This window comes from Juglans regia, chromosome 15 (assembly GCF_001411555.2).
Source record: "Juglans regia cultivar Chandler chromosome 15, Walnut 2.0, whole genome shotgun sequence".
Lineage (NCBI taxonomy): Eukaryota > Viridiplantae > Streptophyta > Magnoliopsida > Fagales > Juglandaceae > Juglans > Juglans regia.
In genome coordinates, this window is record NC_049915.1 from 1 (window position 1) to 62586 (window position 62586).

The 62586-nt window shown below is 37.3% G+C and overlaps 5 protein-coding genes across 9 annotated transcripts; all 5 read right to left on the reverse strand.

The window, feature by feature from the left end:
* Window positions 1-10546: 10546 nt before the first annotated feature.
* LOC109002985 (ferredoxin-thioredoxin reductase, variable chain, chloroplastic) lies at window positions 10547-11939 on the reverse strand. Its single transcript, XM_018980926.1, has 2 exons — window positions 11266-11939; window positions 10547-10829 (listed from the first exon to the last, which is right to left on the reverse strand). The coding sequence occupies exon 1, from the start codon at window positions 11850-11852 to the stop codon at window positions 11280-11282; it is 573 nt and encodes a 190-aa protein (XP_018836471.1). The 5' UTR covers window positions 11853-11939; the 3' UTR covers window positions 10547-10829; window positions 11266-11279.
* Window positions 11940-14309: 2370 nt separating this feature from the next.
* Window positions 14310-33715, reverse strand: LOC109002975 (sphingoid long-chain bases kinase 1). The gene is made up of 9 exons (XM_018980914.2): window positions 33558-33715; window positions 32630-33316; window positions 32144-32515; window positions 28073-28166; window positions 27912-27949; window positions 19916-20062; window positions 17763-17862; window positions 15137-16077; window positions 14310-14703 (listed from the first exon to the last, which is right to left on the reverse strand). The coding sequence occupies exons 2-9, from the start codon at window positions 33134-33136 to the stop codon at window positions 14554-14556; spliced, it is 2349 nt and encodes a 782-aa protein (XP_018836459.1). The 5' UTR covers window positions 33137-33316; window positions 33558-33715; the 3' UTR covers window positions 14310-14553.
* Window positions 33716-43947: 10232 nt separating this feature from the next.
* LOC109002958 (pyruvate kinase, cytosolic isozyme) lies at window positions 43948-47680 on the reverse strand. Its single transcript, XM_018980903.2, has 4 exons — window positions 47663-47680; window positions 47304-47570; window positions 45356-45817; window positions 43948-44804 (listed from the first exon to the last, which is right to left on the reverse strand). The coding sequence occupies exons 2-4, from the start codon at window positions 47559-47561 to the stop codon at window positions 43992-43994; spliced, it is 1533 nt and encodes a 510-aa protein (XP_018836448.1). The 5' UTR covers window positions 47562-47570; window positions 47663-47680; the 3' UTR covers window positions 43948-43991.
* Window positions 47681-48382: 702 nt separating this feature from the next.
* Window positions 48383-57381, reverse strand: LOC109002871 (WD repeat-containing protein 26 homolog). 4 transcript variants are annotated; one of them, XM_018980796.2, is made up of 5 exons: window positions 57126-57379; window positions 54964-55789; window positions 50590-50691; window positions 49676-50305; window positions 48383-48931 (listed from the first exon to the last, which is right to left on the reverse strand). In XM_018980796.2, the coding sequence occupies exons 2-5, from the start codon at window positions 55759-55761 to the stop codon at window positions 48713-48715; spliced, it is 1749 nt and encodes a 582-aa protein (XP_018836341.2). In that variant the 5' UTR covers window positions 55762-55789; window positions 57126-57379; the 3' UTR covers window positions 48383-48712. The 4 variants fall into 4 exon arrangements, with proteins under 4 accessions (XP_018836341.2, XP_018836336.2, XP_018836356.2 ...); XM_018980791.2 differs by having other exon boundaries at window positions 56986-57379; XM_018980811.2 differs by lacking the exon at window positions 57126-57379 and adding an exon at window positions 56494-56967.
* Window positions 57382-58577: 1196 nt separating this feature from the next.
* On the reverse strand, window positions 58578-62170 carry LOC109002903. 2 transcript variants are annotated; one of them, XM_018980828.2, is made up of 6 exons: window positions 61606-62170; window positions 61422-61523; window positions 60969-61146; window positions 59689-59786; window positions 59020-59081; window positions 58578-58937 (listed from the first exon to the last, which is right to left on the reverse strand). In XM_018980828.2, the coding sequence occupies exons 1-6, from the start codon at window positions 62062-62064 to the stop codon at window positions 58814-58816; spliced, it is 1023 nt and encodes a 340-aa protein (XP_018836373.1). In that variant the 5' UTR covers window positions 62065-62170; the 3' UTR covers window positions 58578-58813. The 2 variants fall into 2 exon arrangements, with proteins under 2 accessions (XP_018836373.1, XP_018836381.1); XM_018980836.2 differs by lacking the exons at window positions 58578-58937; window positions 59020-59081 and adding an exon at window positions 59214-59547 and having other exon boundaries at window positions 61606-62154.
* Window positions 62171-62586: the final 416 nt, after the last annotated feature.

Consider the following 62586-nt stretch of genomic DNA (forward strand, 5'->3'; position numbering starts at 1 on the left):
AAACCCTAAACCCTAAACCCTAAACCCTAAACCCTAAACCCTAAACCCTAAACCCTAAACCCTAAACCCTAAACCCTAAACCCTAAACCCTAAACCCTAAACCCTAAACCCTAAAACCCTAAAACCCTAAACCCTAAACCCTAAACCCTAAAACCCTAAACCCTAAACCCTAAACCCTAAACCCTAAACCCTAAAACCCTAAAACCCTAAACCCTAAAACCCTAAACCCTAAACCCTAAACCCTAAACCCTAAACCCTAAACCCTAAACCCTAAAACCCTAAACCCTAAACCCTAAACCCTAAACCCTAAAACCCTAAACCCTAAACTCTGCCCTTTGTGGCTGAGTTGGCCAGGAAAACCACTTCCGCTGTACGATAATTCATAAACAGAGCAGAAGACTTCATCAATGCCTAAGATATGGTACTTGCCTTAACTGAGAATTGTATCTTAGAACACTACTCCGCCACAACATTCGGGCGACAGGAAGCATGAGTGCAAGCCTAAACAAAGCGAGAGCCCAAGAAGGAGGGGATCACCAAAAAGAGGAAGAATATGACTAGAATTGCGAGATCGACATCCTACACAGGACGCAAATCAAAGACATCCACCCATGGGAGAGATACGAACCATCGCCCTGGTATATGCTGAGGGTGGCATAACTTCCTCTGGGAGGAAAACATATGCTTGGCGGGCCAAGTACGAAAAGGTATATAGTCTGGATTCAAGATCGCGATGAAGTCACCCTTATCTAAGTTAAGGTCATCTTCTGGGGCCACTAGGTGAGGGGAAATTTGTGGAGCTACCTGGGAAGGGACATTCGGCTACAAGGCAGACTCAACCCCTATCATTAACTCCAGATTAGCCTCAACTAGGGCCATGAGCTCGTCAAAGGAGTTGGTCATGGGGTATGCTGTCGATGGAATGTTGTTGGTCTCCTACACCTCCAACTAGCCATAAATTGGGTTAAGAACTGTCTGCCTAGTTCCTCAAAATTGTCGATGGAACCTGGTTACAATGCCCCGAACCATCCTCTAGCCATTCCCTTCAAAGTCAAAGGGAAGGCCCTACATGCGATTAGACTGGTGGGACCCACAAATAATTATATTATTTTTTTATAGTGAAATATTGTCAAAATGGTTGAAGCCCGTGCATGAACAATAACACCAAATGAAAAATTATTTTTCGGCATTGTCCTAGCGTTGTTGTATAGTGTAATAACTGTACAAAATAGTAACAACCAAGGACGAAGGGTGAGACGGTAAACTAGCTTTTTTCCTAACCGTACAAAACAACAATCAAGTCAAGGTCAGACCAGCTTTTTTCCATTTTCGTATAGTACAATTTATAAACAGTAATAAATTAATAAGAGATGAAAGAAGATGAGATAAAATATAGGTGTTTGTTTTCGAAGATAGTCTAACCATACAAAACTTAGAAAAGTTTTCAGAGTTTTTAGTTTCATCCCTAAAAGCAAACGAGGCCTAAATGTTCCCCTGGGTCTTTCGATCCATCGTATATGTCTATTGCAGGTACTTTGAATTTCTGCAGCAAGAGTACTGCCATAATTCCCGTGTTATACGGCATATTGGTGCTAGTCAGCAACTGATCGACCAAGGATGATGTCCCTATCCTCGTATTTGTCCATCAAACTGCGCAAGTCGAGGTGCATATCTTTCGTCTCTTCATTTTCCTAAGGAGATTTGCCTGCTCCCGTGCAATGAGCTTCCATCTCGATCCTATCTGCCTGGCTTGGTGTTGTATCCTCCTTCTCTGGTTGCTTGAGACCGTGTGGTGGTGGGCATGTGAGTAGCACGCTAGTTGCAAGACAAAGAAATCTCATAGATGGCGCCAACTGTTTTGGGCATGACTCACAGCTTCATACACACGATCACCTGCAACCAAAGGGAATGAGGCTTAAAGGTTCAAGGGAATGTCTATGATGCCTAAGTCAGTAAAGATAACGGCGATCTCTCTAGCAATTCATTCACATAGTCATACCTAGATGATATAAATAGAGCTCGTGATGCTTCATGTTGTTACACGATAACTATCTCACTCATTATTTGAAATTTAAGCCTTCGGGATTTGGAGTTTAGCTTATCTTGAATAAGCGGATAGCCATTTTCCCAAAGTTCTCGGGCGGTTGTTCCTTCAGTTATCTTGAATAGGCCTTGGATTAGTTAGGTTATCAGATTATGCTACGACCCAAGCCCATGATAAGACTCAATAGGCCCTCGGAAGAGGATTAAACCCATTCCAGTTACCCTGCGAAGTCTCATCACGTGTAGCATGATGAGACTTGTAATAAATTCCTTCGGTGCTAGCTATTATATTCTTGGATTGGACTAGGCCTTGGACTAACTAGGTTATCTGATTGTGTTACGACCCAAGCCCTTGATACGACCCAACAGGCCCCTAGAAGAGGATTAAACTTCTTTCATTCTCTTACCAAATGTGTGGTGCGTGAATGATGAGTAGAATAATTCAATTATTTTTATTTGCTACAACTGATAAAAATCGTTGACAAAGTAATAAATTGAGGTTTATCAGGACCAATGTTGCGAGCACTGAGGTTTATCAGGACCAATGTTGCGAGCACTTCCCTAAATTTCAAATTTAGTTTTGAAAGAGATTAACAAAAATACAAATTGAAAGAAAAGTCGGGCTACTCTACCGCCTGGTCCACTTTACCGCTTATTGTTTTTTAACTTTTTTTTTCATTTTTCTATTCACAATTTTTTAATAGATTTAAATATTTTAAAAAAATAAAAAAAAATACATCAATACACTTAAAATCAATTCCTTAATCACTAAGTAAAAAAATAAAATAAAATAAATTTTTTTTTCACCAAACAGTACATTTTGAGCGGTATGTTACGGGCGGCAAAGTAGCCCTTTTTCTTCAAAGAATAAGTTCAATTGAAAGTTTTTTATTCAGCATTATTGATTCAAATGTTGTACCTGCAGGATAGGGATAGAGAAAGAGGAAAAAATCATGGCGTATATGAAAGAGTGCGGTTCATTCGATAGTAAATTTCATTTAGAGAGAAGCACCTAATTAACTTATAAATGTTAAATTTATAAAAAGATTTTACGAAATGAAATTTATAAACTATTTATGACAAAAAAAAAAGTTATAATTGAACATACTATATGAAATATCTTTTATAAGCCAAGTTAATATGTTAATATACTAGGTTAATATTAGCTTTTATCACCACACGCTAACAACGTAGGGTTAGACAACTATCCTACCACTTGATCTGTTCACCATGCAGAAACCCGGATGAAAGATTTTGCATGTTAAACTAGATTGATGGGCACAGTAATAAGTTTTTTTTTTTTTAGCAGTGCTACTATGCCGCCGGAGTAGCAACGCTCGGTGTTACTGCTAGTTGTAAAACTAATTTTTTTTATTCACATTTTTTTAATGTATTTAAATATTTTTAAAAAATAAAAAAAATACATCCATACATTTAAAATCACTTTCTTCGTCATTCAATAAAAAAAACACACACACCGAGCTGTCAAACCGAGCAGTATGATTTGGGGGGCATAGTAGACTTTTCTTTTCTTTTTTCTCCAAAGAAATGGGCATGGCCTGGGTGAGTTAAATATGTACTTTTGTTTATAGTAATCATTCATCAAGAGCAAGTAGCAGTACTATCAATAACAGTAAATTATTACAATTGTTCTCATTCAATATTTGTTAAGCGTATATTGTTATATAATGAGTTAGGTGCGGGTTTGAAAGTGAGTTGAGATAAGATAAGTTGAGATAAAAATTGAAAGTTGAATAAAATATTGTTAGAATATTATTTTTTAATATTATTATTATTTAAAGATTTGAAAAAATTGAATTGTTTATTATATTTTGTGTGGATGTTTAGAAAAGTTGTAATGATAAGATAAGATGAGATGAAACACTTCTTATATCCAAACGAGACCTAAATCTCTGATCAAAAAGTGAAACACAAAATAAACGGGAAAGCTAATATCAATGTGTGAAATAATTCATTATTGTATTCTCGAGCTGATATGTAGAGCACATTATTCACATCATTTAAATTGTAAAATTTAATTTGTAATATTCAAATTTAAAACTTATCTTTCCAATCAAATTATATAATGTAAACACTTTACCTTACTATACCAAGCCTAGTGAAGATGTCATCCCATAAAGTTTTTACTACTTCACAATGGAGAAGCAGGTGGTCTGCTGATTCGCTATTGTGTTTACACATGAAGCACCAATCTGTCAAGTGGAAGCCGCGCTTTTTCAACTTATCAATGGTCAATAATTTCCCTTAGGATGCCAACCAGCCAAAGAAAGCTACTTTGAGGGGAGCATTTTTCCTACAAATGATCTTCCAAGGGAAGGCATTAGATGGGTTAACCGTTAATACCTTGTAATAAGAGCAGACTGAGAATTTCTTGTTCCCTGTATGTGTCCATAGTAGCTTGTCCTCTCTTCCTGGTTGCACTTTCAGTGTATATAATACATTGTAAAAGTTAGCAATGTCATTCACCTCCCAATCATGTGCAGCTCTAGAAAAAACCACGGACCAGTGCAATGAATCAACAATAATGCTAATGTTATCAGCCACGTAAGCTTATTTGTCAGACGCAATTCTACAAAGAGAGGGGAAAGCATTTTTCAAGGCTGCATCATCACACCAAATATCATGTCAAAATCTAATTCGTGTACCCATTTTCACCTCAAAACTGGACTTGTGGAGTATGTCCTCTCATCCATTCCGAATGAATTTCCAAACCCCCACTTTGTAGGCCCCTCTTACTACATTAGAGCACCGATCACCCCAAATACTCTCGTATTTAGTATCGATGATACTTTTCCAAACAGCGTCCCCTTTTTTATGATACCTCCATAGCCATTTACCAAGAAGAGCCTTGTTAAAGGTTCTCAATTTCCTAACCCCCAAACTACCACAAGACAAAGGAGTGCAGACTTAATCACATTTGATTAAATGAATCTTTTTCTCGTCTTCTAATCCTCCCCATAGGAAATCACGGTAAAGCTTCTCCAGCCTATTTGCCAATACTGCAGGCAGGGGGAACAAGGATAAGAAGTACATTGGAAGATTGGATAAAGTGCTCTTGATAAGTGTGATTCTACCGCCTTTAGACAAGTAAATTCTCTTCCAACCTTCCAGTTTGCGTTCGATTTTCTCAGCAATCTCATCCCACATTACCTTGGATTTATGAGAAGCTCCCAAAGGAAATCTCAAGTATTTCATAGGCAAGGATGACACCTTGCAACCCAAAATGATCGCCACTTTGTTTAGATTATTAACCAAACCAACTGGGACAATTTCAGACTTAGTTAAATTCACTTTAAGACCTGAGATAGCTTCAAAACACAAAAGAAGAGCTCTCATAGAGCAAATTTGATCAGGATCTGGGTCACAGAATATCAACATATCATCGGCAAAAAGGAGATGAGTGACTGATATGCTACATGAGGAATCCCCCAACCCGAAATGAAGCCCTTGTCCACCATCCCCTCCATCATTCTACTCAACACATCCATAACAATAATGACTAACAAGGGGGATAAGAGGTCCCCTTATCTCAAACTCCGAGAACTATTGAAGAAGCCTTTGGGAGTGCCGTTGAGCACTCATTTGCAATAAGAACAGAGTCAAGAATTTGTCTTCCTTTAACGAAAGCGTTTTGTGACTTCGAGATGATCTTCCCAATAACTTCACTTAGTCGCTTAACAAGAACTTTTGAGATGATCTTACCCCACATACCAAGCTTATTGAACGAAAATCTTGCACCTTCACCGACCTTGCCTTTTTAGGGACTAGGGTGATGAAAGTGGCGTTAAGACTCTTCTCAAATTTCATAAAAGAGTGAAATTCGAAAAAAACCTTCATGGGATCCTCTTTGACAATGTCTCAACAAGCTTGAAAGAATGCCATTGTGAAACCATCTAGGCCCGGTGCTTTGTCTTTATTCATCCCTTTAAGCACGCTAAGTACCTCATCCTCTTCAAATGACCTCTCCAACCAAGCCGTACTTGATTGGTCAATCACCTTGAAAACGAGTCCGTCTACCTTGGGCCTCCATTGGTATTGCTCCTTAAGCATGTTGTCAAAAGAGTGTACAATATGATTCTTGATAGCAACTCTATCTGTCAAAATTCTCCCTTCCGAATGAAGAACCTCAATGGCATTGTTTCTACGATGAGAGTTAGCAACTCTATGGAAAAACTTTGTGCTCATGTCCCCTTCCTTCAACCAAAGGGCCAGAGATTTTTGTTTTCAAGAGATCTCTTCCATAAGAGTGATTTTTTCCAACTCAGCTGCTATGATCATTTTCCTTGCTTTATCTTCCTATGAGAGAGGCCCATCCACTTCTTTATCATCAAGATGCTGCAACTCTTGGAATAAAGGAGGCCGATGGTCATTAATGTTCTCAAAGACTTCCCAATTCTATTTTCTTAGATCGTTTTTCAAAACTTTGAGTTTCTCGGCCATAACAAAGCTAGGGGTGCCCGTGAGTTGATAAGAGGCCCACCACAATCTAACTTTCTCCGAAAACCCATCAACCTTCAACCACATATTCTCGAATTTAAAGTAACTATGTCCCCCCTGAAGACCCCCTCAATCTAATAAGAGGGGAAAATGTTCAGAGGAAATCCTAGAAAGCCTTTTTTGGCAGAGATTGGGGAAATGGACCTCCAAGGAATGAGAGACAATAAACCTATCCAGCCTAGACCAGGCCCTCCTGTTAGACCAAGTGTAATCTCCCCCTACCAATGGAAAATCTACCAAGTCCAACTTAAAAATAAGAGCTGAGAAGTTAGCCATGGCAGTATCAAAGCTAGTGTCCCCCGATCTTTCACTCGAGAACCGAGCGACGTTGAAGTTGCCTCCAATACACCACGAGATGTTCCACCCACTACACATACCAGCGATCACGTCCCAAAGGAGTTATCTTTTTCTGTCAACATTTGGCCTGTAGACTCCTAAGAACCCCCAACTGAAACCATCTTCAACATTCGAGAAAGAAAGAGCAAGCTACCGAATAATTACCGATGAAATCCTCCATCAAATTAACAACTCTCTTATCCCACAACACTAGAATACCCTCAGAAACACCCTTGGAGACAAGCGCGGTCCATTCTATGTAAGGACAATTCCACAAGCTTCTTATCAATTGTCTATCAATAAACTTCAACTTGGTCTCCTGCAAACAAATCACATCCGCATTCGATTCCCGTAATAAATTCTTCACTCTAAGACGCTTGCTCAGGTCATTTACCCCCCGAACATTCCATAAAAGGATCTAAGGCTTCATGGGATGGTGAGGTTCACCCTCTCGTTGAATCTCCCTCTGCTCGCACTTCCGTCCCTTGCACCATAGTTTATGGTGCAAGCAAGCCTCCTAAGCTCCTTGTCATTTTTAGTGGCAGATTTAGCAAGAAGTGGTTGCCCTGCATACATGGCAGTAAGAAGAGCTTTAAGCTGGTTCTCATAACCTTCGCATGAAATCCTGATGCAATGACAAAGATCATCTACCTTATGTAGAACCCAATCAGGAGGTAACGAGTATATGGGACTAGGTATGTCTCCTGTACCCCTAGATCCATGTCAACTTCGAACTCCTTGCAAACTAACTGTAAATTAGTCCCAAGTGAAGAATCACCATCCGAGAGAATCCCATTTATCACTGTGCACATAACCCTTTAAGGGTTCTCTGGGTCACTGAAAGATGGATGAGGACCTTGGTCCCTAAAAGGAGCCTCTGATGAAGGACAATCCCCTTCTGCCAATGTGCACAGAACCCTTGAAGGGTTCTCTTGGTCACTGAAAGATGGATGAGGTCATTGGTCCCTACAAGGAGCCTCTGATGAAGGACTAGACCGAGGCAGCCCAGTGGAGGTCGACACCTCCGCACATAAAGCACTCACCTCCAGTAATGGGGATGGCACTGGCGAGCCCCCAAGGTCCTGTGGACAGTCAAAGCCACTTTCCTTGCATTGTAATGACGGGGGCAAAACTAAGGCCTGACGCACCTTAGCTTTCCAAATTGGATGAATGAGTTGAGTGCTTGCAGGCCCCTTCTGCTTTAGGCCTATATCAGATGTTTCCAACCCCCTTCAGAATTTTTCCCATGTCCTTTACCAAGTTGAGACTATCATCCACTTTCTTCATCAGCATTGAGACTTCCTTTAATACCCCAGACAACTGACCTCTGATAGCCCACAAAATACCTTCTACCTCCCCCAATTTTGAACGATCAGCAGAGGACGCCCCACTTCCCACAGGGCAATGGGAAGCGCCTTGCCCATTGGACTTGCCCCATACCATAACTTTTTTATGAGACTTTTTTGTTGCTAACCCATTTGTAGACGATCCCACGAGACCAGCCACCTTCTTGAGGTGGTTAGAGAAACTTTCACAGCTGCATCCCTTTTCACCTTCAGGGACAATCAGAGAACCTCCGGCGTGTGACTCCTCACCGTCGACACAGAGAAGATGGACGAACCTTGTCGACCTCACCAAAGGTCGTCCAACGTTGGTCATCCCGCCAGTGACCGGGTTTCTTTGCAGATCTGTGTTCAGTCATCACTCCACCTGTTTCTCCAGCGACCATCACATACACTTCAACAAACAAGGCCGGAGACCTCTTCCTAAGTCTTCTCAATTTCTCCAGCGACCAATTCTTAAGCAATTATCTCTTTTTTCTAGGGTGTCATTTTCTCAATTTTTTCAGAGTTCCTTTAGGATGCCTTTTGCAAAGGACACACATTGGATTGCCTTTTGCAGTGGGCTCAAATGGACGGGGATGGGAATTTTCAGGTGAAGTCTAAAACCTTCATCTTCTCAAAGGTGGCTGGTAACAATTTTCGAATCACTGAGAGGAACAGAAAAATGTCTTTGTTTCTCTTCATTAACGGGTCATCAGTTTCATGAGTGGCAAGGGTGGCAAGGATGGTGGATGAAGCTCTGTTTCTCGCAGGAGTGGGGAGGTATTTTAGAAAGTTGAGGGTGGGTAGTCTTTTAAGAAGGAAAGGCAGCACAATGCCACAATCCATAAAATTTAGCCCACAAACAAAAGTTAAATAGAATTGTTTATTGCACAGTTAAACCGAATACAAAAAGCTGGTTTGCTAACAAAAACCATAGATATGTTAAAAAAAAAAAAAAAAGGATTGTCACTTTTTTATTACATTCAACAGTCACATTTGTCTGGCTGCCTTGAAGACAACATACTGTCAATATGACATTATGCTAAAAGGCGTTTTATGGTCTAGGTATGCTCAAGCCCAACTTGACCCATTTGTGCTCTCAAAGGCTAAAACTTGGAGATGCTACATTAAGCTCATTGAGTATGGTAGCTTCTTAGACGAGTTTCCCAGAAGTACCATTAAACACATTGTGTATGGTAACAGGATTGAGCTCATCATATTGAATGAGATGCACACTCAAGCTTCCTAGAAATACCATTAATATTAAAGTAGATAGAAAATTATTGAAATTTCCTTATTTTCGAGAATTTCTTAGAATAGCAAAGCCATTTCGCGATAGCATTGAGCAAAATGATTTTCCTCTTATTCACTTGAATAATTTCTCTATATGATCTCAGTGGTTCCAAGTTTAAGAAAATATTATCTTCTCCTTTTTAGCAAGGCAAACTCTAAAGAAAATCTCAAAAAATAAAGTCCTGCTTTCAATTAGTGACTATCATTAGATCGAAGATGGCGTCTTCTCCAAAAACCAGTTTTCTCATTTATATACATATTGAACTTTGCCTACAGGATTCCATTAGATAATTTGTGTCACCATAAGAATCAATCTCCATACTATATTTCGGTAATCTCATGATATATCGAAGAATCAAAGATCTCCTAGAAAACACCTGAGGTGACAGGGCATTCTGTAATCAGCCATCCTGCTCCAAAAGCTTGAAAGACATCATAACAGCCTTTAGTCTTATTACTTATAATAATAAAATAAAATAAAAAACAGTTTTTAGTCTTATTAAAAAGTCTAGCCCTATCAAATAAAGGTGTGAATAAAAGCTTTAATAAATGTTGCAAAATGGCACAACCAAGAGCAGCCAAAGATTACATCAATTGTTCCAAAAGTTTAAACTAATGTGTAAATGGTAAATTTAATAATTTAGTTCATACTTACTATAACACTCTCCCTCACATGTGCACCAAGACTCCCCTCAATGAGTGCATTCAATTTCAACACCTGGAACATTTTCAAACCTTAGGGACCATTGTTCTGAACCACGTAAAATTAGCAATTATCCCAAAAGTTTAATAGCCATGGGTAAAAGGATAATAAACCCTAGGACTTCGCTCAAGTGGTAAGAGTCTTGGTCTTGGTGGTATAATCCCTCCAAGTCTAACGTTCCCCTTGAGTGCAAACAATTTCTAGAGACCATTAGACCGAGGGAATGTTACCTTGAATTACTTGAGGTGCACTTGCAAAAAATTTCTTACCGAGGATCTGTGCACCCTTAGGATTTTTGTCAGGACTTAGTTCCAGACACCAGTGCCAATAGAAGGAAAAAAAACTAATAACCATTTAATCAAATACTTTCTACCACCAAAAGGGTAAAAAAAAAACTTACTTACATCATACCCAACTACAATCAGAGTACCACTATAGAAATTAATACTCTTGTGACAAAGTAGTCTTCAATTTGTTAATTTACCTGTCAAAGCACTAGGCTTGAGTTTTGTGCCCAAATAACAGCAACCATGTGGAGATCCCACCGCTTTTTTTCATCAAGTACTTTGGCCTCTATCTCGAATATCAACACTTACATTCATGACAATACCCTAGCAACCCAAACGAATTCTTAAATTTTAAGTAAATCTGTCCACAGAGCAGAGAAAAATACATTCAATTGAGGATTGCAATAAGTAGCTGAGGCATCCGAGAAACACTGTAGTAAACGAAGAACATCCAGAAAAGCAGTAACACAAAATTCCATGTGAATGCCCAAAAGCGTGGTACAAGCGTGTTATCATCTAAAGTAAAAAAATAGACGGAAAGGGGTATTTCCCAAGAGAAGGTTTGCTGAGTTATTTCCTAATTTGAGCACTTAGATGGAATGTAATGCTTTCATGCTAGAACAATAACAATGAAGTTAGTTGATGAAACAAAAGTGGTTTTCAAAAGAACCAAACATATGCGATGAGATTGCAGTAGGCAGGAGTAAAAAATACAACAAAAACATATAATAGGATTGAAAGTACAGGGTGGAGGGAGTACATAAAATTTGTGTTTTAGAGGTATTCGAACTCGTCTTCCTTGAGATGGGCAAAGAACTTGACAGGGCCGCGGCCTTGGATTTCGGTAAGGAACTCAACCTTGTAAGGCAGATTCGCGGATATTCTCCTACCCTTCCAAAGTCCAACATACTGCTTGAGCTCACCTTCCATACCAGTCAAATCCACCTCCGGCAGCCTGGGAACATGGTGCACCTTCAATGGCACCTTAACCCTAACCCTGGCACCGATCTTAGCCTCCTCAGATGATGCTCTTGTCACCGTTGTGGAATCTGATTCGAGAGAGATCTCACAAGAAATCGTCCTTTTTCTTCTTCGGATGTTGAGGTGTTGGGGAGCAGTAATGCCGGGTGAAACTGCAGCCGAAACTGCTAAGGAAGTAACATTCATAGAAGAACACCAAGGAGTAGAAGACTTCATATTCGTCGTCGTCGCCGGTTTCGTGCAGTGATTGCCTGTTCTACCAGTAGTGTGTACGGTAGAAGGAAGAGAGGATAGTGATCGAGAAGAGATGGGTGCTGCAGGTGGAGAGAGTAAAGACACGGCTGTAATTGGTGTTGGTCCCGTCATTTCTCTCTGGCCTTCTCGCAAAATTAGAATAATTATCAAAAATGAATTTAAGGATTATTTATGGATGGAAAATTCTACCTGCGACTCTATCCATCTATGCGATAATAGTTCTCATCTTTGTCATCTATGAGCAATCCGAGCTCAGGAAAACCCATTTCTATCTGGGAGGACACGTGGCTATGTGCCCATCACGTTTCTTGACGGTCTTTCTTCCCCTGTTTCATATTACAGGTTTATGTTTTTTTTTTGCATTTTTAATTTAATTTAATTTAATAATTTTATCGGCAGCCAAATTTCTGTTAGCATTGTTGTGAAGTACCCAATGGACGAAATTATCAGATCTAGAAAATTAAATGATACAATGAAAAATCGAATGAACAAAGAGATAAACTTGTATAGAAAAAAATATATTAAACGCTTGACCTTTGCCCACTATTGAAAAGAAAGTTAAGAGTGAAATTAGATGATTTATAAATAGTCATACAGATATTCGAGTTAAAATATTGTATAGAATTTTAAAAAAAGATAGAAAAAAATAAAATAAAATAAAATATTGTTAAAATATTATTTTTATTTTAAAATTTAAAAAAATTAAATTATTTTTTATATTTTGATATTAGATAATTTTTATTTTGACGCTCATCCTCTGCCTTTTTAGGCAGCCAATTGATGAACTGCAGTCTTGACAACCAAGTTTTTAAGGATAAAGCTTAAATGATATCAACCAATGAAATGGCTTTTTTTGTTTTAGTTTCAACGATACAAAGGTGTATCATTAGGGCAAACTTTTGTATCAAAATTGCCCATAAAAATCTTAAATATTTGCTTGAGTAAAAGATTATATACTATGCATCAGAAGTGAATTCGCAAGTTGTTAGATTTTAATTTATCATATGTTAACATTAGTTGTTTGCTAAACAAACCAAGTGTGAGCTTAAGGCTCCATTTAGATGCAACAGTTTCACTATCCAAATAAGGTCTAAATGTTTAGAGATTGACTATTTGGGACATCCCATCTCAACTAGAACAGTTAGGGCATATCCAAACAAACTTAAATCTATGAGAGGGTGGCCATTCCAACTTAAATTATATGGTTTCAAGACTTGGAAGAATTTAAATCTTTAATAGATTAGGGGGCACTCGTAAGTCTTTATTGATCTAGTTCTTCTTATGACCATATGGAGGTCCTAACTAGAATTAGACCAACCGATACTATTAAGGAGTATAGATTAAGTTTGAAGCCTTGTCAAACAGGCTGCAGGTTTGGAGAGTAAGATGAAACACAAAATTTTCATCTCATCTCGTCTCATCATTACACATTTTTCAAATCAATTTTGTGTTTTGTTTGAGAGTTTAAAATATTGTGTTTTAATATTATTATTATTTTGAGATTTGAAAAATGTGAATTGAGATTTGAAAAAATTGAATTGTTTATTATATTTTGTATGAGGATTTGAAAGATTTGGGAAGTAGGATGAGATACAAAATTCTCATCTCATCTCATCATCACACATTTTTCAAATCCTCATACAAAATATAATAAACAATTCAACCTTTTCAAATTTCAATTCAACTTTTTCAAATCTCAATTCAACTTTTTCAAATCTTAAAATAATAATAATACTAAAATATAATATTTTAAACACTAAAACAAAATACAAAATTCTCATCTCACCCTCCAAACGTGCCTGACGAGCAATTTCATTCTTAAGAAACTAAGAATGAAATGATAGTTTCTGAAGAGGCTCCTCCAATATCATTACATGCCATCACGATATCATGGACTGGGACCTGGAGTCCTAAAACCATGAGTCGGGAGGAATTAGAGATTACTAGGCACTGCTTTTAATTGATACGGGTATCGCACATAAAACAGAAGAGAAGATTAGCGTGAAAGTTGCTAATGGAGAACAAGTCACCAGTGAAAGTGATCCCTATCTCAAGTCTTGCCATGTTACCTCATTTCTAAAGCCAGGCTGATACTAACAATATTGAATATTCTCCTATTAGGTTGGAACAAATTTGTTAGGGACCCGATTGCTAATGTAGATAAATCATTCAATCACCGCTCCCAATTGTCACATAAATATGGATATGTTATAGTTTAGTAAATCCTCCGAATCAGAAGACATGATTTATAGCAACATATATTTTGCTGCACACGTGGTTCAAACACATGTGCCACACTCGAGCACACGGTACAGGACTACTCGATCATAGAAGACTATGCTTCAATCCTGGAGTAGTGGAATTGATGGCAAGGTGTATATGGGTGTTGCCTATGAGTGTGTAGAACTGACGAGAATCAGAGATGAGACATCGTGTAAAAATAAATAAAGTTTGAGATAGATACAAATCAATAACCAAAATGCTTTATGATCTCCACAGCAATTTGAAGAGAATCATGAAAAAAAAAATACCTACAGGGATCCGCAATACGTTGAGCTGCTCTCACAATGCAATACACGGCAAAGATATAATAATAGGAGAAAGAAGGAAAGAAACAAATGAACAACCACAACCCGAGAAAAAAAAAAATATACAGGGACATCAGCTGTTCACGTGAGGGAGCCGAAAAGAAAATACAGCATAAGGTACTCCAATTTTGTATATGAGTGTTTTCACTATATTCCACAACCACAATTAACAAACCAATAATGTCCAACCCATCAAAGAATCCAAAACGAGAGCACATGGCTTATTATACATGGTGGCTTCGGAAGCGACCAATAAGTCTGCACTGTTCTGGAAGCAAAGAAGAAATTACTTGTTCATTGAGTGGAAAAAGCTCACCATCAATGCCGCAGCCATTGTGAGTGTGCTTTCCAGGCTTAATCTTCACTGACTTTACCTGCATCCAAATGGAAGTGGAGTTATAAGGGTTTTATCAAAAAAAAAGAATACAATTTAAATAATTAAATCCACTTCTCATCAACTTAAGTTTTTAGGACAAGTGGTGATTTATATACAACGCAATACTTTAGACAACAATAGAACACGTAGAATGATAAGTCTTGGGAGAGGTGGTGGATCTTAAGGGGAAATGATCGAATCTGCCCACATGCAACTGCAACATATTGACTAACCCAACTTCACACAACCCATGTCCAACGGGCGACAATAGTGTCACATGCAGTCTGCTACAAATTCCAAGTAAAATTTAAGAAATGCAGCTGGATATAATTTCATTATTTTTTTTTTTTTTAAATTTAAACTGTCTCGCCTGACCCACCTCCCACTCCCCCCAAAAAAGTGCAAAGGCGTTGCTAGAGTAATGACCTTACCTTTACATATTCAACATAGGGCAGTGAAAGGTGTCGACCCAACTGCAGCAGTATGAAAAATCTCAACAGTCTCAACCGCCCACTTCCATGAACCAAGAGCAAATCCATGGTGTTGTCATCGTGCTCAGATTTTGGTGCCACCACCTGAGAACTCTGAACAGTTCTGCATGCATGGTTGCAAACCAGAATGCCAAGATATTGTCCTTTTGTGAAAACCCATTTATCTTCACATGGAGGCATGACTTCCCTCCTCATTCCTGTTTCTACATCGTCAGATGGCCCCGGCAATTCAATTGGATTTTCTACATCCCAATTAGGCTCAATATCCCACTTTGGTTCACTGTCCCATATTGGGCCTGGATCAGATAGTGTAGACGAAATATCCTCCTTATCATTGGTTGCAGCATTCGTCCAAGAACATCTAGAGGTATCATTTGTGGCAGTCAATCCAGTCCATCCTTTATCAGCCCTCATCTTCGACCTGGTTCTTGGCCAGTTTGGAGTGGTTGATAGGGGTAGCTGAGGATGAATAACTTCTGTCTCTGCTGTTACGTTGCTCCTCCCAGATGACAGGCGTTTTGCTTTTGGATCCAGGCCACGTACATACTCAGATGGTTCAGTGCTAGCATGAGTGCTACTACATGTAGTATCCAAGTCTCCACCAGACATTCGACTAGGGGTCATTATTGAGTCAATGCTAGATAGACTAGAGGCTCTGGGAATGCCATCTTTGCTTGATCTCCTCATAATGTCTGTGTACAGTTCTGATATGTCAACTACTTCCCGCTCGGTTGTGAAGTTTCCCTCACGATCCTCTTTGGATGCTGGAAGATATTCCACTTCATAGTTGTACTTTGGCAAGCATAAAAACTTGAGAAACCCAGCAACAAAATATCGCAGAGGACCAAAGCGCTTCTGATATTTCTCAGAAAGTTCTAGTACTACAACAAATTGGAAATATGGACACATAAATGACAAATATTTTTATCGGATAAGTACATACACAACAGATATTTTATAACTAATCCCATATCATTGTACCATGCATTTGATACATCACCATCAACTGTAACTCCTTCCAACTATATTTAGTAGTTAATCATATTTCTGTTTAACCACTACTTCTATCATTTACCTAGACTAATGAATCAAAATACAAACTAGATAACTTAACAATATCAAAGGACTGCTAACAGGTCACAACATTATTAAATATCCAGAATTTCTAGCCGACAATAAACACTATACCATAAATTAAAAACCAGCATCTGCTTGACAGGGAAAAAAAAAATCATTGCTGGACTACAAACGCACCAGGCCAAATAATAACTACAACATCAGAATCAGCCCCTCGACTTGGACACTCCAATTGAACAGGTCGTGTAACAAGGGAGAATCCATGCATGCAAACAGGCTAGCATACGATGGCAGGTGTGGGAATTATGCAAAAAAGTACTTTCAACTATGTTCACGTGACTAATGAAGATAGAAGATCAACATAATTCAGAAAACAAAAGGCAGTTATGACTCTTAACAACTTGGCAGAAAAAGAAGAAGAAACAAGTTATTATAAAGAAAGGTCACATAAATGAACTGTACTATGATTCAGCAGGCTATACCATACAGGTATGAAAAGTTCCAGTCATACCAGGAGATGTAAAGGTCACCATAATTAGGTAAAATACACACAATTTGGAGAAATAAGTAATGTTATCTTGTCACACAGCTGCATTTATTAGGTCAGGCATCAGGATGTCAGCTCAAGCCTTCAAATTGAATGCGCCAAAAGAGAAAATCTTCAGCAGATATTTTTGGTTAAAATACAACCATCTAGATAATAGTGGAAACTGCAATTAAACTTGCATTCAGCAGTATGAACATGTGTTTGAAACACTAAAAAACGAATGAAGCTTAAACATTTTTTCACATCATTGACCCAATTCAAACCAAAAATCACAAAATCTCAAGCTCCCAAATGGTACAATATGTTTTTTTTTTTTAAGTACGTTTTATTTTTTTAATGACAATATGTGAAATTAACTATCACCTCCCTTAGGTTAACTTATCAGACACTGTTGAGAGGTGCTCATCAGTTTAAACTATAGATTTTGTCCTTTTCCTACCTCTTTTAGCACCTAATAAAGCAAAACATGAAGTACAACCACATAATGGAGTCACCTTTTTTTTCGAAAAATAAAAGATAACGAAACACAAAAATAGGGTAAATGCCTGAAATTAAGCAAGCCTCAAGTGTGAATCATGTTTTCTCATCTGACAATTAGCAACAAAGTATTCTTCTTCAAACTTCGTTTTTTTTTATTAGTAAATAAGATTTTATTGATCGTAGGAATAGGCAAAAGCCCAAGTACATGGGTCATATACAAGATTCAAGAGCAGCGCCTAGGACTTCAAACTTCATTATAAGTCAAGCATCAACGAGCATGAAAGTTAAAAATATAGGTGACCCAGAAACAAGAGAAAAACAAAATGCAAATAATTGTCATCAAAATTGTGAAATTTGTTTTCTTTCACGATTTGCTACTAAGAATATAGGGCAGATGGGAAATTAATCAACCGCAATAAAATCGAGGGCTTAAAAAATGCAATACCAAGGATCGTAGTTTACCATCACTGAGAAAACCAAAATATGAGACTGTCATCCCGAAGTGAATAACACCTCTCTGAATCCACTCAATGGCAAAAACATCTGTAGCTGTAAGACCTCCCTGAAACCAACAAAAAATTTCATTAAGATGAATGCAGCTTTTATAAAGGACCATGACCACAATACAGATACAAAGGTATTCTAAAAGAACAAGTCTATGAAAGCTTAGAACTTGAAAAAAACTACGGTAGTAAAATAGCAAAAGGTGAAATGATGATACTAAAACTGAAACTGTTTGTCAATTAACACAAATCACCAAAATGGCATGACATTTAGATTTGGATGCCATTAGTTATCTTTGCTTGATAAGCAATCGAAGAATTTATTAGAAAATACAAAAAGGCAAAGTCCAAGTACTCAGGAAGTATAGAAGAGAAACACCTAACTAGGATTAAAAGAAGATACAAGAAAATCGTGAAAACTTTTTTTTTTTTTGGGTAAACAAAATTTTATTGATCATAAAATAGGCAAAAGCCCAGGTATATGTGATATATACAAGAGCGTCACCTTAGCGTGCTAGTTCAGCGATACAAGAAATTCATGGAAACTCATTATTGCTAAATCAATTACAACCAACCAATGGAGTAAAGTACTGAAAAACAATTTCCTAAGCTCTTCCATTGATCGCTCTCGATCTTCGAAACTTTTGTCATTCCTTTCCCTCCAAATGCACTACCATAAGCATATTAGGACCATCTTCCATATTGCTGCAATATGAGAGTTACCCTGAAGACCTCTTCAAGAAGCTAAGAGATCAATCACCCTTCTTGGCATCACCGAAGTTATTCCCACCCGAGTGAAGAAGTCGTTCCATAATGTCATGGCAATCTCACAATGAAGTAATACATGATCAACTGACTCCCCACTCTTTTTGCACATACAACACCACTCCATGACAATGAATCGATGTTTCCCTAAGTTGTCGAGTGTAAGTATCTTCCCCAAAGAAGTTGTCCATACAAAGAAGAGTGCCTATAAGGGTGCCCTTGTCTTCCAAATGCTCTTCCATGGGGATGGGTTGGTTGTATGTGTGTGCATGGCCTGATAGAAAGAGTGGACAGTGAACTTCCCCTTCTTGGAGTGACACCAGAAAATCTTGTCATCAACTTCCCTACTTATGCAAGTGGAATATATGAGATCATAAAACTCCGATTAAAAGTAATAAAAGCTGCCCAAAGGTACAGAGTGTTGATAAAGAAAGTTTTGAGCTCCTTCATTGTTCACTCACTCAAAATTTCTATCATTCCAGTTTCAGCATGCTAGACAAATAGAGATTATCTTCCACAATGCTGCAATTTGTGAGCCGCCATATGACCCTCTCCAATCAATAGGTCTACTATCCTTTTAAGCATAACCTAAAACCAACCCAACTAGACCAAGTAAGGCACTCCACAAAGCACTATCAACTCCCAATCATGAACGGCTCTATAAAAACTAAAAATCCCCTGAGGGCAGTCACTAGGAAACTCCAAGAGATCAATCACTAAAGCCTCCTATGCTCCTATAATACCATACAGTTTCTCTGAGTGCCCTATCACCAAACCATAAGTCATGCCGCAATTGAGTTCAAGAGCCATTACCCACAACAAGTCTAGTATGGTTAGAAAAAACCCCTTGTCTTCTCTGGATGTTTTCATAACCCCACCCCATGTAATCCGTGTACCTCATTAGAGCACCACACAGGTTTATCATGGTGGTTACTGCATAAATGGTGAAACCTCCCAGAGTTGGCCGATGATAACCAAGCATTTCCAGAATCCAACAAGATTGTGTTATACTTTCTGTCCATGCTTCATAGTCATCTAGGTTATATCTTTGGATGATAAAAAATATATTGCAATCCTTCCAAGGGTAAGGATAGCCCTAATAAATAAAGAAACATGTTTTGATCAAATGGCTTTAACAAACAGCTAATTGCATCTTTGCCAACACGTTAAAAAACATGACTATAAATCAATTGTTTGACAACCATACGGGAAAGAATTTACTTATAATGTAACAGGCGACTAAATAATTAAAGAGGTTTAAAGCGGATTGCCCGAGTGCCATCAATACCATTCATATTAAATCTACTATAAGAAAATAATGTTGTCAATTTTAATGAAAAGTGTTACCTTCACAATAGCCATTGCAGCAGAAACAGGATCTCTGACTCCAAGAACAGTCCAAACTAATGAATTATCAGAACCAGCAGGTATAATTCCAATGGGTATAGAAATTCCCTCTTTCTGGTTGTCCCTAGTAAGTAGACCATTTAGAACCTGCATAATAACCAAGACCGTGTGATTTCATAGACATAAAAAAGACGGAAAGTACTTGCACCATATCAAACAGTAGGAAACATAAAGGAGCAGCATCCTGGAATCAGATTTGACATTATTAAACTAGGTGAAATAGAAGTTCGTTTCATTGCCAAAAAAAATCCATCTGAATAATTCAGTTGGAGAATAAAATCCTACCATAGTGTTAAATCAACAAAGATATCGAGCAAAAGTTTCTTGGATACAAACAAATAGAAAAACTTTTAAACACTAGCTGTAACGCCCCATCCCTAGCCATATATTGGCCCATACTCTAAAAGAACTAGTCAATGGTACAATTGGAGTCTCATTGAAACCATTATAAAGAGCAAGTCTCCCTTCCAAGCAATGCGGGATCTCTTACACCACCTATACACATTAGTTAGTACTTAATACGAGGGTATCACAATCTCCCCCCTCCCCTTAAATTCTCAACGTCCTTGTCAAGCTAGTCTATCGTAGGTAGTACGACTCAAGTCTCACATTTCTAGTTGGGATAGGCTCTGATATTATTTGTAATGCCCCATGGGAGGCCCTAGCCACATCTGGTCCTATACTCCAAAATAACTAGTCAATGGTACAGTTGAAGCCCCATTGGAGCCATTATAAAGAGCAAGAATTTATACTTCCCAAACAATGTGAGATCTCATACACCACTACACAAATCAATCAGTACTCAGTACGGGTCACACTAAGAAGAAGGCAAAAGTCTATCATACTATTAGTCTAGATATTCTATTCAATGTTTTCATTGATGCACACCCAAAACTATAAGATCCTAAAACCAGCCACTAACAATACTCCTACAAGGGGGGGGTGCAATGCACTATGGGTCAGTTTAAAACTAAACCACATCAACACAAACAACCTGAAACTTGAATCTCTGAAAATGTGAAGGTTACTCCTACATTTGTTTTGACAAGAATGGTTTCCTCTTGTCTCCTCTGTATAAGAAAAACTAAAGATGGCTACAGGCTTAATTACTAAGGCCCGAGACTTACATCTTTCAAGGCTTGAGCATTGTAACTATAAAGCCAGAAATCACAAAGTCTATTGTCTAAATGTCTTTTATGCAAGCACTAGGGAGTATACAGGGAGTATACAAATGAATACACCTAGTTACAAGTTAGAAGCTAGAAAGTGATACTAGAAAGTCATGAAAGCTAGTTGAGTACAAACAGAAACCCAAAGAAATAAGGTGTGGACCAACTGCAGGTTTCTTGGTTTGGTTTCATTCACTTGTCCCATTCCTTAGTTTAATTATGCCGAGTGTCTTTGGAGGATGCTATTCGACACACCAAATAATAGTTGGGGATATGGTTGGTGTTCCCATGAGGTTTTTGAGTTTTTTTAAGGTTAGCTTTTGGAAGGGGATGGGGGGATCTTTCCCAGTTATGAGGTGGGCAATGGATCAAAGGTGAGGTTTTGGCATGATGTGAGGATGTGGAGATCAGTTTCTGAATGGTGCTTTCCAGATTTTTTTTTACCATCACATGTTTGAAGGAGGCATCCATGGCATATCTTCTGCTCTCTCATGATTCTTACCAATGGTCCATTCACTTCAGTGGAGAGGCTATGACTAGTAGGAGGATATCTTGGCATCGTTCTTTAATCGATTGTATTTGAACAAGGCAAGCGGGGTAGTGTACATAAACTTTTATGGGGCCCTTCTAATAAAGGAGTATTTGGTGTTTTATAACATCTTACGTTCCCATGTTCATACGCCATTCCCATGGAAGATAATCGGTCAAAATAAGGCTCCCTTAGGAATATCTTTTTTTCTTTCTTTTTGCAAGGACAACGGCTTTAGGAAAGGTTCTTTTTTTGATCGGTAAACAAAATTTTATTGATCAAAAGTGAGACAAAGAATGCCCAAGTATACGGGACATATACATGAGAAAGTTTAAGTCTAGATTAGGGATACAAGGAAATCGTGAAAAGACCTGCCCTAAAAATCAATTACAATTGACCAATGGAGTAAAGTATTGAAAAACAAAGTTCTAAGCTCTTCCGTTGATCTCTCTTGAGAAGGTAGAGGTCCGATCGGTGATCAAGGGTATGGAGGGTGATAAAACTCCAGGTCCCGATGGCTTCACCATGGCTTTTTTTCAGACGTGTTGGGATGTGCTTAAAGATGATATCATGGGGGTTTTCCATGAATTTCATGGAAGCGGGCGGTTTGAGAAAAGTCTTAATGCTACTCTCTTAGCACTCATTCCCAAAAAGCCAGGTGTGCAAAAAGTGAAAGATTTCCGTCCCATTAGTTTGGTGGGTGGTCTATACAAAATTTTATCCAAAGTATTGGCAAACAGATCGAGTAAGGTGATGGAAAGATTGATTTCAAAGCCTCAAAATGCATTTGTTCAAGGTAGGCAAATCCTTAATTCGGTACTAATAGCCAATGAATGTCGGGAGAGTCGTGTTAAATCAGGAGAGCCTGGACTCCTTTGTAAGTTAGACATAGAGAAAGCTTACGATCACGTCAATTGGAGTTTCTTAATTTATATGCTAGAGAGATGTGGCTTTGGCTCTAAATGGTGTTTCTGGATCCTTCATTGTATTTCTACAGCCTGTTTCTCTATATTGGTGAATGGTATGTCCAAAGGTGTTTTCAAAAGCTCTCGAGGCTTGCGACAAGGAGACCCCCTTTCTCCTCTTCTCTTTGTTTTTGTGATGGAAGCTTTCAGCAAGATGATTTCAGGGGCAGTAGAGGGAGGGTTCATATCAAGATTCTCAGTGGGAGAGGCAAGTTCAGGTTCGCTTAACATTTCTCACCTATTGTTTGCTGAGGATACTCTAATCTTTTGTGAGGCCAGACATGAGCAAATTCGAGCTGTGAGAGCTCTTTTATTATGCTTTGAAGTTGTGTCAGGCCTGAAGGTGAATTTGGATAAATCAGAGATAGTGCCAGTGGGACATGTACCCAATGTGGAGAGTCTGGCATTCATCTTGGAGTGCAAGATATCTCCGTTGCCTATGAAATATCTCGGTCTTCCACTGGGGGCGGCGTTCAAACCGAAATCTATTTGGGATGATGTAATAGAAAAAATGGAAAGGAAACTAGCTGGTTGGAAGAGGATGTACTTATCCAAAGGGGGCCAGTTAACTCTCATAAAAAGCACTATTTCTAACTTACCAACATATTTCCTTTCATTATTTCCACTTCCCGCTAAGGTGGCTCATCACATGGAGAAAATTCAACATGATTTCTTGTGGGGAGGGATCAAGGAAGAGTTTAAATTTCACTTGGTGAAATGGGCCACAATTTGCTCCCCCCATCAAGGAAGGAGGATTGGGTATACGGAATTTGAGATCCTTCAACCAAGTCTTGCTTGGCAAATGGTTATGGAGATATCCCCATGAACGGGGAGGCCTTGTGGCGAACCGTCATTGCATTGAAACACGGGGAATCATGGGGAGGGTGGTGTTCTAATGAGGTGAGTGGACCCCATGGAGGAGGGCTTTGGAAACATATTAGAAGAGGATGGGACAGCTATGCAGCACATACTTGCTTCAAAGTCAGCAACGGTGTTAAGGTAAAATTTTGGCATGACTTATGGTGTGGTGATCGGGCAGATGTTTATCCACGAGTTTACAGCTTAGCAAGAAGGAAAGAAGCCTTGCTATTGCAGATCTAGTTAGGAAAGGTTCTTACCCTAGATAATTGTAGAAAGTAACAAATTATAGTAGTTGATTGGTGCTGTATGTGTAAGAAAAGTGGGGAAATAGTCACTTATCAAAAAGAAAAGTGGGGAAATAGTAGATCATTTTTTACTTCTCTGTGAGGTAGCCAAGTCTTTAGACCATCATGAGACTTTGGCGTAGAGCATGAGAATACTCTATAGATGTTCATTAAAGCCTATTTATGCTTCCCTACTCATGGACAAGAAATCATGACATAGACTAATAAGATGCATAGTGCTTCTAACTTAAGCAACTGATGCATGAGGTCAGTCATCTGTAAAACAAATGACACCATGATAGCTGCCAAACAAATAGAATGTCAGTTGCCCAACAAAAGTTAAGAGCAGTACATGAAATTGTTCCTCTATCACCAAGGATTGACAAACTTTGGCTGCTGCTAACATCATTTCATGGATGGTTGGTTAAGCAAGATGATCCTATGTATCCCCCAAATGCCAGTTGTAACGCCCCAAGGGAGACTCAAGCCACATTTGGGCCTATACTCCAAAATGACTAGTCAACGATACAATTGGAGCCTCATTGGAACCATTATAAAGAGCAAGAACTTCTCATTCTCAAGCAACGTGAGCTTTCATACACCACCTACCCTTATCACACAATATGAGATATCATAATCTCCCCCTCTTAAATTCCCGGCATCCTCATCGGGCCCGTCATTCGCAGGTGGCACGGCTCAAGTCCCATATTTTTGTTGGGATGGGCTCTGATACCATTTGTAACGCCTCAATGGAGGCTCAAGCCACATCTGGGCCTATACTCTAAAAGAACTAATCAATGATAAAATTGGAGCCCCATTGAAACCATTATAAAGAGCAAAAATTTCTTCTTCCCGAGCAATATGAAATCTTATACACCACCTACCATATCACACAGTAAGGGATATCACACCAGCCATCCATAATAGCACTATTACTATCAAAGATATTCCTAGAAATACAAATACACACCTAAAGTTGTAACATACGGGTCTAAATTTAGGATTTAAAACTAGTATTTTATTTATTTATTGGTATTTTATTTTCTTTATATTTACTTTTTTTATTTTAGATTTTTGTGATAACAAACAGATCGTTTTAGTGATTCCTTTCCTTTTAAAACTTCAAATATTCTATCCACTTAGTCCCCGTGCTAGTTTCAGTTTCCAGAGTATGTGATCAACTCCAATTCAAACTCTTCAAACCCTCTCAGAAACTGTAACCACGAAAGAGTCGGTTCCTAAAGTTTAGGCAATTTCAAATTTCAGCCAATCTCCTAAGAGTTCACGTCGTCTACTCCCGTCGCCTATAAGAAACTCACTAAACCTCTGTGTTGCTCACCTCAAAATACCAGAGAAACAACTTACTTTTTCCGCTTGAGCCTTTGCTGCCCAGTCATCACCGACCACCCTCGGACGTCGGAGCCCTACCCTCGGCGCCAGAAAATGCCGGCCGTCTCAACCCCGTTGAACCCACCCCCTCAGGTAAGCCCTTGCTGCCGCGTGCCACCTTCCTCCATTTCGGTTATTTGAGTTTCAAACCCATCTCTCTCTAAATTCTCACTTGTTCTCTCTCTCTCTCTCTCCCTCTCTCGGTGTCGCACCACCATAGGGATCCCCCCAGTCACGTCGCCGGTCACTCCCAGCCCCAGAGCCGCCATCGCACACTGCTCTCCCTCGATGAGCATCGCGCAGCTCTCTCTCCCGTAAGCCTGTTTCCTTTTTAATCCTTTTGCTTCAGTTTTTCCCAAAATACCCTTTCTACTAGGCTGAGTTTTATTGTGACTGGACTTAGTTGTATCTTGACTGGTTTATAAATCTGGTTGGACTTGAGTTATTTCAGAAACTATAGTTTTGGGTTAAGTGGGTTGTTTTCATGCGAGCCTAAGGTTTAAATTGGGCTGATTATTATGTAGGCCGAAGCTTTTAATTGAATAAATATATTAGTCATATACTTATTTTTATAGATAAGTATTTAAAGGATTTTAAAGCATAAATTTTAAAGTATCTTTTGTAAGTATCTTTTGAGTCTATTATTTAGTTAATATTCCAATTGACTTTTAATTAAGATTTTATAAAATTATTAAGTTATAATTTAAATAGAAGTTAAGGAACATGTTATGAGTTTTGAATAATATTATTATATATGATTTTAAGTATTTAGAATGCTATGACACGTTTTTTTTTTGAAAAGTTAGTGACGATTAGTACCTTGTATAGGTAACGCGCTACAAGTTGGAAATCAGGAAGCAGCGCTAAGAGGTAAATAGTATGATCATATTAATAAATGCGTATGGTGAATATTATTATTATGTATAAAAAGGTGATGTGCTTATGATTGTTAACTATGCTACACTAAGAGGCAAGTCAAGGTTAGTTTACTTTTCGATCTTGATGAAATATGAGATTATGCTTGAGTGAATGAATTTATTGTTGATTGATTTAATGTTACTAAATTCACATGAAAGCCATGAAATGTTGAAGTAGTAGTTCAAAGTCAAGTATGCCATGTAATAGTCAGATTACACAAGCCATGTTCATGAAATGCTTAGGTTATATATGCCATGTTTGTGTAATACTTAAACCATGTATGCCATGTTCAAGTAGTACCTGGATCATGTATGCCTTGGAACGTCATAAAACATTCATAGCATGTTATGTAATATCACGATATACTATGCCATGCTAAATCATACATGAATATGTCATGTACAAGAATATGCCATGCCATGTCATGTTACGCTATACCATGTACAAGATTATGCCATGTTAGAGATGTTCATGAAGCCTAATCAAATCTCATGCATTAAGAAAGATAAGAAATGTAACGGTACCACGGACTCAAGCGTGGTTAACCACAAGTTAAATGAAACGCGGACTCAAGCGTGTTTCATTTCATGATATGCAAGTTTAGTGAAACACGGACTCAAGCGTGTTTCACTCCATGTTATGCAAGTTAAGTGAAACACGGACTCAAGCGTGTTTCACTCCATGTTATGCAAGTTAAGTGAAACACGGATTCAAGCGTGTTTCACTCCATGTCATGCCAGATAAGTGGAAACACGGACACAAGCATGTTTCACTTCATGTTAATACAAGATAAAAAAAATGTTATGCATTCACAATGACATGTTTTGTTTATATATGCTTCCGCTTATGTTAATAATGAAAATGTGTGCCATGTAAATCTGTGATGATATATGTATGTAAAGTCTTTCAGAAGATCATGTTACGTATTTGATTGTAATTCATGAAGTTGTATGTGCGTTCTGAAGGGTATCCTAGAAATGAATTGTATGTTAGGCAAGGACTATATTTTACGATACGATGTACTACTTACTGAGTATTCAACTCATTATTTTTGTGTGTTTCTTGTTTTCTTCCATGTCTGATTCTCGCAGATGATGTCTATGATGATGAAGAGCTGGATGGCCAGGAATAGATCTAGTACCAAGACTTAGGAATGAATAAGTGATTTTTCACCAGAGTTAGATTTCTTTTATGTCATGCATAGGATTAGTTTATGTTTCTTTATATTTCGTTCAGTTTCCAAAAACAATCATGTTCAATTCAGTTTCGCGTTTTGATGAATTTCAATAAATGAGGTAATTCAGGATATGAATCTCTTTACCGGGCATTATGTTTTAAATGTTGGTAATATCTCTATCCTACGGGAAGGGGGTGTTACAAAAGTGCACGCTAATTGAATAAGATTTCAAAATCATCTCAAACTACTCAAACTACAAAGCCCAAAATTCTGCTTCAATTGATCCAACGTAAGGACCCCGTATTGTTCGATGGAAACTTCCAGGAAACTAGAAGCTCAATGGAGTGAACGATACTTTTTTTTATCGATTATGGAATGAACAATATATTACATGCAAAAGTAAAAGAAGAGTATTAGATCAAAGATCTTACAAAAGCAAGTTTACAAACTAAGGTAGCTTAATATAATACATCATATCTACTTTACAACATAAAGTACTTTACAAGTACCATATCAAGCTACATTAGTTTGAATGTTTTTTTGTGAAATATCCCTTTGTAGACCAAACATTTATCAAAGCAAAAAGAAAGATCTGTAGAACGCACAACAAAAATAAACAAGAATGGCTAATGCAAATGTCTTACCTCATTAATTATACCATCACCTCCAACACATATGATGCCTGAAAGAAGTACAAAGTTCAACGAATGGGTAAAACAATATAAATGATGAACATAAACAACAAGCATAAGCAAAATCAAATCAAATAAAACAGATGCTGTGATATGATTAGTTGAGGTAGTACCATCAGGACAAGTGTCGATATCAACACTGGATGCAAGTTTTCTAGCATGGCCGGCAGATGTGGTGTTTATGACCTCCAATTTAAACCCTGCAAGCTGTCACAGTTTGCACCTCCACATGAATAGTGTTAGAATATAAATTAAATGGTTAAATTGACCTCTTCCCACCAGCTTAAGCTTTTGGGACGATTGGTGATATAACAAGAGTACAGACAAAAATTTTCCCAAGAAGTTTTTCCTTTTTATAGAGGATTAAAGTAACCAACTACTTTAACCATAAAGGTCAAGTTCCATTACTTTTATACTTCACTAAAAATAGATGTAGAAAAATATTTGGAGAGCTTAAAAAGGAAAAGGAAGGAATTAAACATGATTATTGCCCCAATCCCGCACCTTGAGTAGTTGCTAGCATGACAAATTATAAGTCAATGTCACGTGCCCACTCCTTATTTGGAACCTAGCATGACAACTGGAGCCTCTGCCGTTGTATGTGGCAGTTCTATAATTATATTGATTTAAGGGAACATCTTAGAACAAGAAGTTAGACCTAGACTTGAAGAAGTGGAGACCATATTTCAACTCTAGAAATATGAGGAGAAGCTTGGAGAATTTTTCTGTACAAAACTAGAGGTTTTGGGGGCGAACAAAGTTTTATGTTTGGTCATAGACCAATATTTCCTGTTGCGTTTGGCTTTTGGACAAGAATGCTATTCATGACTTACTATTGGTATTGATCTTATTTAAGGTTTTCACTAGTTATTTGGGTTTGGGCTTAGTAGATGAAGCCCAAGGAGTCCAAGTCCATTACGAATTATGTGCAAAGATGACAGGCTATTTTCCAGCAACTATTGCCTTATGGACTGTGCGAGGAAACCATATCTGAGGTGTGATGCCAAGGAAACCAAGATGTGATGATTATTTTTTTTCTAAATAATAAGAGAATTTTATTACCAAGTAAATAGGCATAGTCCAAGTACATATGAAGTATACAAGAGAAAACACATAAATACAAGCTAGAAACTAGAAACAGGCTAAAAGGAAATCATGAAGATTATCTCCATTCAATAAATGCTTACGCGCACTCTCATTTATGATTTCAGTATTTTAATACAAAACAATTCTATTTATTATAAGGAATCTTTTTACTTAGCGCTTCTTTTAGAATAAAAAAATATATATATTTTTAAGTCAAGTTCAATAGTAGCACTCCAACTCCGGATAATTTTTAAAAATGACTTTATTATTAACCGTGAGGAGCAGGGTGTTACATTATACCATCATGAATAGCCTCAATCGCATTATTTCTTCGATGAAAGTTCGCCATGCGGTGAAAAAATTTCCAACACTTGTCACCTTCTTTCAGCCAAATGACCCAAGATTTTTGCCTCCATGAGATTTCCTCCATTAAAGTGAACTTTTCTAATTCATCCACCACTGCTTTCTTTCTCTCCAAATCCTCACCAGATATGTCCCCCATCAGCTTCCTTTCCTCCAAACTCTGCAACTGTTGCATCAAAAGTTTCCTTTTATTTTCTGTATTCTCAAACTCCTCCACATTCCATTCTTCAAATCTTTTCTTAAAGCTTTAAGTTTACTAGTCAGTACAAAGCTCGAGGTACCAGAAAAAGAGTATGAAGACCACCACAACCTCACCCTATCCACAAAACCTCCATCCTCCAACCACATTTTCAAATTTTAAGTACCCATGCCCTCTCATAATGCCCCCACATTCCAACATTATAGGATAATGGTCAGAACACCTTCTTGGTAACCTTTTCTGGCTCAAATCAGGAAAACAAACTTCCCAAGAAGTCAAAACCAGAAATCTGCCCAGCCTCTAGACCATGCTCTTCCATTGGACCACATAAAATCCCCATCAACCATCGGTAAATTGATAAAATCAAGCTCAAAAATCAGATCTGAAAAAGAATTCATGTCCTGAGAGAAATAATTGTCCCCCACTGGCTCAAACTTTGTAATGTTGAAATTCCCACCAAAGCACCGAGGGACATCCCAACAGCAGCTAACCCCCGCTATTTCCTCCCATAAAATTATCCTAACATTATCCACATTAGGACTGTAAACCCCCGCAAAAGCCCATTTAAATCCACCATCCACACTCTTGAATCGACAAGCCACCATAAATTCTCCCACATAATAATCTATCATCTCCACTACCCTCCTATCCCACATAACAATAATACCACCCGAAGCCCCTTTCGAAACTAAATCAACTCATCCCACACAATGACAACTCCATAAACTGTTAATGATTGTTTGATTAACCATTTTCAGCTTGGTTTCTAAAAATTAAAGTGTCGTCTGCAAAAAGAAGGTTTGAGACTTTTATGCGGCCCTAAGACTCATCTCCCACCAAAAATCCAGATAAGAATCTCCCATCCACCGACGCTTCAATCATTCTACTCAAAGCATCCATAACTAGAACAAAAAGGAAAGGAGACCAAGGTGTGATGATTATGCTTGAATATTCACATTTATTTTTCCCTAAAATTTTCTTGCAAACCCCATAAATCTAGACCTAATCAGTTTTTAAACCCCACTTTTCAAATCCCTAAAATACCCAATCCTTGCAGCCGTTCACAGAATTCTTCACGCAGCGTTTGTGCTACATCATTTTTGGTGTTAAACATGTCTACAACTTGGGGAAGATCACATAGAGGAAGATTGATATGACCGATAGTGAAGTAGTACTGTCTAAGTGAGAGATGAGATGGTTTTTCAAAATAATGGTGTGACACCACAGCCTTGCTACTCGATTAAACAATCTGGAAAGTTAAGTCTCTCAAACTATAGTCATATGCAGAGAAACATCTGGAGGCGACAGTAATGGAGAGAACAATGAAAATCAAGGAGGTCAACAGGCAACAGGCAGGGCAGCAGACAAGCCCTCAAATGACACAATTTGGGGCTCCCCAAGGCCATGATTTACCCCCAAAGTCCTAGGTTTGATTGGATAAGAAATTTATTACAATACAATCCACATAAATATCACTGGAGATACTACAAAAGGGGTTAGGGTAGAAGTTCCCAAATAAGGTAAGTCCTATGGTGTATAGTTATTGGTTTTCTTCTATTGAAGAATACTTCAATACAGCAGATGATCAGAAAGAGTCTGGAAAAAAATGTGGTGGATGGGAATTGAAGGAGAGATTAGAAGATTGGGACAGCCACTATAAACACATGGCAAGAGATGAAAGCAAGGCTTTGTGATAAATTGTGCAAATTAGCATGATAAATTGTATGAGCAATTAGGGAATTTAAAACAGGGCAGCATGACATTGGTGGAATATATGCGAAATTTGACTCCGACTCAAAGTCAATTGTGGAATCCCCACCAAACTCTAGCTCGGTTCAAAACTAGTGTTCTGCTAATGGAAGCCCCATGTGTGAAGGAAATGATTGAAGATGTTATTGATCACCAACTTGTGTCTGCTAATGGAGGTGGCTATTAAAGGTATCTCATCAAATGGAAGGGGAATACGATTTTTTACGTACTTGGGCCACTGATGATGAGTTCCAACCCCTTAACCCCCCGACCTCTATGAACAATGAAGCCTTTAAATTGCCAGGGTCAAGTTTTCTCAAGCCAAGGAAAGATGATGGAGACAAGTGGCAGCAGCCTTATAAAGTTAATAAAAGGCATGGAAGAGAATCTTCCAAGGTCCAAGCTTTATTTTTGGCATTATGTTAGATGATGAGGAGCCTACTTGGGAGCTTGCATAGTTTAATTTGAGTCTAACTGAATTTTTTGATGTATTTTGACCTATTATCACTATTGGATTTAAATTATGGGTTCCACTAGTTATTTGGGTTTGGGGTTGGTAGTTGAAGCCCAAGGAGTCCAAGTCCATCAGGGCTAGGAAACTTCTGCTAGATTTTCTTTTACGTGCATAGTTTGCACTAAAATATTAATAACCGACCTTACTTATCCAGTATACATATCGTGTGTGTGTGTGCGCATGCATGCGCTCATGTGAATGACCTATCTCAACAATCAGCAGAAACAATCAGCATTTTGGAGGTGCAGGTTAAATTATTGGTTTATGACATACCTTAAATATTGGTTCCACGATGCCATGGAAAACTTTACTAGAACGACCACGTCCAGAGCGTGGGTTTAATATCACAAGCATTTTTGGCGGATTCTTACATTTGAAGAGTAATTCGGGAGGAGTATCGGGTGGAAGTAATTCTGAAGAAGCCTGCTTCTTTGAAGAAACCAAAGGGTGAGGCAAACAATTTACAAAACACTGCTGATCTGCAAACCCAGCAACCCATCCAACTGCTTCTTCCATGGTAGGAGCAAAGAAGCGAAAATCCTTGCGACTTCTTCGTGGTTTGATAAGACAAGAGAGGCAACGCGAACCCTTCTTTAATGGATATGAATGCACAGTAAAATGTCTGAGACCAACATTGTAGGAAACCTGACAAAGTCATTGAAGGGAACTGTTGAGTCCAGCATGCCATAGCTGAAAGAGAGCTACAAATTCATAAAATCATTTGCACTCGAATCTACTGGCATTGAAGAAAGAGCTTACAGATACGACGTCATCAAGATTCAGCATGTGAGAACTCCAAACTAAAGCCCTGCTGGTAAGCTTGGCATCGACGGCTTCCTGGCTGGTAATATCAGTAGTAGAGGTTTGCTGTGCATGAGTAGTATTCTCAGAAGAAGTCTTCCTCTTATCCCAAACCAGCTTTCCGGAGAAGACCGCACATCCCAACAAATCAGACTTCTCATCTCCTCCTGCAGCTGCGGGTCCTCCAATGTCAATCCTGTGCTCGAAGGTCTTGGCTTTGTCCGGGTCATCAGCAGGAGCTGCTGGGGCGGTGCCACCGGCACTGACCTCGCTGCTACGGCGTGTAGAAGCCTTGGCCTTGTTACGTTTCTCGGGGAAGACAATGGGGGAGGAATGCTGGCCCCCCGTGGCTATTTGGGAACACAAACCCAAGCGCCTCAGAGACTGTTGAGGAGTAATCAGTCTCAAAGACGATGGTGTATTAACACTATTGCTATGCCTGGAAAGACTCGCACTCTTCTGCATATCTCCCCTTTGTGCTCGGATTTTATTTGTTTTCTTACAAACAAACAGGGAATAAATATAATCGATACACGGCAAATGATGAGTTTTATCTTACATGAGCGGGATATAAGCAGACAATGATGGTGAAAATTATTCAATCCCCAAAAGAGACCCACCGATGGCACAAAAGAGCAGATCAGCCTACATAAATTTAAACTCATTTCTTTAAAATTGAAATTAGGAAAGAAAAAAAAAAGATCATTATAAATAAGGCACCAAGCATAATGAATTGAATTGAAGATACATGGGGATGAGATGCATGGAAAACCAAGGAGATCGATCAGATCGAGGGCAACTCGATAAGAGAAATTGAGAGATAAGGAATCAAGAAGAAGAAGAAGAAGAAGAAGAAGAAGAAGAAAAGAAAAGAAAGAAGACTTACACAGAGAGAGATGAATAGCAGATCCTAGTCACCGGAAGCTCCCGAGGATGCTATATATACCGTAATGTCTTACATGGGCAATGGCAGACGATGAATGAAAATAAGATATGCCAAAAGTCGCAGAGAAAGACTGAACCTAAGGGAGATAGGGCCCCTCCTTCGGGTTATTCATAATTCCATTTACTCGTTGTAGTCCAGGCAATATATTAGCTCTCCCAAGATTTTATTTTTACCTACTACTTTATTTATTTATTTATTTATCTTGGCAACTATTTTTTTTTTTTTTTTATGTGAGCAAGATGATATTATATTGTAAAATCGGATGAGGTCTATGAATCCCTTATGTAATTTTCATATGATTCCAAATATTTACGCAGCTAAGACAAATAAAGAATAAGGATAAGATAACCCCTTGCCTTCCTAAAAAAAAAACGGAGTGGAACCACGTAAAAATTCATATTTATCGAATTATTATAATAGTGTTGTGTATTTTTTCCTTTAAAATCATTTATTCAAATATTCAATGTCACTGGTTTAAAGCCATTGATCCAAAAATCAAGTCGGAGAGAATTTTTGAATTGATTAAAAAATAAGAAGGTAAAATAGAAAAAGATGGGTACACGGGCAAATTTCACAGTTCAAAAATACGGCCAGTAAATAAATAGTGCATTGATCTTGCCTCCGTAATTTTGGGCTGTTTAGATTTTATTTTCGGCATCTGTTTGATCTGGCTACTTGAGTGTTAGCTCTGAACTACACGCGTTGCCAACAAAATTAGAAACTGTCGATCTTCAAGCTAGAACAGGCGGTATCGACGACGGACTGATGTGTGAGAGCATTCTCATCCGGATGTCTAAATATTATTATTCCTAAAATTTAGAGATGAAATTTAGGAAAAGTTGAAAATGAGCCTCTCATTCCATTCCCTAAATTAGGGATTTGTTTTAGGGGATCTACAGTCGTTCTTCATATTTGGGGGGAACCACTGTACATCCCCAATCGACCGAACCCCAAATCTATTGCCGTTGGTCCCGCGTGTTCCTATCTTCCCCTCGATTGCCCTCATTCGTGGAAAAGGCCCTCTCTCGCACCATTTGCCACCATTGACGGTGTCTTCTCTTCATCGACTCCATGCGAATGTAAGTTATCTCTTCTCTGTGAACCCTTCCCTCTTCTTCTCTCCATGGATGGACTCTATCCTCTCTCGCACAAATCGAACACACTGAGCCTCTTTCCCATGGCGAATCTAATACATTTTTTAGTTTTATTGACAACAATTATTGTATCTGTCAGTTTTGCCACTTGAAATCCAAGAACCCTAGATTTCAATTACTACTCTAGGGTATGAATATTCATAGATCTGTGACCCATATTCACTGGATTTTTCATGCATGTATATGTCATGGTTTTCATATTTGCTGGATTTATCGACTTCTTAGTTGTATTTCATCAATCGACCTGCTTCTGTTGAGAAACCTGCATTTTATTGGGTGCTCTAGGGTTTGAATGGACAATTTTTACTATGTATCATTCATGGCACAGTCAATGCATTTGTCTGCCATGGGTGAATCTGAGACATTGCTCTTAAATTAGTGCTTTGTCCATTTGTGTGGAGTGTTGTGCATCATTTGGTCATTAATTTCTGAAGCTGAGTGCATATGAAAACACTAAATTTATTGTATGGCCCGACTCCTTTTCCCTCTGAATCATTTACCATAATCCAGTTAGTTGTCATCAAAGCTAGTCATGCTGTCCAATGAGACTTTATCAAATGGTCTTTTTTTTATTACTATTACTGTCATTACCAGCTTTGAGCTTCCTTGTTTGTTCATGTATATTATTTGAAACACAAACGGCTCAAGGACAACAAGACATAATGTTATAAGCATTGAACAATGTTCTATGTTAGGGTACATATGGCTATATATGTTTGGTTTGTGCTGTTTTTTCCCCCCCATAATCCATATAATGGAGACAAACATGTTCAGTATTATTAAACTTAAATGGTTTAACAACACATGAACTGGAAATCTACATGGCTAAATTGCCTTGCCAACAAGGAGATCTGACCATTTTTACCGTCTTTTATGAGCTAATAAAGCTAACAGATATAATATGTTAATTTTTTTTGTCAACTTAATTGTCATATGTAAAGCTAGTGGAATACATTATTAATTTATGATGTTTGAATTTCAAACATCCTTTGTCTTTCAACTAGCATTAGAAACTTTCCCTTTTCTGTTAGCTTATACTTTCTCCAATATTTAATCATTGTATCATGATATTGATCTCAAATAATATATGAGAGTGAATTCAAATGTTCTAATCCTACCTTATACCAGTTATTTAATCTTTGTTTGTTGCATGTGTTTGCTGGTTTGAGCCAATGTGGTCCCTTTAATTATTGTTTCCATAGATTGAGCTCTGTTGATTTGACAAAGTTAAAATCTATTTTTATGTTCTTATGTATTTTGCATGCTGCTTAGTATTGGATTTGCCTTGCCAACAAGGAGATCTGACCATTTTTACCGTCTTTTATGAGCTAATTAAACTAAAAGATATAATATGCCAATTTTTTTGGTCAACTTAATTATCATATGTAGAGCTAGTGGAATATATTATTAATCTATGATGTTTGAATTTCAAACATCCTTTGTCTTTCAACTAGGATTAGAAACTTTCCCTTTTCTGTTAGCTTATACTTTCTCCAATATTTAATCATTGTATCACGATATTGATCTCCAATAATATATGAGTCTGAATTCAAATGTTCTAATTCTACCTCATACCAGTTATTTAATCTTTGTTTATTGCATGTGTTTGCTGGTTTGAGCTAATGTGGTCTCTTTAATTATTGTTCCCACGGACTGAGCTCTGTTGGTTTGACAAAGTTAAAATTTGTTTTTATATTCTTATACATTTTGCATACTGCTTAGTATTGGATTTTCCTTCTATAACTCCTCGGCTATGAATTCTTCTGTGCTATTAGGACCTTTGCAGTGTTTGGTACTAATGAATAATTATTACTTATAGGGGAGGGAGGGGGGCTGCATGTCTACTGTTAGGCTATGATGACGGTGTTTAGTGGGATAATTCATAAGTGTTAGTGGGCCCTATTGAGATGACGGGGTAATCCTCACCCGAATGATCATATTGCAGTTTGTAATAGTTTTCACAAAAGGCACGTGGGGTTTGGGTAAGGTTTTGCAGACATTTGATGTTGGGCTCCTGTCTCACACATGATATAAATTCTATAACTCATTCTGAGTCACATTTAAAACATACAAGTGTTTAGGGAAGTGGATGGGAATCCTCTTATTTTCACGTTTGCAAACTAATTGTGTTATTGGATTTGAGTTGTATTAACCCCTCGGCTGTGATGATGAGACAATCTGAACATGATGATGGAATACTTTGGCACACACCTCCATGGCATGGTAACCCGGATGGCCAATAAATAATGACAACCAGTTGTTGCAGCCATGCAAGGGAGGGTGCCAAGTGTGGTCATACGTTGCCATAGGATTCTTGAGCCGGCTACCAAAATCACTTGCAAATGTAGTTCTTAATTTTCTAACATGTGTACCACATTTCTATGTTTACAAATTTTTAGAGATGGACTCAGAAGAGCATGGAAATATATTCGTCACCAGCCTCCTAACTCAGGAGCCTGAACTTGACCACATTTATGTTGGTCAAGGTGAATAACAACCCGTGACTTTGGATGACTCTCCACCCCTGCCCCAAGTAGAGTCTCCCTCTCATAGAAAATCTGTCAGGGGTGCAAACTTCACCCTCGAAGAAGACAAGTTATTTGTCTCCGCATGGCTGAATAGTAGCATTGATGTCATCCAAGGAACGGACCAAAAACACGCCAAATTTTGGAAAAAAAGTTAGTCAATACTTTAATCATTATAAAGAAAGTACAAATGAGCGGAGTGTTAGGTCCTTAATACATCGGTGGTCTGCCATTCAAAAGGCGACTAACAAATTTTATACTAAACTCGCCCAAGTTTAAGGGATGAATCAAAGTGGCATAACAGAGAAAGACAAGGTATAAGCATCCACTTATTTATTATTGATAGCACTTAATTATCATTTATATACGTTATGTTTCCTTTATCTTTAATGAGGTGGTTAATTATTTGATTTTCATTTTGAATTGGAAGTTTGACAAAGCAAAGGTCATGTACCAATCGCTTGAGAAAATGACATTTCAGTTCGAGCATTGTTGACAGTTATTAAAGGACCAGCCGAAATGGAATCAGTGTTGCACAAAGGACGGGACAAAGCGAAAGTCAACGATGTCCCCTACATATTCGTGTACATCAGCAGTGGCAACTAATTCACCCATTGATTCATTGGGTGGTACAAAGGGCAAGAATCTGGAAACTAATGATGTCATCGAATTAGATAGGCCAATAGGGAGAAAAGCTGAGAAAGGAAAACGTAAGGTCCAAGACAGGGCCTCAAATGAGCTCGTGGAGCTCAACAAGAAAAAGTATACTCTCCTAGAGGAGTCATGTGCTCAAGAGAAATAATTTTTCCGACTCAAGGCCGAGAAGATGGCATATGAACGAGAAATTGAGGGAAATAAAAGTAAACAAAAGGACGAGAGACTGAGGATGGAGGTGGAGAAACTAGAAATCGCTAGGTGGGAGAGAGAGAGAGGAGAGCATAATGTTGCTCGATGTGAGTACATTAAATGAAGTTTAATAGGTATATTTCCAGCAACTTCAAAGAGAGATATTGGCGCAACGCAATGCATCCTCAGATTGAGGCATTTATTTTTTTTGTAACTAAACATTTATTCAATATTAAAGGTGATGTATATTATGTATCACTCGCTTGTGGCACTTTTCTGCGTTTATTGTATTATACAATTTGTACGTTTGCAAAGTTTTATTAAGAAGATAGAAAACGTGGTCGTTAAATTTGAGTCTAACATGGATAGATGTTGCTTGATTACAACTTAACATTACAAATTCTTAAACTATTATAGATAATAAAAATATTACAATAACTTTTGAGCATGTTCTTGAACCAAACATGTTTTATGACATGGAAATTTTAGAAACTTTCATACACCGTCGCTACTAATGATAAAATAGAGAATCCAACACAACCTTCTATTCTATTGTTGGGAATAGAATTGCCAGTGATGTTCAATTAAATCTGCTTGTAGTTGATGATATGCCGAGCTATCTCTAATTTCATGATGACGCTGAATGAAGTTGATAAACTCATTTGTTGGATTGCACGACAATTCAGGAATATTATCATCGAGTTGATCATACTCCATGTTCAAACTCTGACTATCATCACGCTCGTCCTCAATGATCATGTTATATATAATAACACATGCTTTCATTATATTTGTTAGGTCATTGTCTTTGAATAATCGGGAAGGTCCACGAACGGCTGTAAATCGTTGTTGAAGTACCCCGAAGGCACGCTCGACATCTTTTCTTGCAGATTCTTGTGCTATGGCAAAGTTTTTCTTCGTATTCCCTTGGGGTGATGGAATCGTCTTCACAAACGTTGACCACTTGGGATAAATACCATCGGCAAGGTACTACCTTATAGTGTAGTCGTTGCCATTGATTGTGTAATTGACTGGTGGAGCACGCATTTGGGCAAATTTCGTGAAAATAAAATATCTCTCTAGCACATTAATATCGGTATGTGAACCGGGCATACCAAAAAATGCATGACATATAAAGAGATCGTATGAAGCAACTGATTCTAAAATAATAGTTGATTCACGGATGTGGTCAGAATACATACATTTCCAGGCAACGGGACAATTTTTCACTTCCAATGCATGTAATCAATGTTTCCTAGTATTCCTAAAAATCCCCGTTGTTCACCAACCACAAGCAATCGAGCAATATCATTAGCATTTGGAGATCGCAAATATTCATCTAAAAAAACAGTTACGATTGTCTTGCAAAATGTTTTGAGGCTCTCCATTGCAGTGCTTCTTCCAATACGTATGTATTCATCCATAAAATCTCCAGTAACTCCATAGGCCAGCATTCTAAGTGATGCGGTTATCTTTATATAGAAGATAAACCGAATCTTCCGGCATTATTTCTTCTCTGGACGAAGTATGGCTCGTAAGCCTCTACCTCATTTAGAATACGGAGAAATAGGGGACGACTCATCCGAAATCTCCTTCAAAATAGATTGGAGAAATATACTGGATTTTCTGTGAAATAGTCACGGAAAAGGCTCTCGTGCCCTTGAATATGATCACGCCGAATAAACTTATAACGTTGGCGATTGCCACGATGTCTTGATGACTCTCAATCAGCCTCGGCATTAATAACAGCATCCAATTCATCATCAAATGACAAGTATGTAAGCAATTTGAGAAAGAAAGAACGAGTCATTTGATTAAGGGAGTTGGAGATGAGACTTGGATTTTTGAGAATGTGAATGCAAGCAGAATGCTTATCTATAGAGGAAAAAGTTACCGTTACATATAAGACACAAAATGTTACCATCGGAGAAAAGACAAAAAAAGTTACCGTTAGGAAAAAGACAAAAAAAGTTACTTTTAGAGAAGAGACAAAAAAAGTTACCAGTAGATAAATGACAAAACATGTGTACTAATCATAGCGAATTCAAAATGTTACCATTGTACTATTTTGTAAAATATTTTATCATCAATACGCGAAAAATGCACATATTTAAAAAAATTATTATTTTTAATATCGATGTTGAATTGAAAATTAATACTGTATCTAGAAAAAAAATCGGATAAGAGCATCCACATTGGCTTCTTCAAATAACATTTCATCTCTAAATTGAACTAACTTTATCAATAGTTGGCCCACATTGAATTAGCCAAACACTTTTCATCCTAAATATTATCTACAGTAAATTCATCTTTTTCTTCAAACATGAAAAGCACCGTTTCACCTCCAAATACATAGTTTATTAATTTCAGCTATCTCTCTCCCGCATTTCCTTTCTCTTTCTTCTTCCCTCTTCCTCTCTCGCGTTTCTTCTTCTCTTATTCATTCTCTTCTTCCCTATTTCTCTCTCGCGTCTCTTCCTCCATTCTCTTCTTCTATTTTTTTTTTCTCTTCTTCCCTCTCCCGTGTCTCTTCCTTATTTCTCTTCTTCTAGTTTTTTTTTCTCTTCTTCCCTCTTTCTCTTCTTCCCCATTTCTATTCTCTCGCAACCATTCTCTCCCGCGACAGCACTCTCCAGCACGGCACCGCGGCAGCTTTTCTCCACCACGACAAGCACACGGTAAGATTCAAAACTCTAACCTTGATTTTACTCTTGATTTTTATTGTTTGGGTTTGATTTTGTTGATGTTGTTTGGGTTTGATTCAAAGCCCTAGCTTTGATTCTACTCTTGATTTTATTGTTTGGATTTGATTTTGTTGATGTTTGGGTTTGATTTTGTTGGTCTCAGGTAGTTTCTTCGGTCTCGCTTGTCTTCTTGTTTGCTTGTCTTCATGTTCGCTTGGTAGTTTCTCTGCTTGTCTCGATTGTGTTTAACATGTCTGCCTACATCTGTAATAGCATCATCTTGCTCCTATGGCTTACCAACACTTACAATTTACATGGTAACCCATCCATTTTTCTTTCATGCCCTCTTGTAAATTACACAAAATAAAGTCACCATACAGATTATGTTGCCTAAAAAGTTTACGAGCATCGCTCAGAAAGTCTACGACTGACATATTTTTTATGATTTGTAAAATTTACACTAGAATAGTCATCCTTTTATTTTCTGATTTATTTGTGAAGACATCATAGATATCTCCAAGTTGTGGTGGTCTGCAACCAACACTGTTTATCGTATACATATGTAATTACAGAGATGGGGTAGATTTGGATAGTTGCTGACTTGCTATTCCAAACAGAGTTATGCTTGTGAATGCTTGTTGGTGAAACATTTTGGGGTTGTTTTTTATATTGTGATTGTATTTGTTTGGGGTTGTAGCTCATGATTATTTTGTGACTTTTTATTATTTTGGATCACAAATATGGATGTTTGAGAATGTGGGTAGCAACTAGGATGGCAGCCTCTAGGATGTTCATAGTTTTATAGGTTGGTAACCATGCATTTCATTACTCTTATTTTGCATTAGTTGTTATCAAAGCCTTATATAGCCTTCAAATGATGGCAGCCAATCTTATTTACATTGAGTGATGATATTTGTGAAAATGAGTTTGGTTGCATTGAAGATCAATGTAATTGTTTTGATAATATTGATATCGTGTAATGAAATTTTGTTTATTAGATTATGAAAATGAAAATGAATATGATTGTTGAAAATTATAGGTGATTATAGGAGGTTATAAAAATATAATTAATTATAAGAATATAAAATAATAATATTTTATTATTATAGAGAGTGTCATGACTAATCCAATGTAGACTTTAAGTTTTGAATGATTAGCTAAAAGTGAAAAAATTACATCTTAGTCAAAATTTGAAGAGTAAAATAGTTAATCCAATGTCAATGCTCTAAGTATTTATAAAATATGATTTTTGAAAAGAAGAGAATAAGACAAAAGAGAGCAGGTTTAGGGAGTGAGATGAGAATTTTGTGTTTTGTTTTGAAGTTTAAAATATTATGTTTTAATATTATTATTTTTTTGTGATTTGAAAAATGTGTATTGAGATTTGAAAAAGTTGAATTGTTTATTATATTTTGTATGAAGATTTGAAAAATATGTAATGATAAGATGAAATGAGATGAGAATTTTTTATTTTGTCTTGTGCCTCAAATCTTGGTTAAAAATAAAAATGGAAGTGAAAGAAAAAAATAATAAAGAAATAATAGAAAAATATTATTTTAATAAAATAGAGAAATGATAAAAAATGAGATGTAAAAAGTTTTTTAAAAATAAATAAAATTTAAGATAAAATTATAGAAAGTGTCTTTTTTAGTTAAAATTTAAGAAAAATTTTAAGAAACCTAATGGGGATGCTATGAGGCAGCTGTCATGCGCGGCCTTCGTATCCAGCCCTCCAACAGCAACACACTGCACTGCCCACCTCAACAACATTTGCTCTCCGAGAAGCGTCCATTGGAACTGCGCGTTAATCGACGTGTGCACCACGCGTGCCTACCCAGAGCTCCATGCTCCCGAGGTGCCCTCCTATGCAAAGCAAACTGATTACGCAATCTTCTTATGTTCATCCTTTCCTCTAAGACCACAATCATCATACTTCTCTCCAAAGAAGTTGAGAACTGCAATATTTGATTTCATATTAAAAGCCACCAAGCTACACCAATATAGGACTGCAAAATGCATTGGACCCTATTGCCCTACTTCCTAACATAGGTTAGCAGTTCACTTTCGGTTGCAGCTCAGGGAAGAGCCCACCACCAATCAAGGTAATCCTTCTCTTGGCATTGTTTTTCTTTTGTAGTTTAGTTAAACTTAATTTGTGGCGCTTATTGGGAGGAGAAATAATTTGTACAAGTCTTAAATAAATAAATCTTCTATAAGTCATTGTTAAAAAAAAATTATTATTTATTAGTGTCATTAACTTTTTTACAAATAGTTTTTATGAGCCTTAAATTATTTATTATATTTTGTGTTTAAATTTAAAAAAGTTGTTTATCTCTTACGGCCAGAGTAGATGCCAAATGGGCTGGGTTACAAGTCATTGCAAATTCAAACTATAATCAAATTTAATGCATGAAAATTTCTAGCTCATTGTACGTTGTGTTTGAACGTTGAAATGATATTAGGGTGAGTTTGGTTACCAAACTCATCTCAACTCATCATTACAACTTTTTCAAATTTCAATACAAAATATAATAAACAATTCAACTTTTTCAAATCCCAAAATAATAATAATATTAAAAAATAATATTCTAACAATATTTTATCATCTCAACTCAACTCACTTCAATATCCAAACACAATCTAAATGATCTAAATTGTTCTGTAAATAGTAATATTTTATAAATCTTATTAAAATATATTTGAATATAAATATATTAAAACATATGTTTAAATATATGAAATAGATTGACACGAGTTTAAACATTTTATAAAAAGTTAAAAAAATAGTATTCCATCAATAATTAGTTTAAAATGGATTGTAGACATAACATCAGCAAGGATAAAGAGGGAAATCCAGAAAAATAGAATACGAGAGAGCACTCCAAAAAGAAAAAACTAGTAATGAAGATAAAAAATGATGTGGTGCAAACATCTAATTGCGGCCTCCAGGCTCCAAATGCCAAAATATTAGAAAGGGAGCCCTGTTTCTTATGTATAAATTATACCGGGAAAATGATATAGTATTTCAACATTAACAGGAAAAACAATCCAAGACAATCTAGAGAAACCCTCCAACATGGCTCAAGAAAGATAAAAAATAAAACAAACATAAAAGCAATAAAAGGAAAACACAAGTCCACTAGATGCCTAGCATTGCATGCCATATCATTTCACAACGCAGATCTTAATAACTGAGGCAGCTCCAATTCGATGAAGTGCCACCACCGCATCACCAGGCTTGCACAACCCCTTCTCTGTTGCAGACTTCAGGGCAGCTTCCAAAATCACCTCTGTGGACTCTGCATCAGTGGCCTTAGCCGATCCTTGAGCCAGCAGAGGAATCAGACCACGGTATATCAGGCTATGCCTTGCTGGCGTCTCATCACTGCAGGTCCAATCAAATGAATCTGTGGTCAAAACTGGAACAACTACTGAGAGGATTGGAACAGCTGGCCTGTACTTCGCAACCAACTTGGCCGTGGTTCCTCCACGTGTCATCACAACAATGAGTTTTGCTTTGGCCTTGTTAGCAGTCCGAACAGCAGACGATGCAAGGCTCTCCAACGGGCTCATTGGTAGTGGGGTTGACTTGATCATTTCCTTAAAAATAGCACCATGGTCAAGGGATGATTCTGCCTCTATACAAATTCGAGCCATGATCTTCACAGCCAGTTCTGGGTAGGCCCCAGCAGCACTCTCACCACTAAGCATGACACAGTCAGTGCCATCAAGGACTGCATTAGCCACATCAGTGGCTTCAGCTCGGGTTGGCCGGGGAGACTTGATCATGGATTCAAGCATCTGAGTAGCAGTGACAACAGGTTTGCCCACAAGATTGCACTTGTATATCATCATTTTCTGTGCCAAGAAAATTTTCTCAACTGGAATCTCCATTCCAAGATCGCCACGGGCAACCATGAATGAGTCAGTTTCACGCAAGATCTCATCAAAATTGATTACTCCCTCCTGGTTCTCAACCTGAGAACACCACAGCAGCCACGACAATCACGCCTTGACCAATAAAAATGAATGTGGTGTGGCACAGCAACAAGCAAAAAATCAAATTGCAAAGAAAGAAAGGAATTAAAAATGGAAAAGAAAAAAAAAAAAAAAAAAAGCAAAAGCAATAGAGAACAAACAGGTATTACACTGTGCCCTACTACGTGTCTAAGGAAATTGTAAGACTGCATAAACACATGCAGATTGAGAGAATGGCTTTCGGCAAGCAAGCAAGCAAGCGCGCACACACACACACAAGCCTCCAAATGAGATGCCACATCAGCAAATAATGGCTTACTTCTCTCAAAAGTAAAAGAAAGCATTTTTTATTTGGAAATTTCCACTGCACAATAATTTATTTTTCCTGACTAATTGGTAACTCATGCTTGGAGGGTGCAAAACCAGGTTTTGGAGATTGAACATATAAAACATAAAGGTCATATTACAGGAAAAAAAGGTTACATCTAATTAAGTAAATATTGTACTATATGAATGACAGGAAAACTTGACATCAGAAGGAAATAACATACCTTCGACATCAATTGTATATTCTTGGAATGAGGCCCAAGAACCTTACGGACATTAACAAGATCTGAGCCCTTGCGTACAAATGAAAGAGCAATCATATCTATTTTGTTGGGAACACCCCATTGCAAAATGTCTTCCTTATCTTTCTCTGTCAGAGTTGGAAGATCCACTACAACACCAGGAAGATTGACATTTTTTCTCTCCCCCAGTATGGCAGTATTCTGACAACGGCATCTCACAGTCCCAGCATCTGCATTACAAGACAAGACATTGAGTGTGATGGTACCATCCGCACACAAGATGGTATTTCCAGGCTTTAAGTCCTCAGCTAGTTTTTTGTAGCTCATGGAGATCATCTCCTCATCTCCCTTGATGCTGTAATCAGTTGTGACAGTGATTTCCTGACCTTCTTTAAGTTGAATAGGTTTCGAATCCTTGAGAAAACCAGTTCGAATCTCAGGTCCCTGCAATAACAAAGGGGAACGGCAGATCAGTCAGTGATTGGGAACCACTAACGCAGACCAGTCAGTGACCAGTAATTCCAGCAATGCAATTTGTAAATGTGTACCAGATCCAAAATTATATCCAGTGCAGAAAAAGGAATATTAAGAGAACTTTCAGCCAGGGGCTTGCAAAACGTGGAGGTATCACGCAATCAGTGCTGGGATTGACAAAATATGACTCAAGGGACTGATTTACGTTTTCTTTCAGTTTTAAATTGAAATGTTTATCTGTTTTCTTTGTTTGCATGTAACATGAGATCCACTGGACTGATTAGAACATACTCTTAATATCAATGATTTTTAGAACAACAATTGTGCTGTCCCATGAAATTCAGAAAATCCTCCAGTAGACCATGTTTCCAATCATAGGTTATGTATAGGTAGTGTGAGAATTGCCACTGAGCTGGAGGTTAAATGGGACCTCCTCCACTCATAAGAACAGAGTGGAGAGCAAGGTCATTAATCTATGATTCACCATAAATGTGTATAACATAGCAGTGAAAAACAAAAATGATAGAAGCATTGGATTTCCCTTCATCAAAGTCTTTATTCCAAACAGTAATGGAAGATGTCGAACAAGGTTACTGTTAAAGTAGGTCTTCTTCCTTAGTGCTAATCTAAGTAGGACCATATTATCTATGCAGAGGGTGCGAATGGACCAATGGATGTGTGAAGTAAGTGCTGAAAGCATAAATGACCTATTTTATCTTCTGTGTATTTTGCTTTTACCCCTTGGGAAACCTGATTTTACTTTAGAAATGTCAGTGCTTGCCTCTTTATTTTCATGGTATTAAATATCTGAAGTTTGAAGCATTCAAAGTTAAAATGCTTAATTAAGCTACAAGAAAAGAAAGACACAAACGACCCTCAAACCATCTTTAATAGGTTAGTTTTTACTTCAATTTCATGCGACCCTCAGAATGTATTGCTCTGATTTTGAATGTCTTCTTGAATGCGTATCCACAACCTTCTGTCCTAGATATGTGTGACCATTACATTTTGTTTGTTGCGAACAAAACCTTAAATCCAGGCATGCCATATCCTTATGTTGAGCCGATGCATATGATGACTTTGGGATCAGCCTATTTTCGTGGAATCGTGTGTTTTTTAAAATCAATCATGGTAGAATCTTTATATAATTAGGTTTTGTCATGATTTAAATTGTTATTTTCAAATAATAAATTATCGTGTCTTCTAACTTCACTGGATCAAATTTAAATATTCTGTCGAGTAATACCTTTTTTCTATGAAAGTGCAACAGTGTATACATGGGCTTACGTTTTTAACAGTCAGTTTGAGCATTCTTTTCAGAGATAGCATGGAAGCTCAACAGTATGCCCTCCATCCCGTGAAGCAGAATGTAGAAACCCAATACACTAACAACCCCTAAAATAAATAAATAAATAAAGGAAAAAGGGCAATCAAGCAAGTCGAAAAAGAAGGAAACCTTGGTATCGAGCATGACGGCACAGAGAATCTGAGTGTTGTGCATGGCAATCCTGAGATTGTTGAGGGTCTCCTGATGGTAGTCGTGGGTGCCGTGGGAGAAATTGAAACGGGCGACGTTCATACCGGCCCTGAGAAGCTTCTCCAGCATGGGCACCGACCGAGATGCGGGACCCAGAGTGCACACGATCTTCGTCTTTGGGAGACGACCATCGTTCGGGAGCTCCTTAAGTATTCCCTCTATGTCGATGTTGGCCATCTATTTTCACTACAAATTCGCAGGACAACGGGAAGAGGATCAGTAGAGGGGAATCGGAGAAGAACTAAGAGGGAGAGAGAAGAATAAAGGAGGAGGCGAACCGAATTAATTCAGATTCGACTCTCGAGTGCACAACGCAGGAGTAATAGAATATTGTTTACGAGAATAAAATATTTTACCGCGTGCGTCGCCACCTGATTTGCGAGCAAGCATTTGAACTGTTTTGAAAAACATTCTCAAAATTTTCAAACTCCAACATATTCCACAACCACACCTTTCTTATGATTTTCAAACTCAAAATTTTATGATTTTATATTAAGGTTGTGTTTGGATATTGAAGTGAATTGAATTAAGTTGAGTTGAAATGATAAAATATTATTAAAATATTATTTTTTAATATTATTATTATTTTAGAATTTGAAAAAACTGAATTATTTATTATATTTTATGTTGGAATTTAAAAAAATTGTAATGATGAATTGAAAGGATTTTTGAATCCAAACGAAGCCTAAATTTAGATAATATTTTAGGAGCATCCTCAATTAGCCTTAAATTTAAAAAACACTCAACGAATTAGTAAAAGTTAAAGGACACTTTTGATTAATATAAAATAAATTTTAATTTTAATTATTCTATTCACATAAATCAACATATAATTCAATATTCTTAAATCTTATTGTGGGCACACCGGTTTGGAACAACAATAGGAGGGAGCACGCAAAAGGGATAAGGGCTACCGCATCAAAAACATATACAATAAAATAATGACCAAAATAGGTAGCCAGACGACTTCACTAGCCATACTGTGGCCAGGCCAAATAGACGACGATAAAATTACTGTTTATTTAGCTAGTTTGATATTAGTGTATTTTGAACTGGCCAAACTTTTGCTAGATTTCAACTTTAGCTAGCTCACTAGAAGTACTCTTTAGCATAGCTTGCTCATGCATCTGTGCAGCAGAATCAAGCGAAGAGAAACAAAGGAGTCACCTGGTTTTATTGCTTGATTGGCTGATAGCAGTTGCATTTTTTGCTGCTATAGATGCCAAGAACTTAAGCAAAAGATAAATTTCATCTACTGTTATAAATTCTTTCAAAGAACATTGCTTTCTTACAGTCTCAACAAATTTTTGGATGTCTAGAAAATCGTTTCAAATTCTTCCATTCGAGCAGCAAGTGATGCCATTGCTCTGAGAGTCTCTGCGTATCAGGTTGAGCTCATCTAAACCCCATATTCGAATAGTATGATCATCGCTGGCGGAAGCCAACATGTGAAGATTTGTAGGATTCCAGCTCACGCAATTAACAGCTCCCGAATGCCCCAGCAATGCCAGTAGGAGTTCCTCAGAACCTCTGTGCCATATATACACCTACATTAAGAAATTGCAAACCTCAAATTTCAATGGGAGTGCGCTTCTTTTTTATTGAAGACAAAAAAGAAACATATCAAACCATTTTATAAATAGCGTGAGTGAGAAGAAACAACAAACAATTGCAAGTTCTTTCAGGTATGTCTACAGTCTTAGAGTACCTCCAATTATATAATCCAATCGAGTTGTGATTCCCTACTGAAAACTTTCAGATCAACTGCCTCCCTTGGATTAGCGAGATTTTAACCAAGGTCGTCATATCTATGGTGCTCTCATCTTAGGCCAATGATTAAAAAAAATAATCAAATATGACAAATTTAAGATTGCATGAAGCACCAAAATTATTTCTACTGAGAAGAAAATAACTTTTATGATCATAGGCCACAAATTGCACCACATCGAATGCAATGTTGATTCCATGATAAGATGTTTCTCAAAAGGATCCCCAATTTAAATGAAAAAATAAACAAATGACGAGAGTCAATGGTTGAAGGGATCCCTAGCAGCATGATCTAGCACTCCCCCCCAACCCAAAAAAAAAAAAAAGCCTTTTCCCTATCCTTCATTTTTATTTTATATTTTACATGATCCTAGTGTCCACCCCTTGCTTCTTGGGACTGAAGATACCATTCAAATCCAGAGGCCATGAACAACGTATACCTTCAGGCCACTATCCCTGGACATATTCTTCTAGAGAACTGTAATTTCATTAAGACAAAAGAGTTGGGTCCAAAGTCAGCTTACCTGTGAATCCTCACTCCCGCTGGCAATAAAGGCTTGCTCAAATCCACCCAAACAAGATCTAATGACAAATCTGGCACGCTTGTGACCTTTGTACTTCGCCACAACCTTCAGATCACCCTCTATACTCCAAAGATGAATTTCTTGATTTATAAGATTGACCAGTAGGAATTTACTGTCCTTTGACAAGGAGAACGAAGTAATTGCTTCCTCCTCTTCAATCAATCTCTCAAATTTTGCCTCCCTGTCAAGCAATAATATTGAGGTTTCTCTGCATATGCTTATGATCCTCTTTCCATCATCAGTTACAGCCATGTCTGATATCCTGAGTGTTTGCTGCCCTTTCCAACATTCCAGCTCTCTTCCATCCAAATCCCAGAGGCAGATACTCTTGTCAGTCATACCAGAGAATATCCCTCTACCATCAGGGAACCATCCACAAGAAATCAGGCCAACACCGTTTTTCTCATAAACAAGGAGGCATTCTCCAGATATGACATCCCAACGTTTGATGACCTCCTCCAGTCCACACGTGAGGAGCTGGCGATCATCCGGACCCCATGACACCATCAACACTGGCTTCTGGTGGCCAGTTAGTTTATGCTTCAATGAAACATGACCATCCTCTTTAACCTAAAAGGGTGGAATTTCTAAATCCTTTAAGAGAACATTCTGAAACAAGAAATTGACATTTGTATAACTGGGAAGGTGATATTCCAGAAACAGAAACAAATATAGTAATATAAATGGTACAACAAGATATATCTGACAGTCAGACGTCTCTGCAATTTCTGCCATTTCCTAAAATACCCAGATGCCATGCAACATCGTAAGGATCCAATTCAGACAGAAAGAGAGAGTAAAAGTTAAATTACTTTCGACCGATGATTAAAGCCAATAATCAGACAAACAGTTACCTCCCATATAATTGCTGATTGATCTTTCGATGATGAAGCTAAATATTTCCCAGCATGTGAAAATTCCAAAAACCAAACTTCATCAGTATGTTCTTGAAGTATCTGTCGGATTCAATGAGCAAAATTTTCAATTTACAGTCCATCTCTAAGAGCACTCTCATTGGATTAGTCAAAATTAAAGGACAGTTTTAATGAATGTAAGAGAAATTTAACTTTTGACTATTTCATTCACATAAATCTCCACATTGGAATAGCTATTTTTTCATTATATAATAATAAAATAATATAAGAAGAATTTGGTTTTGGTAATTCACATTAAATCTCCACATTGGATTATACATTTATTCATTATATGGTAATGAATAACTAATAATTTCAAAAATATTTAATTTTTTCAATTATTAATTTATTTAATTTTATCATATTTTACTATTTTACTTATTATATGTTAATTAATAATTATGTTCTTATTAAATTAATATATTACTAAGTCAAATTAATATATCAATTGTGATAAAATATGTGATAGAAAGAAAGAGAGAGAGAAATAATTAATAAAATATGTGTTTAATATATGTACAGTAACCTTCAAATTTGAAAAAACTTTTGAAAGTCACTGTAACTAAATTCCAAATATTTAGAATTTGACTAATCCAATGTGAACGTATTTTACTCTTTAATAGCTAAATACTCATTGGATTTAGCTTTTAGCTAGTCCAATGAGAGTGCTCTAAGGCACATAAGACATAAATAAAACGCCCAAAACAAATTGCATAGGCAGCTTAACTTCAATAAATCACGAATATAAAGCAGCATTTTGAGAGACTAGAACTTCATTATCAATGACAATAAAATTTTGAACTGGTGTGTATGATGTTTCATTGGAAATTTTTTTAAAGAAAAGAATCTCACCAATACTAAAGGCATTATAACTTTTTTCGATACTAGGGCCTGACGGGATTGTTGACCCTCAAGGCTCAAGGCTCAACTAGGAAATCAATGACTTGCCTTCTCCTCATTCGGGTGGGCATGAGGGGTAATAAGACAAAAACCTTAGGCAAGAATAGTTTGGTGCTTAGTACTTCGACTAACGCTTGCAGTGGTTTGACCATGATACTTGACACATATGTAATGATCTAAGAAAGGCTCAAGCCACATTTGGCACTATACTCCAAAAAGATTAGTCAATATTATAATTAGAGCTAATTGAAATCATTAAAAAGGGTAGGAAATTCTCTCTCCCAAACAATGTGGAATTTTTTTTTATAAGTACTTTCTTTTTTGTATTGGCACCGGGTGTCTAAGAACAGCATCCCAACTATTCCCAGGGATGCACAAACCCTTGGCAAGAAGTTTTCCGCAAGTGCACCTTGGATAATTCAAGGGAAAATCCTCCAGTCCGATGGCCTCTAAAGATTGTTTGCACCCAAGGAGATTTGAACCTTAGACCTGGGGAGAGTATAACCCCCAAGCCCAAGGCCTTTACCACCTCAACCAACCCCTGGGGGCTAAAAATGTGGGATTTAATTAACTATCTTCTTATACTCATTCCAAGGTATTACAATATCCACCTCTTATATCCTTGACGTCTTTACCAAGCCCTTCCAACATAAGTGGCACAACTAAAGTCCCACCCTTCTGGCTGAATTTGACTTTAATACCATTTGTAATAACCCAAGAAAGACTTAAGCCACATCCTAGGCCCTACACTCCAAAAGGAATTGGCAATGTTGTAATTGTAGCCCATTAGAATCATCATAAAAGGCAATAAGTTCTCCCTCGCAAGCAATGTGGGATCTCATTCACTACCTTTATATACCCAAAACTGAGGTATTACACATTGCCTTCATTAACACTTGAGTATTACATATTACCTTCATTAACGCATTACCTTCTTCTGGAATGAGGTTTTGAATCAGTTTGGTCTTCTTTGGGTAATGCCCAAGGAAGTGGTGGATTTATTGGTAGGGTGGAAGGGTAGCAAGAATGTTGTTAATATTTGGAAAATGATTCCTTCTAGTCTCATGTGGCGTCTATGGCTTGAAAGGAATAGGAGATGCTTCGAAGACAAAGAACGTTCATTAGGAGACCTTAGGGATTTTTTTTTTATTTTATAAGTAATCAGTTATTCCATTAATAAAAGTAGGCATAGCCCAGGTACACTAGAAGTATACATGTGATTACACCTATTTAAGCACTAGGAACAGTTACAAGGAAATCATGGAAGTTGCGACCATTCCAATCAAGAGCAATGGCCCACAAAAACAAAGTCTTCCAGAAAAAACTCCTAAACTCTTCCGAGAAACGTTCATGATCCTCAAAGAGTCTCTCGTTTCTTTCATTCCAAATACACCAGAAAATACATATAGGAACCATCTTCCACACGGCTGCAATCTGTGATGTCCCTATGATCCCTCTCCAGCTTGCTAACAAATCAACCACCCTACTCGGCATCACCCATGCTATACCCATTCTATTGAGAAAATAAGTCCAAATATCTTGGGCAAACTCACAGTGTAAAAGTAAATGGTCCACCGTTTCACCACTATTACTGCACAAACAGCACCAGTCCATAATAATAAGGCCACGTCTTCTAAGATTCTCAATGGTCATGATCTTCTCTAGAGCTGCCGTCCAGACAAAAAATGCAGCCTTTGTAGGTGCTTTAGTCCTCCATATATTCTTCCAAGGGAAATTGTGCCTTTGATGCATAGTAATAGAGTCATAAAAAGAGCATACCGAGAATTTCCCTTTTCTAGAATGTCGCCATTCCATCATGTCTTCCGTTGTGGCAGCAATAGAAATGTTGTACAGCATATTCAGAAATTCCATCATGACCAGGTTTGATTATTAGACCAAGTGTAATCTCCTCCCATTAACGGTAAGTCCATCAGACCTACCTCAAAAATGAAATTCGAAAAATCCACCATAGCTTGATTTTGTCGTCCCTCCCCTGATCTTTCACTGGAAAATCTTGTGACATTAAAATCTCCACCAATACACCATGGGACCTCCCACCAAGAGCATAGGCTAGCAAGTTCATCCCAAAGCAACCTCCTCTCATTGCCCAAGTTAGGACCATATACCCCAACAAATGCCCATAAAAAATCATCTTCAGAATTTTTAAAGTAACACCCCACCGAGTATTCTCCCACAAACTCATCAATATTCTCCACCACCCTCTTATCTCACATGATCAAAATACCCCCCGAGGCCCCTTCTGAGGATAAATATAGCTAGCCTACATATTGACAACTCCATATGCTCCGAATAATTCTTCTAGTGATAAGCTTCAACTTTGTTTCCTGTAGGCAAACAATGTCCACTTTCCATTGCCTTAATAAAGCTCTTATTCGAAGACGTTTATTTATCTCATTCAGCCCCCTAACATTCCAGCTCAAAATTCTGGGCTTCATTTATCAACTATTCCAGCCCTCCCCTTGTTTCTTCCACGACTTGCACTCTCCTCCTTCCCTTCATAATTAATGGACCACGTCAACCTCTTCAACTCCCTATCTCTCTTTAATCCTGCCCCATGTTGTCCTGCCTCAATGGCTATAATCAGTGCCTTAAACTGATCTTCATAGCCCTTACACGAAATTCCCATGCAACTTTGAAGTTCCTCTACCTTTTTCAATACCCAATCCTCTGAAACAATAGGATGAATCATGCTTATTGGAGTAGAATCTCCTACAGCTCAAAATTAGGATCTCCTACCCAATATTATTTAGTACTTTTGAGTTTGTGGGCTAAAACTTTTGTAATGGTTGATATTTTCCAGAATTTGTTTTAGATTTTCCTTTTGGTTTTAGAAAGTAGTATGTATTTCCTTTGTATATGTCCTATTTAATTGGGCTTATGCCTATTCTTGAAAATAAAATATCTTATTAAAAAAAAACTTGGGCATTTAAAATGGAAATCCTTACTTTCTTTGTTCTCATCAGTAAGAATATGAAAATACAATGTTAAGATTTCTGCAAGTAATGATGCTAACATTGTCTTACAGCTCATGCCATGTCACATGGCTAAGGTATGAGTCTCGAAATTCAGCATGCCTCCATGGATGTAAAAGGTTTTCTGTCATTGGAGTTTTACTAGATGAATGAACAATACTACCTTAGCTCTATGCTAAAACAACATAGAAGCCAAAAAAAAAAAAAACTTCAACATACAAACTGACATCAAGAAAATGTTGACAGATCCCAATACAGACAGGAAAATTGATTGTCTTCACCGGTTTCAATAAATAAACCATCCCAATAATCAACAATTGTATTATATTTTGCATGTTCTACAAACAAAGCCCAAAAACTGCAAATGAAGCAACTGGGGAAAACAGGAACAAACAATCATAAAGCTAGAAGGCACCCTAACCTGTATCGTTTGAGAAGGAATTTGGTTTTTCCCACACTGATGATCTGAGTACAAAGACAAATCACTATCCAAAGTGTTGTGAAATATACAAGCATCTCGCTGCACATCAAGAGCCTGTTCAACTAGATGTTCTAACCTTTTTTCAGGTGTCATTACTGCTGCAGGAAGCACCTTCTGCAGTTTCTCCAAAATATTTGACCGTGACTTTACAACATCAGTATCTTGACTGGAAAGCCCAAGTCTTACATACTGTGAAGGTGAGACAATGCAGGTAGCAAGCTCATGAACTCGGCTCACATTAACGCAGAGAGGTACAATCTCATTCCGTAAAGTATCTAAAGCATCAGTTACTTTTTCCATTTTCAGAAGCTCAAGGAACTTCTGCTCCAATATCAGAAAAGATGCTGATTTCACAGTTTTCTCATCCAAGACACCAATTGTATGCAGCATAGCCACACATTCATTCCATTTTCCATCATTCACTCGCTGCATAAGCAAATTAAATACTGATGAGTGCAATGTTATACCTGACTCTTCCTCTAAAAGGGCCCCACTCTTATCATATCCAAGTGAATACAATGCCCTAGTTATAATTTTGATGAATTCTGCTCGTTTGATAATTCCTTTTGAACCAATAGTTTCTTCATCCCCATGTGAGGGTAGAGGCCTAGCCATTGAATATCCCATAGAGCAAGCTACGGGCTGCATATGAGATAAGTCTTCCAATAAGCTATTTGATTCTGCCAAACGAATTTTTGTGCGTTTCAATGGCGGTTCATTGTCCTCTATACCTCCCATGAAATGCTTGACTTAGCCCATATAAATTCTACAAGTCAAAGAGGAACAAACTTTAATAGGAGGAAAACCTTGGTCTCAGAAGAATAGTAATAAAAAACTACGAGAAATTATATAATAAAGTAGGCAATGGGGAAGGTTTAACAAAGTACATGCAGACTATGGTTGCGTTTGGGTTGTGAGGTGATTTCAGATATTCTTTTTTGATAAGTAAAATATTATATATATCAATAGGAGTAACCAATTACATTGAATGTATACAAGAAAACACCTTGCCCATATTAGAAAGCCCCTAATGACCCAAAAAGCCCGTGAAAAACAACCCAAAATACACCAAGCCCGACCCCAACCCCTTATTTCCGTAGAACTAAAACTCTACCCGAAAACCCAACCCCAACTAGCCCCTAATTATCTCAGATATTCTGTGAATAATAGTGAAAAAGTAGTGAAAAAGTAATGAAAAAGTAATAATAGAATATTGAATAGTAGTGAAAAGTAAGCGAAAAATAATAATAAAATAATGAATAGTACTCCACTACCCAATCTAGCCCTATAACTCAGCACTGAGATCAAAGGACAAGAAACTTAGATTAAAAGGGAAGACAATGATAACAATAAACGTTAATAATGAACAATGAGAAAGTAACAACATCAGGAAAGTGAGAAGCAATATTCTTTTTCTTACAATTAACTGTAATCATAAGCACAAGAGACCAAACAATCCTTCTAAACTACCTGAAGGAGCCAAATTTCATAATCTCAAGCAGAGGTCTCCTTCTTCAAAAAAATCAGAAAGCTCAATTTTACGAAACTGAGGACTTGTCTGGCTAACACAACTACACAAGAATTTATAATTGAAATTCTGCCATCGCCATAACGAATTAAAAGAAAAATGAAAGTGGCATTTAGATGCAGTTTTTGAAGATGAGAAATGTAATCAGCTAGTATTCTCATTTATAACTATTATAATCAATCATTTTCGTGAAAGTAATATTACCTATTAAAAAAATAAAAATGTAAATACAATTGCACAGAAGCCTGGAGGGTAATGCTAAAAAGAACAGAACATCGAGAAAATGTTATCATCGAATAGAAGAGTTCTTCATTATTGCAATAACGGTATCAAAAACCAAACTAAAAACATCGGGACAGTCAAGATTAAGAGTAAAAACAAAAGTAGCATAGAAAGATAAAACCAATCTATGAACAAGGGGTAGAATTTCTCACCAGAAAGCATTAACCAGAAAATACTATCTCGATAAAAACAATCCAAGTCAAAGATTCTTACTAAAAGGACAAAGTTCCCACAGAGCAAAATTTGAGAGAAATCTAAAGAAAAATGGGTTTTCTACGGAGAGAATGCGTACGGAGATAGACAAGGAATAACTATACACGGAACTCGGAAGACCAAAAGCAGCACCGATTCAGACATGCAAGGAGGAGTGATATATATGGATAGATAGGGATATAAAATATAAATCTTAAGGACTAATTCTGCTTTTGGCAGTTGGCAGAGAGGGGAAAGGGGCTTCAGAGTTCAGATGCCTAACACGACTAATGTGATGACCACGCAACATGGATTGGCGAGAGTGGCGTCTGTCTTTGTCTCACGAGACCCAATAAAAGATCCTGAAAGGAGGCTGGTAGATCTTACGGAAACCGGAAGTAAACAAATCAAAAGATGAAGGGTTTGTTACTTTGTTTAGAAAATAAATCTCTATCTCATTTAAAAAATAAAATTCAAACATCATTAAATATAAATATTTTTTAATTTCAAATTTTAATTTTTTTATTTAATCATTACTTAATTATTATAAATTTTTTAAATTTTTAAACAAAATATAAAAAATAATACTACTTCTTTACATTTTAAAATAAAAATTATATTAAATAATTATATCTAATAATATTTTAATTTTATAATATTTTTATTTAACTTTTTTTTATCACATTTTTCAAAATCTAACAAAACATTTTAACTTAAATTATTTCATTACTATTTACAAAATCATCATCCTAATCTCATTCTCCAATACCGGAATAAAGCCTATTACTTGTTATTCGATTACATAATTATTATATTGTGATAAGGTTATCCGTATTACAACAAATATTAATATATATTTTTTTTAAGGAATATACAGCAGAATATCTTTTTGAGTGGATTCATTTTCTTAGGCTTTGGATTGTCAATTCACCTAATTTCATCTAATATTTATAATTTTTTCAAACTTCTTAACAAAATATAATAAACAGTTAAAATTTTTTAAATCTCAAAACAAAATTGATAATAAAAAAATAATATTTTAACAATATTTTATTAAATTTTCATCTCATCTCGACGCACTATCTAAACTCCAGCAAGAAGCAAAGTGTTATTTTATTATGATTAAGATTATTATATTATTTTAAAAAAATATTTTAAATCTGTACAAAATATTATATTTGACAAAAAATGTTTTTATACTTTTCAAGAGTATTTTTTCTTTAAGAATTTAAAGAGTGATTTTTTCTTTTTAAGAGGAAAAGAGGATAACATCACAATTTCTTGATAACTTAATGGAGTGATTGGTGATTATAATACGGATGGTAGTTTCAAGTTTGAGGGTAATTTGTGTATTTTTCCCAAAAAGAAGATTTGTATAGCATTTTTAGGCTTTGGTCGTCATGCGTGCATCTTGAATGTAGAATGTGTTTTGGATACGAGTACCAGTCGCGATGACAAAACCAACCCTCGTGAGAAACAAATGCATATAAGCTTTATCTTCTGTAGATGAGGGAAAAAAAAAGCTTCATCTTCTGTAGCCGAAGGCCGCGAGTTCTAGGATCTCAATCCCCCACCGCATTCCATATGTCAATGAGCCCTCGCTGATTTCCATGTGTTGGATTATTCCTAGCCAAATAAATTCATACATCGCTTAAAAATGACCTGCGACAGAATCTGAACCGATGCACTGACGACCTTAAAAATGCCAAAGATAGTTGAAACAAGTAACGAACTTTCTAATAAGGCCCTCGTAGTCCCAAACAACATCTGAAATATTTCGCATGCGAATCAAGCAGCATAAGATGATGGCCCACTAGAATCTTCTGAATCTGAACCATCAACCATCTTCTCAAGGGAATCCATATCCCCAGCTTCAGAGAGGGTGTGTATCCTAAGCTTGTCTGCATCTTCACTGAGTACAAAAATAGATATCATGATCATGGCTAACAATGTTTCGAAGTTTTGACTTAATCAAGAAAAGGATAGAGGCATACTCTGTAACTCCAAAAATTTCCTTGATAACCAAGGAGCTGTCTCTCGAACAGAAGTCTGGCAGCTAGCCAGAAAATGAAACAGAAGAACAATCAATTCAAGGGATAATAAGTAATCAAATCGGTTTGAAAACAACCCAACACCCCCAAACACCAAATAAAAACAAAAGGTAAAGCTTAGAATTTACTAAATTCATAATGAAAATATATTTCTGATTTTATTTTATTCTAACAAAAACACGTCATAAAACGGTGCAAAGTTTCAAGCACACAGATACACTGGGAATTCTTGCATGCATGACAGACATGTGCCAGGCTTCATAAGGAATTAAGCTTCAAGATCTTTGCGTCAGTGCCAAAACTGACATTTTTATTCTCTTTTACAGAAATCAAAAACCATTTCTAGTCAAGAACGTTTTGAGGGGCCAAAGAAGACAGTTCAGCTGTAGGCCACACTCTCAAAACCACTGTCCTTAACATCTACTGATCCTTCCACCCATGCAATAATGCAGCTTGAGGCAGGTTTAACAACTGAGAACATGTTTGAAAATTTGATGAGGAGCAAGGACCAAAAAATTTCAAGGCAGTTTTCCTGCTATCAAAAGCTTAAATTTTTCAAGCCAGCAGTTTATTAAAAGAATAAGCCCATGCATCAACTTTTCAGCCACTTACCTCAGACAGATAGAAAACCTTTCCAAAAAGGGCCTGGACAGCTAGTTTTCTCTTGAAACCCTTTTCAGAATAACCTGACATGTCCAAGACAACAGGGCCTGAAAATCATAGACAAGCCATAAGTATCTGATAGCATTGGAGCTACAGTGAAGTATTTATCTAACTAAAATCTTATTCTTGAATTGTTCCTCAAGAAGGGTAATCAGCAAGTTCACTTATGCATCAAGTGCACAAGACGATGAAAAAATCATCAATGCAGACACCCCAACACTAATAGAAAGTGAGAGAGAAGCAGACATGAAGAATAACAATGGGAGAAAACGAGCATCAATTTTCAATATAATAAAGACCTCCTTCCCATAAGTTTCCAATTTTTGAAAGGAATGTCTTGGTTTATCTTGTGAACAGCTTTAAATAGAATAACACATCCTAAAATTCAGGAGAGCAAAAGAGGAGTCCCAAACAAACCCAATGTGCGTCCGTGCTTGCAGCAGGATTATGAAAAGGGTGGGAAGACCTTCATGAAATTCACTGTGGAGAGACTATGGTTTTCTTCCCTTCAAGATTTTAAATGGCGTTCGTATGGTAGGAAGTTGCAATTCCCAATCACGAGAAAGTGTTGCTTGTCGCAAACCATATACAAAGTAATTTCAGAAAAAGAACATTCAGTCTGGAGCAATAGGTTACAACTCCATTTGCATGCGATGGGTTGTAGAGTTGAGATTGTTTAAGCAGACATGAGACAAAAGAATACAATCTAACACTAACAGTGTCATACTGTCATTGCATTGTGACCTGAAGGAAAAATCTTTTAAGACTCTCAAACAAAAAATTATTAATTCAGGATAAACAGTGTATTAAATTATTAATACTCTTGAATATATGAAGCTAAATGGTAGGATATTTGGAAAGCAAAGCACAAACTTATCCGAAGCATTTCTTATCAAATTACTAGTCTACGTACAACAAATGTGAAAATAAGTTTTCATTTACACTAGCAAACGCCCTAATCCTAATGTTTTAAATCCCAATAAATTGTAAAAGGGCAATATTCTTACAACATGATAGGACAATAGTTTTCATTAGAGACTATATAGAGAAGATAAAGTCGAGCGCGTGTCTATGATGCTTTATGTCTCCATCAACATCCAATGTACAACACGGGTGGGAAGGAAAAGTCCTCCCTCAATGTATCCTCATCAGATTAGACTTCTATATAGGCCAGAAGAGAACAGTATGAATCAGACCATACAAGTGCCGCAAGCAATGGAACTAATTACCTTTATCTCGCACAATGCGTCTTGAAATTTCGTTTAAAATCTCAGTCACTTGGGAATCATCCAACATAGAAGCTTTCCTGAGCTCAATTAAATTGGAAATCAAGTCGGGGTTGAAGGGCTTCTCATTCAAAGCATACCGAATGTACTTGCGCAAGATTTCCTCCATGCCGAAACCAGTCTGGAAATGAATGGGTAGTTGAGTAACAAAACTGAGACAGCTTTTTGTGCGAAACCGACCAACACAAGGAGATCACCCGCGTCATGTTATAGACTAATAAGGAAAATAATCATGATACTCGACACAAAGCAGTTATCTTTCTCTTGGAACAAGCGACTGGCGCGGTTAGAACAAAGTAGAGGATGCAAGCAGAATACATTAGAATGGGAAACCCATCAAAATCAATCTTAGAAATTGCATGTGTGCAGGTGGGTGTGCTATACATGTCATCTCACCTTTTTCTCAAGTCTCTTGAGAGCATCATCGAGTGTTTCGTTATCTCGTCCCTCCAGAAATACCTCATCAATTGATTTGCAAAGCATCACATTTTTATTGACCTGAACTAAGAGAAAAACACCCATTACGAAGATAAATCACTGTTAAAAAACTCCATGGAATGCACCAAAAAAAAACTCAGACCAATCGCCTGCGCTTTTCTCTTGGGGAAGTGAACTTTCGGACGGTCTTGACAAAGGCGATGACGAATGTCAGGCCGGCATAGGCCAAAGGAAGAGCGAGAATCCAGGGCAAGGAGCTGGAGCCAACTCTAGGACCGGGAACGGACTGAGCGACGGAGCCGGTGAACTCCACAAGGTCCAAGGCCTTATCCTGAATCCAAGGCAAGTCTTCCTCCTCCTCCACCACTTGTTCCTTCTTCTGCTTTTTCCCTTGCTCCTGGGGAACGGCGTTGAGATCTTTCTTCGCCGCCGCTAAGCGAGTTGAGGGGTTTCTGTGTATTGTGCGCAAACAAGGGATTTGAATAACACTAGGAGCGGTACATGAAACAGAAGAAGAAGGGAACGCAAATGTTGAAAACTTGGAGCGGGGAAGCAATTGAGACGCATAGGAGCAAGTACAGGCAGCAGCCGCCATAGCCATGATTAGGGCCGGGGACGGTAACGGCAGAGTCAAAAATACCGAAGGCAATTTATCAAGTTTTGGTAATTAGCGTAGTTGGGCTGGCGGCATTTCTTGTTATTTATCTATGTATTAAGACAATAAATGGTCATTCGAAGACATTTTGTAGCACCACTAATGCAAGAGCATTAGCGTTGATGTAGGTAAAGGTAAAGATAAAATTCGATTAAAATCATATATTTTATTTTTTATCTATTCCATTTAAAAGATATTTTCACACTATATTATCCACCAAAATAATATTAATATTTGTTTTCTTAATTTTTTTTAATATTTTATAATTATACTAATTATAAGTTAATTAATAATTTAATTTAAAATTAAATTATTATTTATCAACTACCTTTTTTCTACCAACTTAATAATATTTTGGAGGAGAGAAATAACTTATAAAGTATTCAATAAATAGGGAACAGTAATAATCTAAATATGTAGATTTATTGTAATTTATAAGTAAAAAAAAATGCATTTATCTTTTTTAAT

What these genes read in the sequence shown, in the direction of transcription:
- LOC109002985 (XM_018980926.1), bottom strand. Translation starts at nt 11,852, where the DNA reads ATGACGGGACCAACACCAATTACAGCCGTGTCTTTACTCTCTCCACCT.
- LOC109002871 (XM_018980796.2), bottom strand. Translation starts at nt 55,761, where the DNA reads ATGGGAGGTATAGAGGACAATGAACCGCCATTGAAACGCACAAAAATT. An exon ending in AATCAGCAATTATATGGGAG is followed by an intron (nt 50,306 to 50,589) that starts GTAACTGTTTGT and finishes CCACCCTTTTAG; the next exon opens with GTTAAAGAGGATGGTCATGT. An exon ending in GCGGGAGTGAGGATTCACAG is followed by an intron (nt 48,932 to 49,675) that starts GTAAGCTGACTT and finishes TTCTTAATGTAG; the next exon opens with GTGTATATATGGCACAGAGG.
- LOC109002903 (XM_018980828.2), bottom strand. Translation starts at nt 62,064, where the DNA reads ATGGCTATGGCGGCTGCTGCCTGTACTTGCTCCTATGCGTCTCAATTG. An exon ending in GAGAAAAGCGCAGGCGATTG is followed by an intron (nt 61,524 to 61,605) that starts GTCTGAGTTTTT and finishes CTCTTAGTTCAG; the next exon opens with GTCAATAAAAATGTGATGCT. An exon ending in ACGCATTGTGCGAGATAAAG is followed by an intron (nt 59,787 to 60,968) that starts GTAATTAGTTCC and finishes TATGATTTTCAG; the next exon opens with GCCCTGTTGTCTTGGACATG.
- LOC109002958 (XM_018980903.2), bottom strand. Translation starts at nt 47,561, where the DNA reads ATGGCCAACATCGACATAGAGGGAATACTTAAGGAGCTCCCGAACGAT. An exon ending in CCGTCATGCTCGATACCAAG is followed by an intron (nt 45,818 to 47,303) that starts GTTTCCTTCTTT and finishes TTGTTATTGCAG; the next exon opens with GGACCTGAGATTCGAACTGG. An exon ending in ATATACAATTGATGTCGAAG is followed by an intron (nt 44,805 to 45,355) that starts GTATGTTATTTC and finishes TGGTGTTCTCAG; the next exon opens with GTTGAGAACCAGGAGGGAGT.
- LOC109002975 (XM_018980914.2), bottom strand. Translation starts at nt 33,136, where the DNA reads ATGCAGAAGAGTGCGAGTCTTTCCAGGCATAGCAATAGTGTTAATACA. An exon ending in TCGTGGAACCAATATTTAAG is followed by an intron (nt 28,167 to 32,143) that starts GTATGTCATAAA and finishes AAACTGTGACAG; the next exon opens with CTTGCAGGGTTTAAATTGGA. An exon ending in CTGCAATGGCTATTGTGAAG is followed by an intron (nt 17,863 to 19,915) that starts GTAACACTTTTC and finishes TGTTGGTTTCAG; the next exon opens with GGAGGTCTTACAGCTACAGA.